Source organism: Equus quagga, chromosome 8 (genome assembly GCF_021613505.1).
Source record: "Equus quagga isolate Etosha38 chromosome 8, UCLA_HA_Equagga_1.0, whole genome shotgun sequence".
Classification (NCBI taxonomy): domain Eukaryota; kingdom Metazoa; phylum Chordata; class Mammalia; order Perissodactyla; family Equidae; genus Equus; species Equus quagga.
In genome coordinates, this window is record NC_060274.1 from 106,045,610 (window position 1) to 106,117,698 (window position 72,089).

The following is a 72,089-nucleotide window of genomic DNA, read 5'->3' on the forward strand; positions in this document are numbered from 1 at the left end:
TATGTTTAGGGTCACATATCATGAAAAAATAAAGACATGTTTGTATTTTTTATGGCTGCTTATCTGGAAATATTTAGCTCTTTATGGCACATAATAAAAGCCTAATAAATATTAATGGAGAGGGGACCCCAAAGAGAAATTTGTCAAAGTAGAAGAAAAGTACTATTTCTCTGACCATAGAAGATCTACGCAAAATAAATACATCACCAAACTAACGCGAATATTTTTTATAAGTTCACTTCATTCTCAGAGGGATTTATATCTGAGGCTATATCAATTATTCAAAGAAATCCTTAAGGAAAATCTCAATTACGCAATGACCATCCCTATGACTACCTCACTTGTGCATTATCAATCATCATGTCCCTTTTCTTGGTGACATGCATATTGTTATAAATATAAATTAAAATACTGGATCAATCATGCTGTGCCAGATAGTGTTTCTGCATAAATAAGAATTGTTTTCTTGTGTTCGGGCTGACCATGAAGCTATAGAAGTGTTCATCTATATATTAACCAAATTTTCAGTGAAAGGTGTCCAGAAATCCAAAATCCACAAACTTTAAATGTAAGATTGGTTTTCATTATTTGATTTTGTCTTCAGTGAGAAATTATCCGTAAAATAAAATGTGAAGATGGTTATTATCTGGCAGTGTTCGCCACCTGAGTTTTAGGTGCTGCAGCTAAGATCAGAAAAACAAAAAGATGTTTAAAAAAAAAAAAAAGAGGAGGAAGAGTTACTGATGTGGTAATTGTTAAATTCTCCTAGTGTTCAATCAGTTTTTTTGGCCAATAGTTGTACATTTGAGGAAAGGTTAGAAAAGTAGATCTACACCAAGGGGACCCAGCGATAGATGTAACAATAATTTCAGCAGAGGTTATCTACAATTGTTTTTCTGAATTGTAGCTGTGTCACAGTAAAATGTGAGAAAGCATTGCTATAAGAGCAATAATATATATGAGTACGACTGGCTTTTCTCAGAAAAATACCTGAAATCACGAATTATAATTGGCAAGCCATTTTAGAATAACCATAAAAATTTCCAAATCCTTTCAGAGATTTTATGCTTTGGTAGGAATTGTTATACTGAGCAGTCAGTTGCCCTTTGGTTATTTGGTTGGTTATTTGAGCTTATTCCCTATAGTGAAGGTTTTCCCTTTATTTGCCATATAATATGGGGAGTAAAAGGAAATAATAAACTCTGACTGGATAACCAAAGTTATAACAATATATATTATGAAAGAAGTTAGAGAATAAGACATCTGACACTATGTGTAATTAAATTGTTTATTAGTAAGATCGTAAGATATAAGATAGTACCCTCTTAACCAAGAGGAATACATTCCAAGACCCCCAAGGGATGCCTGAAACCTTAGATAGTACAGAATCCCACATATACTATGTCTTTCCCTCTACATATATACCTATGATAAAGTTTAATTTATAAATTAGGCACAGTTAGAGATTAACAAAAATAATATAATAAAATGGAACAATTATAACTATACTGTAATAAAAGTCACCGTAGATCTTAGCAACCTCAGCACACGACTCTTTTTTCTTTAAGTTGAGAACTTTCACCTTTTCACTTACTAGAAGCTTTTCTGGCTTTTCTGTGTCATATCTGAATGCATCGAGTAGCCTCACTACTCTAATGTTTTGCGGCCATTACAAAGTAAGATAAGGGTTACTTGAACACAAGCCCTGTGACACCAGGACAGTAAATCCGATAATTGAGATGGCTACTGAGTGAGCAACAGTGAGGTAGTGTACACAGCTTAGATGCTTTGGACAAAGGGATGATTCATGTCTCGAGCAGGACGGAGCAGGACCGCAAGAGGTTTCATCATGCCACCCAGAAAGGAGAACAACTTAAAACTTAGGAATTGTTTATTTCTGGAATTTTCTACTTAATATTTTCGGACCATGGCTGACCAAGGGTAGCTGAGACCACAGAAAGTGAAACTGCAGATGAGGGGTGGCTACTGTACTTTACTTGACTGAAAATGTCGCTATTTTTTAATATTTCTTTCAATACGTTTGTAGTCAGGATTAATGATGCATACAAACTCTAGATGTAGATGTTTGGATATCACTAATGGATTGATGATTTTAACATTTTTAAGTCTCCTGTTTACTAGTAATGTTTATTTTGAAGTCTATTTTATCTGAAAATAAATATAGTCACTCTAGTCTCCTTATGTTTTCTATTTACATGGTATATCTTTTTTAACCACTTATCTTTAGCCAATCTCTAAATCTATATTTAATGTGTATAGTTATTGACAGCATATAATTGAGCATTATTTTTTACCCATTCTGATGATCTTGGATTTTTAACCACAGTGCGTATTCCATTCACATTTAATATAATTACCAATGTGGTTATGTAAGATAGATCTATCATCTTATTGTTTGCTTTCTTTTGGCCCCTGAATTTCTCCTCAGTTCTTTCAATCCTGCCTTCTCTTGAATATTGTTTATAACTGTATTATAATTTATATATTAAATTTATAATTATTCCTTTTTGTCTTTATATTTTTAGTGATTATTCTAGTGATTACATTATATAGTCTTAACATTTCACACTAAGAGTTGATGTTGTACTTTTAAACGTAAAATTTATAAACCTTGGAACTGTATACACCTTTCCCCTCTACCCTGTTCTGTATGCTGTTTGTCATGGGCATTACATCTTTCTATATAACAAACTCTATATGACAATACAGTCTTATGTTGCTTAAAGAAGGAGATACATTCTGAAAAATGCATCATGAGGCAATTTCATCATTTTGCAAACATCATAGAGTGTACTTACAAACCTAGATGGTATAGCCTACTGCACACCTAGGCTATGTGGGACTAATCTTAAGAGACCACCATTGTATGTATGGTCTGTTATTGATTGAAATGTTGTTATGTGGCACATGACTGTATTGTAATTGTTGCTTTAAACAGTTCTATGTATTTTATAAAAATTAATAAGAATAGAATAGTCTTTTACATTTATCCAGATATGTAGCACTTCCAATGCTCTTTGTTTCTCTCTGGAGATACAAATTTCCAACAAGTGTTATTTCCCTTCAGCTTCAAGAAATTTCTTTATCATTTCTTGTATTCTTGGTCTTCTGGTAACATTTTCTTTGTTTTATTTTATTTGAAAATGTCTTTGTATTTCCTTAATTCTTGAAAAACATATATGTACACATAAGATATGTTGATGTATTCTATTTTCATGGTTTCTGATGAGAATTCAGTAAACAATCAAATTTTTGGTACCTGAGATGTAATGTGTCCTATTTCTCTGAGCACTTTCAAGATTTTCTGTTTAATTTTGGCTTTCAACAATTTTATTATAATGCTCCTCATGATTTTCATCATCTTTATTTTGCTTGGGGTTCACTGAAATTCTTGATTTGGTAAGTTTGTATTTTTCACCAATTTTGGGAAATTTTTGGACATTATATCTTCAAACACTTCCTTCCCTATTCTCTCCATCCTCTCTTTGACTCCAATCTTACATATGTTAGACTTTTTTATGTTGCCCCACAGAGCCCAGAGGCTCTGTTTATATTTCTTTTAATATTTTTCTCTTTATTTTTTAGGTAAAATGAATTCTGTTGATCTAATTTCAAATTTACTGACACTTCCTTTGTCATCTCCTTTTTATTGTTAATTGCATGAGCGTAGTTTTTGTTTGTTATTTTATTATTCAGTTCTTGATTTTATATTTGATTATTGCACGAGTGTAGTTTCATTTAAAATATTTTACTATTCAGTTCTTCATTTTACATTTGATTTTTTTAAATTTCTGTTTTCTGCTGAAATTTTCTACCTTTTCATTCCTTGAAAGCATAGTTTGATTTAGTTCATTGGCCATAGTTTTAATAACTGCTCTAAATTCTTGCCTACTAATTCCAACACTTGGGTAACCTTGAAGGTAATCTTATCTTGATTACCTTTTCTCTTCTGAATGGATCACATTTACCTAGATTTTCATTTGAATTGTATCCTGGACATTGTGAGTGCTGTTTTTGGAAATTTTGGATTTGTTATGCTCTTTTGAAGAGTCTTGATATTTTTGATGTATCAGGCAATTAATTAGGTTAGACTCAAACTCCAACCTCTATCTTTAGCTCCATAACTCAAATCACGTTACATTTACACAAACACAGATTATACAAATTGAATTTAACTGTGCTTCTTTGAGTCTCCCTATGCCTGCATGAGTCATGGGTCAACCAGTGAGTGGAGCATATTTCATTCACAGTATTTGAGTGAAAGGGTAACCGTGAGAGCCAAAGGATCTCTTTGGAAGCTTAAATAGAGTTCGTTGTATCCTGCAGTGGAAGAGCAGATACAGCTGAGCATCAGACTGAAGATCTGATCGGGTCAAGGAGCTACAGAGATGCTTAAATGGATCAATGTGTTCATCTAAGGCAAGTGAGGTATGCTGAGATCAGAGCCCTGACTGAGAAAACCCGGAACCCTCAAACATGGCTTGAGGACATCTAGATGGGTGCCCCTAATTATGTGAGTCTACAGACCCCTTTTAACCAACAGTTTGCAGAAGTGGCCCACTCTTCCCTAGTAAGAGGTAATACTTTCACCATGCTAGAAAATGCTGCAAAAGACTCTCCCCAACAAGGCAATAGATGCCCCTGCAAAGTTCCTCCTATCTTCTCTTTTGGATGCCACAATGATAAAAAGGGTTAAATCCAAGCATATACTGGCTGGGTCTGATAAGGGAAGAAAATATATACACCAAAAGAGCCACAATAATTAGCTACCGTATACTGTCAGGAACAAGGACATTATACCTGGAATTAGAGTTGAGAACTTTTGATCAAGAAGGTTGAAATATAGTATTAGATAAGCAAGGATTCACTGACTTTGGACATTCTCTCAAGGCATGGTGTTAAATATCCTGGAAAAGACCGGAAAATGCAGCAAATTTGCTGGTAGGGTATCTCTTAGAAGCCTGGTGAAAATAATGGCCATGCTCAGGGATGCGTGAATGCCTGAGTTTCCTAGAATATCGTAATGGAAAGTATATAAAGTGGCTGTGAGAAGTAGTCATATTTGAATGAAATTGAACACGAGACTAGAAAAACCACCAGGGCATTGTTTCCCCAAGGGGGTGTAGAAAACACACAATTCACCAAGGCCATCAGGGATTTTCTGGTCAAAGCATCATTAAGATTAAGAGGTTCAATGTTAGCTCTCCTCTGTAGGCTAAGGTAGATAGTAGGGGAGGCTGTAACAGAGCTGGCCTCATTAATAATCATAGGGATGATGCAGCTCCAGAAAACAATAGTGGGTAAGTGGTGTTGCTTAACTGCCAAAAGGCTACAATTACCGAAATGACCAGCAAGGTTGGAGAGGTATCCATGGGAACTTGAACCAGCAGAAGTGGTGAGGATGGCTTTTAAAGCATGACACTCTTAGCAGCAAAATAGATGGGCAGACGGCAACAAGGGAGCCACTTCATTTATACAACTAGAAAAAAAACAAGAATGGATAATAAGATGATGAAGATGGTCATCCAAGTAAAAGATCACAATTCTTTACTCAGTTCTTAGAGAAGAGCCAAGTTTTAAATCACCAAAAATGTGGCTGTGTCCCTAGGAAAAAGGATGCTGCAATGCCACATCAAGAATATAATGATATAACCAGTCCTATCCTAAATGTAACCATGACCATGTACTAGAATGACTGTACATTTGGAAAAGGGAATATCAAGATACATTAAAGACTATTGAACACAGGATCTAAGTTGATATTGATATCCAGATAACCAAGTTATTACTGTGCAAACCATGTTAGAATTAGAGTTTACTGAGGTCAGTTAAATAGAGTCCTGGCTAAAGTCCAGCTCACATGTGACCATTGGTTCAAAGTAGTAATAGCTAGTAGTTATTTCTTCAGTTTTTGTCTGTATAATTAGAACTGGATCATTAAGTTGTGCGGTAAAATCTATCATAGTGGGAAAAGCCAAGAAGAAATCTCTGAAATAGCCCCCTCCATTTACGGAGGTCAATTCCAAACAATATTGTGTGCCAGGGCATTCTAGGGGATAGCAATCATTAAAGACCTAAAAGAGGCAGAGTTGGTTTTTCCTGTCATGTGTCCCTGTAATTTGCCAGTATGGCCCTGAAGACTCCAGATTAGTGGTTCCTGAAGAACATCAACTGCTGCAAGTTCAACCAAATTGTAGCCCTCAGTGCAGCTGTTCTACCAGATATGGTACTTTTGCTAGAATAGATTAATAAAGCGTTGAGTTTGTGGAGATGGTCCTTTATTTAGTAAATTCATTTATCTTTTTTTCTATTCTGATTAGAAAAAGGATCAGAAGCAGTTTGCACTCATGTTAGATGGACCACAGTATTCATTTATATTTTGCCTGAGGATGATTTTGACTCTGGTGCCCTCTGCCAAAATATAGCCTGAAGAGATCTGGACCATCTGGGCAACTCACAAACATGACACTCATCTACTGCATCGTTGATACGATGCTAATCAGACAGGATAAATAAGATGTGAATAAGTATGCTGGAGGCCTTGATACAACACATGCACTCCCCAGGGAGTGGGAAACCTGCACTTCATTGAAGCTGATAGGGGTCTAGTGGTCAGGGACATCCCTTCCAAAGTGAGAGACAGATCGATCCCTGTAACCTCCACTACCACAAAGAAGCAAGCACAGCAAGAGGCAGATCTCTTTAGGTTCTGGAGGCAACATAGTCCACTCTTAGGAATACTGTTCCAACTCATTTTTCCAGTGATATGGAAGGCTGCAAGTTTGGAGTGAAACCGAGACCTAAGGAGTCTACAACAGATTAAGGCTGTGGTGTCCACCAGCCTGCCAACTGGGCCATGCTTTTGTTTCTCTCTTAGCTTCTATTCTCAGAGGATGTGAATTAACACAGGGTAAGAAATAATCAGATATGTGATTTGGAAATGAAATTTCAACAGCAATATGATCAAGTCTGTGAGAAAAGATAACTGTAGACAAGTAGACCATTTGTGCAGCCATATAATAACATAGGAAAATATATTAAGGGCAAAGTGATCATGTAAATGAAATAAGGTATGTTTTAAGAAGTGTTTTTGAAATGTTTTACTAATATATGGCCATGTGTATGTATAGCACTTTGTAGTTTACAAAGCTTTTACACCAACCCTGAAGTTTTTCTATCCCTTTCTCACCCATAATGTTTTAATGCAGTGTATCATAATGGAAAAGTTCCCATGACACAGTTATCAATAATGTTTATTATCCTACCCCCAAAGGAAATTTTATGAAAATGTGCTCAGATAAGCATACACATTAAGAACTGGACCAAAGATTGATAGAAAGTAGTATGGAATTTTGTATTCATATCATTATTAACCTATAAAAATATGAGCTATTCTTTTTAGATTTTAGAAGATGGTTTTACTTTCATATTCTATGAATATTGAATATTTTAATTACTTCTAGACAAAATATAACTAATAGTTCTTCCATTAGTCTCATCTGAAAGGAATTCAGTTTGCATCCATTAGAAGATTTTTTTGACCAAGTCATGATTTGTATGATGGTTTAGTGATTTAAACATAATAATAGAATAAAGTTGACAGAGGGAAGAAGTAATTCTTCATTTTAAGTGGGGGAAACTGAAAAATTTTATCTAAGCTTGATAATCTAGGAATAGATATTCTAAAATATAAATTAAGCTTATAAATGTAACTTCTAAAAATAGATAAAATAGCAATTTACATTTTAAAATCATGAGGAAGAGGAGGGGAAAGAAGTGGAAGGTAGTGAGAGTACTCAATTTTTTCAGCCTTCACATAGGCAATAAGAGACGTCAAAGATTTTGAAACAGAAAATGTCTATAAATTTATTGTTTAGACTTAGAGATTTAATGAATATTATATTTAGAACAGAAATAGATTAAAGTGATTAACTCTAGGGAGGAAAGCTGAAGTACGTGGAGAAATTTATTTTACATTTTATGTTCTGTTGTGTTTGATTTATTTTACCATGTGCATGTATTAATTTTATGTTTGGTTTTTGGGGGGGGTGATGATGAGGAAGATTCGTCCTTTACCAATCCTCCTCTTTTTTTTTCTTGAGGAAGATTAGCCCTGAGCTAACGTCTGTGCCAATCTTCCTCTATTTTTTGTATGTGGGATGCCTCCACAGCACGGTTGATGAGTGGAGTAGGTCCACACCCAGGATCCGAATCTGTGAACCTGGACCGCCAAAGTGGAGCACGCAAAACTTTAATCACTCGGCTATGGAGCCAGCCCTCTAATTTCATGTTTTAAAACAGATAATCTCAAAAGGATATGCTTTCTGTAAAGAAAAACTTACACATTTGGTATATTTAACCTCAATTAAAATAAAAGAATAAAATTTATGTATTACATAGAACAATCTATTTTGATACAAGAAAAAAAGAGTACTGCCCTGAAGTCTAAGAAAGAACATATCTGTGAAAATCCTAAGTATTTAAAAGTAGTATCCCACCTGCTTAACCTTCACGTCAATTCTATATTATAAATGTTGTTACCACATTCTTTAGAATGTGAAGTTCGGTTAGGTTAAAGAACTTGTCCAAGGTCACATAGCTCGCAGAAGCTGAGCCCACTCAAAATGACAGTAAACTTAAGATCTTAAGAAGATACAGGAGGATGCATAGAGGGAAGTTGCATGAAATAAGAAAAGAATGACAGAATTGGAATCTATATGTCTGGTAATAAAAGTCACAACTGACATGGTTGATTCTAAAACCATCGATGTGAAGAACACTGAGGCTCTCTCAAGAATACAAAATAAAACAATCAAGAAACAAATACGAAAGAAAATCCAAACCTGGAAAGCCAATTTAAGAATTATGTATGTTCCCCCCAAAAGTTATTATTTTACTGAAAGAATAATAGTAAAATAGATTAAAAGCTTTTATGGTTCTAAGCATACGAATGAGAAAAGAACTAATCTAGAAATACCATGGCAAGGGTGTGTGTGTGTGTGCACATGTGTATGTGTGAAAATTGTTTTATAAGCCATACGAGATATAATTTGCATGCAATAAAATATAGACATCTAGAGTACCATTTAATGAGGTTCAACAAAATATGTACAAATATGTAACCACCACCACAATCAAGATATTAGCCTAAAACTTTTTTTATGTACCCTATTCCAGTCATAACTACAGGCAGCTATTTATCAGCTTTCTGTCATTACGAATTAGATTTACCCTTTCTAGAGATTCACATGAATGGAATGACACAATATTTTCTCTTTGGCTGCTTTTACTCAGCATAAGTATTTTTGAGCTTCATCTATGTTGTATGCATCTGAAAAGTATTGCTTTTTATTGCTGAGTAGAAATTCCCTTCTAGGAGTAAAGCATATAAAAATGTATTTATCCATTCACCTACATTGCAGCCACAAAGGATAAAGTTAGTATGAACCTTCATATAGAAATCTTTCCGAGGATATATGTTTTCATTTCTCTTGATAAATACATAGGAGTGTGATAACCAGGTCATATGTTAAATGTATATTTAACTTCATAACAAATTACCAAAGTATTTTCCAAAATGACTATCATTTTACAGCACAGCAAGCAATGTATGAGAGTTTTAGTTGCTCCACATTGAGGCCAAAGCATAGTATTGTCATTCTTTTTAAACTTTAGCCATTCTAAGAGGTGTAAAGTACTGTGTCATTATGTATTTAATATGTATTTCTTGGAAGGCTAATGATGTCAAACATCTTATTAGCCATTTGTATATCTTCTGTTACAAAGCATGAGTTCAAATCTTTTGCACATTTTAATTATTTTATCTTCTTACTAATGAGTTATAGGGCTTCTTTGTTTTCTGAATACAATTTCTTTATAAGACATATGAATTACAATCATTTCTCCCAAATCTATGGCTTTCTTTTTCATATCAATATATTTCAAAATGCAAAAATTTTTAGTTTTGTTAAAGAGCACATTATCCATTTTTGTGTGTGTGTTCTGTGTTTTTTGTATCCTATTTGGGAAGTCTTCGCCCATCTCAAGGTCACAAACATGTTCTGCGTTTTCTTCTAGAAATTTCATACCTTGAGAATATACCTTTCAGTTGATAATGCATTTAAATCAATTTTTCTGTATCGAATGATGTAAAGATTGTCTAATTTTTCCAATCAAATGTTCAATTTCTCCAGCACCTTTTTTAGAATATATTAGTCTTTCCATCTTGTTACCTTGGAACTTTGTTGCCAATAGGTTAATTATATAACTGTGGGTCTATTTCAGGACCTCCTATTCTTTTCCACGGATCTTTACGTCCTTCGTTATGATATTACTATGTTGCAATAATTGCTGTGGCTTTATATTTAAAAATAAGTAATGTAAGTTCTATAATCATGTCTCTCATTTTTGAATTTGGTTAGACCCTTTGCATTTCCATATACGTTTTAGAATCAGCGTATCAGTTTCTAAAAGAAAAGTCTGATGTGTTTTCAAGTGGGAATGGTCTGTATCTATAGGTAAATTTAGTGGTAATATACACATAGAAATATTGTCTTCCAATTCATGAACATGATATATTTCTTATTAATGTAGGTGTTTTCTCTCAGCAATGTTTTGTTGCTTTCTTTGAGTAATCTGAAACGTATTCATTTAATTTATTCCTAAGCACTTCCCTTTTTTGATTTTATTGTAATTAAGACAATGTAAACAACATTGTCTTAATTTGAATTTCCAATTGTAGACTGATAGTATGGAGAAATAAATTGATGTTTATATATTAACCTTGTATCCTGCATCCCTGCTGTAATCACTTAGATCTAGAAGCTTTTTTAGATTCCATATGTTTTCCTATATAGATGAACAAGCTATTCCAAATAAGGAGAATATCACTTCTTTATATATTTGTTCTTTCTTTCTTTTTTGTTGCCTATCGTACAGACTAGGATCTCTACCCCACTTTTAAATGAAAGTAGTAAGACTGGCCTGTTTCCAAGTTTAGGGTGAAACCGTTTAGTCTTTTTTCATTGAGTATGATGCTAGTTATAGGTTTTCATAGACACCCTTTATTAGGTTGGTAAAGTGCCCTAATTTGATGAGTTATTATATTGAAAAGTATAGAATTATATCTTTATTCTCTTGTGTGTAATGTGTCTTTTTTTCCTATAGATGCATTTATTTATTTATTTATTTGTGAGGCAGTTTGGCCCTGAGATAACATCTGGTGCCAGTTTTCCTCTTTTCATTTGAGGAAGATTGTTGCTGAGCTGATTTCTATGCAAATCTTCCTCTATTTTGCACGTGGACACCACTGCAGCATGACTCGATTGAGTGGTGTGTAGGTCTGTGCCCAGGATCAGAACCCATGAACCACAGGCCACCAAAGTGAAGTGCACAAACTTAGCCACTACACCGCTGGGCCAGCCCCTCCTATGCATGTTTTTCATATTTCCTCGTTATCACTACTTTCCAGCAATTTAGCTTGATATGCTATCTTAATGCTTATCATTGAGCTTCTTAAGCATTTGAATGTATAGTTTTAGTTGGTATATTTCACTTTTATTTCTATCTCCACATTTAGGGACTCTAATTTAATATAACACTGTTTAATATGGTCTTATAGATCACTGAGGCTCTATTCATTTTTTAAATCTTTTTTCTTTGTGCTTAATTACATCTTCAAAGTCATTGATCTGTTCTTTGTAGTGTCCAATATGTTCTTAAAACATCTAGTGATATTTTCATTGTAAATGTCTTGCACTTTTTTACAGCTAAAGGTTAAATTTTGTTCTTTGTTATAACTTTAATTTACTCTTCATTATGTTCATGCTTTCATTTATATCCTTGAGCTTATGAACATATTTATAATAGCTATTTTAACATCATAGTCTGGTAATTCCCTCATCTATAATTTATGAGTCTGTTTCTGTTGATTGGTTTACCTCCTAATTATGTGTAAAATTTTACCGGATTTTTTTTTTAAATATCTATAAAGTTTTGATTGCATGCCAGATATTTTGAATTTTACATTGTTATTTGCTGGATTTTGTTGCATTCCTTCAGAAAGTATTGGTCTTTATTCTGGAAGCCAAATAAGATACTTTTGGATAAGTTTATTTCTTTTGAGTTTGTTTTTAAGCCTTTTTAGGGTGAGTCTAGCCATAGAGATAATTAATCCCATTTAAAACGTGGTTTTTCTGACCTATCAAATGCCTTGTATAGTCAATGTGCTCACCCTATCTTATCCAGTTAGAACATGAATAATTCCTAACTCTTCATGAGCTATGGGAATTTTTACTATGCCCAAATAATTTTTCTATCCCTGGAACTTGTTCTTCCTGGCTTTCTGATATTTTATCCCACTCATTCAAACATTGATATTAAATCAACAATTTTCTCAAGGGAAACACTATGCTGATTTCCAGAACTTTTTCTCTGTACTGGTACCACCTCTTAGATGCTCTACAATGCACATTAAGTCTGCTTCAGCATCATCAGTCTTTAATCTCTGACTACTAGAATAAGCAGGACTTCTGGGCTCTGCTTGGATATTCTTCCCTGAATTACAATCTGGAAATTATCTGGAAAGCCTGGTTGATGGAAGAGATCTCTTCATTTGTTTCCATTCTTTCAAAGATCACATAATTCTTACCTGTTGGCTAATATCTAAAAATAGATGTTCCCTATATTTTGTTCAATTTTATACTTGTTTATAGTGGAGACTAATTCAAGGTTTTTTATTCTCTCATGGCCAGGAGAAGAGTAAAAACTTATTTGCTTTTATTTTAAGAATAAAGAACAAAGCTCTACAAGCACAAGTGCAGGACATGACATTACTTTCAGAGGAACAAAACTTGGCTCAACTTGAGCTCTTTCTATGCAAGTAAATGATAGGTAATAGAAGTGGAGAAAATAAAACGCTTCCAAAATTTTTCTTCTGCAGCAAAATGTCATTCATATTTGAATATAATGGGAAAATATTTTCATATAAGCAAGAGCTCAGAATATGTAGAACCAAGGTGTTTGTTCTTATGGAACATAATGGACACCACCATAAATAAGTAATGTGTACAGCTGAAACACTTTTTATGAAAGATTTTTTTTTTAGACATTTTCAGGTTCAAGAGTAAGGAAGACATTTCATTTGTGTAAATAACTCAAGAATACATTATGAAGGAACTAACTTAGACCAGAATAGTTATAGGTAAAGGAATACATGATTTCTCAACTTGAAACCAAGATAGACACAGTAAACATCATCATGGCTAGCTCAGAAAATCAAATTAGTGAGTTAGATGACTAGTATGATAAATTTATTCTAGAACTCAAAGAAAGTGTGGTACAAGAAAATGGATAGGGAAATGATGAGTGCAATGAAGGAGAGATTAATATCATCCACTTTGTGCTTAATAGGATATCTATTCATTGTACAGGGATAGATTGGAGGAAAGTAGGATTTACATTGTGCTAGGCAAAATTAATACGTTTTAAAATGCACATAGCCTGACCCAATCTAGAATATTTTAAAATGTCATAAATATGTAAATCATTTTAGGATATTCCACTTGGGAAAAATTAATTGTTACTAATAAATGTATAAAAATCATCCTAGCTTGAGACCTCTTTACATTAACAAATGCTTGATGATAGAATAGTGTTTACAAGGTCTTAAAGAAAAAAGAATGGTGACCCAAAATTTCTTTACCCATCCATATAGCCATGCTCCTGAGGGCAATTGAGTGATATTGCCATATATTCGAGACTTCAGAAATCATAATAATACTTTATATGTTCCCAAAAATATATTTTTTCATATATTTGTTCACATACCCCAAAGATAAACCAAAATAAGGAATGAAGACTATAAAATAATAAAAAAAAAAGTGTTAGCAGTGGAGAAAGTAAGTAGCTAAATATAGTGCTAATACTGAATGAACCTAATATTGTAGATTTTATCAAGAAGAATTGTGAATTAGTGGGAAAGGCAAGAGAGGAAAGTAATAATATGGGAATTTTCTCATCATATCTATGTCATACAGGAAAGTTACCAATATACACTCTTTCTACTTAACATCAATAAAATACTAGAGAAAGATAAATATCAAAATATTTTTTAATTAAAGTCTCTAGTACAAAATATGTGAACGTTCAAATAACTGGAAGATAAAAACAGAAAGTAAACAAAAAGCTATAAAAATTCACACATAAGGTTGCCTGTAATATGTGTATATACACACACACACACATTCATATATGGAAGGAAATAAATCAAACATTCAGAATTATCTCTTTGAGTGGTGGAATTGGAAGTGATCGAATTTAAGGTGATTTAAATATTTTCATTATAATTTTCATATACAATATATATTTGTATTTTGCAAGGTGATTATTTATTGCTTTTATATTCAAAGAAAGAAAATAAGTATTATGAAAAAAACATTTTTAGAAGAATTGAGGTCTGATACAGGACCTTGTAGATGGGTATAATCTTATTACTCTTTCCCTGATCTATCCATGTTATCAGTTGGATGCTGAGTAATCATGGGCAGAGCCCCTGCCTACATCTCAATCTATAACCATGAATTTATGTAGCATCCTCAAAGCTCCCCAGAGGTTAGAGAAACTGAGACTCTCAACTTCTTTGCTTTGAGTTTCAAAGTTATTAAAGTAACTTGGTTATTGGGTTAACGCAAGCCTAGAACAGATTATGCTCTAGGTAATGGTCAACAAGCTCCCTATGGCAAAATTCACCAGGAGGTTAGAAGAACTGATCTAAAAGTCTGTTCTCTACACCAAAGAGCAAAGATTTGGGGAGAAATGTGGTTTCCGGTTTGTGAGGCTGCTTGTAGAGAGCTCACTATCATGCTGGAAGCTTTGCATTCTAAGAAGGGGATATGTGACTTAATCTAGAGCTATAAATGTAGGGACCTAGACAAGCTCCATCACTGGCTACACTTGAACGATTGTCATGAGAGAAAGTAAATGTCTCTCCTTACAACTCAACAAATCACCATAGCCGGAGGGAGCTCTGCACTGTGAATATTGGCAGAGACTGAATCAGGTGGCTCAGCTGGAATCACACGTCTACTATAACTCAGATATTATATATAAAATACTGTATACCAGGCCCTGTTCTAAGCTCTTTAAATGCAAAGTCCGTTTAATTCCTGAACAACCCTACAAGCCAGTACTATTATCTCAATTTGATAACTGAGAGAACTGAGACACAAAATGATTAAGGAGGTAGATCAAGTGGTAGAGAAAAAATCTGAATTCAGACAGCTGGGTTCAAGAGTCTGTGCGCTCAATCACCACACTATATAAATTGCAGTTTTGGATAAGCCTATGGAGATTGTATTATCCATGTGTAAATTGTAAAATTAGTTTAGACAGTTTCTAAACTATCCTTAATCTCTAATATGTTAAAATTAAGTTAATATTAAAATGGCAAGGTGTCCTATTATAACGCTATAGGTCAATAGAAACTTATGGATTCATGGGTTATAACAACAATATGCACATTCCACTTAAAAGGAAGAGCCAAAATATGTCCCCGCCACAGGACCTTTATTTTTCTTTCATTTTAGTGAGATTTAGTACTGATATGAGCCTCTCTGAAGGCCCACAGGAAATGAACTGCCAGTCTAGAGAGTGACTGCCTGGAGAAGCTGTTATTTTGCACTTAAAGCAATAGCTATTTATATTAGACAATTATTTCTACTGCTTGAACTGAAGCCTTTCTCATGAATTGGACACTCTCGTGTTTGTGTATTTGGCTTGATTCCTTGATCTATTCATTACACTGAAAGGAGAGATCTTCCAGCAGATGCTCAGGAGTAAAATAGTATAACTTCAAAATATACAGAAGGAACAGAGAGATTTCCTCCTGAGCACATACAAAAGTCATATAGAGTCCAGAGCTGTATTCAGATCAGATGTCTAATTTTGTTATATATAATCATTTTATAATAATAAACAACAGTTGTACCTTTTCTTACGGGAAAGTAACATTCAAAATCAATTAGCAATATAGTTCTGAAATACCAATTAGAATTATAGGTTTCAAACAAGCTAATAAAACAAATGGAAAAAAAATGAAAAGAGCTATTTCAGTCCGTAAATTGTCAGGTACAGGATATACGGTTAATGCAGACATGTACAGAGGCTGCCAATCACTGTGTATTCCAGTCCCTCAGCAAAATGTATGAAGCCTGGAAGAACTTTGCAAAAAGGTTTGCTGTTCTTTTAGTATGTTTTTCTCCCATGTCATCAGATAAAACTGTATGAAAGAGGGATAATGAATGAATATTAATGCAGAAATGCCTTGGAAAATAAGTCATAGGAGAGATCTCACAGAATATATTCAAATATAATCAGGCATCTACATCCATAATAATAATGAAAACATATGTGGGCTTCAGTTTTGTGGCAGATTTTTATGCATTATCTGAAATTCTATTCTTCAGCAAATTAATAAAGCTTTTTATTGGAACAAGTACGTATGTGAATTCTACTGATATTGTATTTTTATTCCAGTTGTTTCTCTAACCTCCTGTCTGTCATGATAATGATACATTTGTTTCTCATTTCAGGCATTTTTTATAAAATATAAATAAAAGTTAAACAAAAACATTTCTGAACCTGAGAAAAGTTGCCTAGTGGAATGTTTCTTTGAGGAAAAAATAATTTTATTATGTGAATATTAACTATATTTTATGTTTTACTACTTCCAGATTTTGCAAGGAAAGATTGTTTCAATACAGGATAAAATGCTTTTAAGAAACCAAATATACAAAATACTCCAAATGACAACAACAAACAATGTTAACCAGTGTTGACTTCAGAAAAAAAAGAAATTCAATCAATGATTCATTTTTACTCCCAGCAAAGAACTCTTCTTACATAGCATATGTCCAGTGATTTTAGGCTCATCTCTAGTTTAGTTTCTCTGCGTAATTAAGTAGTAAAGTCAGAAGCGCTTTGAGGAATTGAGCTCCATGTACTCCCGTTGACTTGCAATATATTTCCTGTGCACTTACCCTGCTGTTTTGGGTTCTATCAAGTACATTGGAAAATCATTTCTGTTTAGAACTCCTAGGACAAAAGGTCTTCTCTAAAATCCAAAAGTCCAACAATAAGAAGACAAAAACTCCAACATGAAATGGAGAAGCATTTTACTGATGAATCGTCGTATAATGAAAGAGGGAATGGATGAACTCTCAATTTATTCCATTGTTGAAAATTTAACATTAGAGTACTTAAAATTTGGACTACAGAAACCAGAAGGTTGCAGTGAGAGAATTAGACAACATAAAATAAAATCTTCAGAAAACAAAGATTTCTCCACTAGGGAGAATGATGATAAAGGTTAATAGAGCTTAAAACTGTAAATAAAACTGAAACTGTCAATTGCCACCATTTTCTTTTATGGGTAAAACTAGAACTGTGAGTAACATCAAGAGGAATATGAAGCACATTATATGGAGAGAGTTTTAATTCCTCTTGTAATACTTTGAATTTTAATGATAGATTACTAAACTGTAAACTTCATGAGATTTTTAACCTTGTAACTATAGTTCCTAGCAGAGTGTTTTGCACAAAGCAGCTTTTCACATATTCGATGAATATAAGAATGAATGAATCAGTTAATAGAAATACTTGCATTTACAGATTTTTGAGAGTATATATTGTTCACACAATTATAATGTTGATGTTACAAGAGAAGCAAACTACAAAATCTTCCCTTTGCCAGATTCATAGAAAATTTTGCTCACTCCATATTTCAGTACAAGCTTTAGATTATTTCTTCAATTCTTCTGTATTTACCTTGTTTTCAAAGATCTATATATGTTCAAAACATATTGTTGCCTACTCTCAATTTGTTCAAAGAATTTGCTCATCAAGTTTCCTATCTATTTTAGCCAGTCTTCAAAAATAAAATGGGAAACTTGCATTAATATCAGTGAAATATAGTTTAGTGTAGAGCACAGCGTAGGGGTAATGGCAGGGCATTCATTATTGGACTATAGCAAATGAATATATTGACCAACAAGTACCACTTGTTTAGAGACACTATACCAGTCCCCTTCTCCTCAGAGCAATCACCAGAAGTTTGCTTCATGTGGCCTCATTGCCAAATACTAGATAATCTATAAATCCTTCACAAACTGGCTACCTAATGAGATGTTCTTAGAAAAGTAAATTATTTTTGTACGTCAAAAGTCATTCTTCTATAGGTTTAAACTGAGAATTTCATAATAATGAATTTACATCAAGGCTTGCATTAATAGTATGATGACAAAGATCAGTGTGGAATTTAGCAACTGTAGGGGAAATGTGTAATTACTCTTTTGACTTTATTAGAAGAGAAAAAAGATTTTTTGTTTTCGTCAATTGTTTCTTCATTCAAGACCCTCAGCTCATCTTCAGTTTTCAGATACACACTTTAATCAATTAAAACACAATTTTATATTTTAAAATGTGTGCATAAATTATTTGACCCCTAAGAAACAAGTTTTATATTTCATATTGCCTACTGTTGTTATAAATGATAAAATTTTAATTTAGCTTATTTTCAATATCTCGTAAAGAAAACGCAAAAAGAACCCCTGTTTTCTTTGCTTGCCAATAAAGGAGCAAGAACCTTTTGAAATTTCAAGAGTGCTAGTAAGCCACAGTGATTCTAATATAACTTAGAACGTTAGCATTCATATTCTGGAGTGCAGATGGTGTTTCTTAGAAAAAGTATGTAAATAAAATAGAGATGTCGAAGTCCATGGTTGGGTGGGATTCCACCCCATCTTCTCATGATTTATGCTAAATTTTGTTTAATGTAAGTGATTCCTGAAGTTTTAACCTCAGATCTGGTTTAAGCAAGTAATACGTGCAGTGACCAATGTACAGAGAATCATTTTTTAAAAAATCAGGTGCGGTCCGTCAAATAATTACACTTTATGTGCAACTTTCCAGTGGCTACTTTAATAATATCAATTTTTGCCATGTATAAAAGTTTCTCATTCAAGCCTTTGAGAGCCCCAAACCACATAATAATATACTCACTCCTCATAAACACTCCGTTAAGATATCTGATGATATTACCGAACCTATTTCTATCATAGTTCTATTTTTCCCCCATAATATCTACACTAAGTTCTTAATCTTGCAATAACAAACACGTGAAAAGAACTGAGGTGTTTACAGCACAGTTAATAAGGCCTGTTTTGTACTATTCTATGTAAGGAGAATTTCTTGCAGTGGTCTTAAGGTTAGTTTGCTAGGGCTGTTATAACAACGCACCACAAACTGGGTGGCTTAAACAAAACTTTATTGTCACACAGTTCTGGAGACTGGAAGTCCAAAATCAAGGTGTTGGCAGGGTTGGTTCCTTTGGAGGCTGTGAGGGAAGGATCTGTTCCAGTCCTTTCTTCTTGTTGTAGATGGTCTTCTCTCTATACATGTCTCTGAGTCCAAATTACCTCATTTTTGTGTGAGGAAGATTGGCCCTGAGCTAAGATCTATTGCCAATCCTCTCCTTTTTGCTTCAAGAAGATTGTCACTGAACTAACATCTGTGCCAATCTTCCTCTATTTTGTGTGGGATGCCACCACAGCTTGATGAGTGGTGCGAGCTCCATGCCAGAGATCCAAACCTGTGAACCCTGGGCCACTGAGGCAGAGCATGCGAACCTAACCACTGTGCCACCAGGCCAGCTCCCAAATTACCACTTTTTATAAGTACATCAGTCATATCGGATTAGAGTCCACCACAATAACCTCACTTTAACTTAAGTACCTCCATAAAGTTCCTATCTCCAAATAAGGTCACATTCTGAAGTGCTGGGGGAGTGGGGATTAGGGCGTCAACAAGGAATTTTGGGTGGCCATATTTACCTCACAATAGTCCTTCATATGAAAAGACAGTAATTTATCATTAAATGATTAGCGTAGTGGTTAAAAGAAAATCCACTGGATTCAGATTTTATGAGTGTAAATTCTGGCTCTACCTGAATCTTCCACTTTCTGTGTATGTATAAGCTCTCTGTGCCTCAGATTCTTTATCTGTAAAATGCAGATAATGTTGATGCCTATTTCACTGGGTTGTTCATAGAAATATAATCGTACACATATGCACACACAACACACACAGATATTTATGCATATGTATTCCTGCCAAATAAAAAAGTGATTCAAAAGTGTTTGCTATTATTGTTATCAATTTTGTGTTAATCTTGTCTTCTCAAATAGATTAAGGATAGATGTTATGTTTTAATCTCTGTTATGCAATTTGATACCTTGTTGCGTATAAAAGAAATAGTGCCAAACTACTATTATTGCAAGGTATGCAAACTTTTTTTTGAAAATGACCTAATAAAATGAAATAGAGTGTGGTGCTGAAGATAGCTCTTGAGTAGGATAAGACATTCAAATTCAATTACTTAAAAAGTGTACTAATTAAGTAAAATTCATATGTTTTCAATTACTGGTAGAGTGCAAAAAAAGAAGACATTGATGTAGATAGAGGCTGAAGAAGGCAGTCTAACTTACTGGTTTCAGAGCATGGGCTTTGAGGAAAACATATTCTTTCTACCCTCTCTTGTTTGACCTTTGGCCAGTTACTTAACCTTTCTAAGTCTCAGTTTTCTCAGGTAAAGAGTGAAGTGGATAAAACTAAATTGATAAGTGGCAGTGAGCAATAAATAAGATAAGACATGAGGTATCTAGGAAATACCCTCTCCCATTGTAAATTCTCAATAAGTTGTCATTACATATATAATCTTGGACAAAATGCTAAATTTCTGACCTTGAAATCCCTAATGTGTAAAATAGGGGACATTGGTATCTGACATCTCAGGGCCTTATTACACTAAAATTTTATAATTTTTTTTATTGAGTTATTGATAGGTTACAATCTTGTGAAATTTCAGTTGTGCATTAATGTTTGTCAGTCATGTTGTAGGTGCACCACTTCACCCTTTGTGCCCACCCCCCACCCCACCTTTCCCCTGGTATCCACTAAACTGTTCTTAGTCCATAATTTTAAATTCCTCATGTGAGTGGAGTCATACACAGATTATCTTTCTCTCGCTGGCTTATTTCACTTAACATAATTCCCTCAAGGTCCATCCATGTTATTGCAAATGGAATGATTTTGTTCTGTTTTGCAGCTGAGTAGTATTCCATGGTATATATGTACCACATCTTCTTTATCCATTCGTCTGTTGCTGGGCACTTAGGTTGCTTCCACGTCTTGGCTATTGTAAACAGTGCTGCAATAAACATTGGGGTGCACAGGACTTTTGGGATTGCTGACTTCAAGCTCTTTGGATAAATACCCAGTAGTGGGATGGCTGGATCATATGGTAGTTCTATTTTTAATTTTTTGAGGAATCTCCATACTGTTTTCCATAGTGGCTGCACCAGTTTGCATTCCCACCAGCACTGTATGAGGGTTTCTTTTTCTCCGCAACCTCTCCAACATTTGTTGCTATTAGTTTTAGATATTTTTGTCATTCTAATGGGTGTAAGGTGATATCTTAGTGTAGTTTTGATTTGCATTTCCCTGATGATCAGCGATGATGAGCATCTTTTCATGTGCCTATTGGCCATCAGTATATCTTCTTTGGAGAAATGTCTGTTCATGTCTCCAGCCCATTTTTTGATTGGGTTGTTTGATGTTTTGTTATTGAGTTGTGAGAGTTCTTTATATATTATGGATATTAAGCCTTTGTCAGATATATGACTTGCAAATATTTTTTCCCCAGTTAGTGGGTTGTTTTTTTGTTTCAATCCTGTTTTCATTTGCCTTGAAGAAGCTCTTTAATCTGATGAAGTCCCATTTGTTTATTCTTTCTATTGTTTCCCTTCTCTGAGAAGGCATGGTGTCCGAAAAGATCCTTTTAATACTGATGTCAAAGAGTGTACTGCCTATGTTTTCTTCCAGAAGCCTTATTGTTTCAGGTCTCACCTTTAGGTCTTTGATCCATTTTGAGTTTATTTTGGTGAATGGTGAAAAAGAATGGTCAATTTTCATTCTTTTACATGTGGCTTTCCAGTTTTCCCAGCACCATTTGTTGAAAAGACTTTCTTTTCTCCATTGTATGCCCTCAGCTCCTTTGTCAAAGATAAGCTGTCCATAGATGTGTGGTTTTATTTCTGGGCTTTCAATTCTGTTCCATTGATCTGTGCACCTGTTTTTGTACCAGTACCATGCTGTTTTGATTACTGTAGCTTTGTAGTATGTTTTGAAGTCAGGGATTGTGATGCCTCCCGTTTTGTTCTTTTTTCTCAGGATTGCTTTAGAAATTCTGGGTCTTTTGTTGCCCCATATGAATTTTAGGATTCTTTGTTCTAATTCTGTAAAGAATGTCATTGGGATTCTGATTGGGATGGCGTTGAATCTGTAGATTGCTTTAGGTAGAACGGACATTTTAACTATGTTTATTCTTCCAATCCATGTACATGGAATGTCTTTCCATCTCCTTATGTCATCATCCAATTCTCTCAGAAAGGCCTTGTAATTTTCATTATATAGGTCCTTCACTTCCTTAGTTAAATTTACCCCAAGGAATTTTATTCTTTTTGTTGCGATTGTGAATGGTATTGTATTCTTGAGTTCTTTTTCTGTTGGTTCATTACTGGAGTATAGAAATGCTATTGATTTATGCAAATTGACTTTATACCCTGCAACTTTGCTGTAGTTGTCGATTACTTCTAACAGTTTTCCAATGGATTCTTTGGGGTTTTCTATATATAAGATCATGTCATCTGCAAACAGCGAGAGTTTCACTCCTTCCCTCCCTATTTGGATTCCTTTTATTCCTTTTTCTTGCCTGATTGCTCTGGCCAGGACCTCCAGTACTATGTTAAATAAGAGTGGTGATAGAGGGCATCCTTGTCTCGTTCCTCTTTTCAGGGGGATGGGGTTCAGTTCTTGCCCATTGAGTATGATGTTGGCTATGGGTTTGTCATATATGGCCTTTATTATGTTGAGGTAGTTTCCTTCTATGCCCATTTTGTTCAGAGTTTTTATCATAAATGGCTGTTGGATCTTGTCAAATGCCTTCTCTGCATCTATTGAGATGATCATGTGGTTTTTATTCCTCAGTTTGTTGATGTGGTGTATCACGTTGATTGATTTGTGGATGTTGAACCATCCCTGTGTCCCTGGTATGAATCCCACCTGATCCTGACGTATGATTCTTTTGATGAATTGCTGAATTCTGGTTGCCAAAATTTTGTTTAGAATTTTTGCATCTATGTTCATCAGTGATATTGGCCTGTAGTTCTCTTTTTTCATGGTGTCCTTGTCAGGTTTTGGTATCAGCGTGATGTTGGCCTCATAGAATGTGTTAGGAAGTGTTCCATCTTCCCTAATTTTTTGGAATAGCTTGAAAAGGATAGGTATTAAATCCTCTCTGAAAGTTTGGTAGAATTCCCCAGGAAAGCCATCTGGTCCTGGGGTTTTAGTCTTTGGGATGTTTTTGATTGCTGTTTCAATCTCTTTCCTTGTGATTGGTCTGTTCAAATTGTCTGCCTCTTCTTGAGTGAGCTTTGGGAGATTGTAGGAGTCCAAGAATTTATCCATTTCCTCTAGGTTATCCATTCTGTTGGCATATAGTTTTTTGTAGTATTCTCTTATAATCTGTTGTATTTCTGCAGAGTCTGTTGTTATTTCTCCTCGCTCATTTCTGCTTTTGTTTATTTGAGCTTTCTCCCTTTTTTCTTTGTAAGTCTGGCTAGCGGTTTGTCAATTTTATTTATCTTCTCAAAAACGCAGCTCTTTGTCTCATTGATCCTTTCTACTGCCTTTTTCGTTTCAATAGTATTTATTTCTGCTCTGATTTTTATTATTTCTCTCCTTCTGCTGACTTTGGGCTTCATTTGTTCTTTTTTCTCTAGTTCAGTTAGGTGTGCTTTAAGGTTGCTTATTTGGGATTTTTCTTGTTTGTTAAGATGTGCCTGTATTGCGATGAATTTTCCTCTTAATACAGCTTTTGCTGTATCCCATATGAGTTGGTATGGCATGCTATCATTTTCATTTGTTTCCAGGTATTTTTTTTATTTCTTCTTTAATTTCTTCAATGATCCATTGCTTGTTCAGTAGTGTGTTGTTTAGTCTCCACATCTTTGTGCCTTTCTCAGCTTTTTTCTTGTAAATAATTTCTAGCCTTATAGCACTATGATCTGAGAAGATGCTTGCTATTATTTCAATTTTTTTAAATTTGTAGAGGCTTGCCTTGTTTCCCAAAATATGGTCTATCCTAGAGAATGTTCCATGTGCACTTGAGAAGAATGTGTATTCAGCTCTTTCAGGGTGGAGTGATCTATATATGTCTATTAAGTCCAATTGTTTTAGTTTTTCATTTAGCTCCACTATTTCCTTGTTGATTTTCTGTCTGGATGATCTGTCCATTGATGTGAGTGGGGTGTTGAGGTCCCCTACTATTATTGTGTTATTTTTAACATCTTCCTTTAGGTCTGTTAATAGTTGATTTATGAATCTTGGTGCTCCTGTGTTGGGTGCATAGATATTTATAAGCGTTATTTCTTCTTGATGAAGTGTCCCTTTGATCATTATATATTATCCCTCTGTGTCTCTCTTTACCTGTCTTATTTTGAAATCCACTTGGTCTGATATGAGAATTGCAACACCTGCCTTTTTTTCCTTGCTATTTGCTTGAAGTATTGTCCTCCACCCCTTCACCCTGAGTCTGTGTTTGTCCTTGGGGCTGAGGTGTGTTTCCTGGAGGCAACAAATTGTTGGATTGTGTTCTTTAATCCATTTTGCCACTCTGTGTCTTTTTATTGGAGAGTTCAATCCGTTCACGTTGAGAGTGATTATTGATGCATGTGGACTTAGTGCTGTTAATCTGTCACTCATTATCTTGTTTTCCTGTGTTTCTTTTCCTGTATGCTTTAGACTACCCATTTAATACTGCAATTTCTTATGCTGGGTTTCTTAGATTTTTCCTTATTTATGATTTGTGACTCTCTTCTGTACTTTATTTTAGTGTCTACCTTGAAGTTTGTATTTAGAATCTCATGTATAATCTACTCTATTCTCTGGTGGTCTCTTACCTACTTGACCAATACTGATTTAGACCCTTTGCTCTTCCCCTCCTAAATAATTATTTTCATTTTTTATTCCAGCTCATCTTATTAATTTGTAGTTAGACTGCTAAGATCGTCCTTGTTTTGGTAGTTTCCTTACCTTTACCCTAATGCTATAATGAATATTTGCTATCCTGTTCTGGTTCTATCCATCGGTCTCCCTAGTCTGTGGATTGTGTCCCCTTTCTCCCTTTTTTCTTTTTTCAAGTATGAGAGCCTTCTTGAGGATTTCTTGTAATGGAGGGCTTTTAGTTACAAATTCCCTTAACTTTTGTTTGTCTGGGAAAGATTTAATTTCTCCCTCATATCTGAAGGAAATTCTTGCTCGATAGAGTATTCTTGGCTGAAGGATTTTATCCTTTAAAGCTTTGAATATATCACTCCATTCTCTCCTAGCTTGTAGGGTTTCTGTAGAGAAATCTGCTGACAGTCTGATAGGGGCTCCTTTATAGGTTATTCTCTTTTTCTTCCTTAACTTCCCTGAGTATTCTCTCCTTATCATTCCTATTTGCCAATTTTACTACTATGTGCCTTGCAGTAGGTCTTTTTACAGTGACAAATCTAGGAGATCTAAAACCCTCCTCTACACACATTTCTCCGTTGATCCCTAGATTTGGGAAGTTATCTTCAATAATTTCGTTAAGCACACTTTCTGCTCCATTTCCCTTTTCCGTATTCTCGGGAATTCCTATGATCCTTATGTTCTTACTCCTCATTGAATCCATTATCTCTCAGAGATTTTCCTCATTTTTTTTTAATTCTTAGTTCTCTTTCTGCCTCTGTCTGGCTCCATTCAGCCTGTTTGTCCTCAATTATGCTAATTTTCTCCTCTATGTTGTCTACATGGGCGTTCAGGGAATCCGTATTCTGTTTTATCTGGTCCATTGTGTTTTTCATCTCAAGTAATTCTGTTTGATTCTTCTTTATGATTTCAATCTCTTTTGTGAAGTAACTCCAGAACTCGGCTTGTTTCTCTATCTTTCTCTCTACCTCATTGAGTTTTTTTATTATAGCTGCCCTGAATTCATTATCACATAGTTTACCTAATTCCAAGTCCTCAGGACTTAATTCTGTGTTTTTATTGTTTTCCTTCTGGTCTGGGGCTTTTATAAATTGCTGGATGGTAGAGGAGTGGTTTTTTCACATGGTGGTAGAATTCGGTTGCAGTTACAGCCTGTGGCCACTAGATGGGGGTCGAGAGCGGCATGTTATGAGCTCTCCGCCTTGGGGCAAGATGGCTGCGCCCACTGGCTATGCTGGGGGGGGAGGGACTGTTACTCGCACGTGCTGGTCTGGGTTCAGATCAGTTCTGTTCTCTGGTCTCCCAAAGCCCTTGATCTATGGGGTGCCTGTGGACGGAAGCTTTCCCCCCGTCAGCAGGTCTCCACTGAACCAGCGGCAGGAGTCCTGGATGATCCCCCGGTCGCGCGGCCCCTCCCCCGCTCCTTCCCGACCCGCGCCGCAGCAATTGCAGACTCTAGGGGAGGGAGCCATGTTCTCTCCTACCGTTCCAGCGCCTCCGAAGGTGTAAGCAAGGTTTATGATCTCCGCCTTCTTGGTATTGTAGGTCTCTAACGAGCTGGCATTATGTTTATTCTCTGAAATTCAGTTCTTCCAATCTTTTGTTGTATTTTGGAGGGGAGAGAATCCCGGGTCAGCTCACCCCGCCATTTTACTCCGCCCCTATTGAGTATAAAAATTTTATAATTTTTTAAATTTATAAAACAAACTCAGTCACATAGGAATCACTCCATGAAAAATATAATTTTTCTTTCTCACTAAAGTAATGTTATTACACTATTTCTTATTTTTTTAAAAAGACATAATGTTTGTGCTTTGGTGGCTGACTTATTTCACCTAGCATAATGTCCTCAGGGCCCATCCAAGTTGTGGCATGTACAAGTTTTCCTCCCTTTTTCACTGAATAATATTCCAGTGTACGTATAAAGCACATTTTGTTTATTCATTTATCCATCAGGGGGCACTTGAGTTGCTTCCACCTCTTGGCTATTGTGAATAATGCTGCTGTGATCATGGGTGTATAAGTATCTGTTTGAGATTCTGTCACAGTTAAAAATAGTTAAGATGGTAAATTTTATGTTATGTGTTTTTTACTACAATTTAAAATAAAAGAGATATATTTCACAGTAAGTTTATGTTCTTTGTATACATTCTGTTCAAAATATTCAAAAGTCTGTTCATCAAAAAAAGAATTTATGACCATGGAAATTTGTAAACATAAAAATTCAAACCAATGAACTTTTTCTCACACTTACAAATATTTAAACATTAAAATCTCAGAAATAAGATTATTTTATGCTTGTTCTCAGTATTTAACCCCAGGAACTCAGTATTCTAGGACTATTCATAATATTTCAAATATCAGTGAAAGTCTATGGAAAATTGCATTAAAATATGAAAAACTGCATTAAAATAAAAAAATATGATAAATTGTGCTGTAGCTTTCTCCTGATAGGCCATATGGCATGCTTGACATAAGGACTTGAGAGAATTATTGCTACTTTCTTATTTTTGTTTAGATATTTTATAGGAACACCACTTTTGTGTGATAGAAGTGTCTAAGATTAAATAAATTCTGTTATCCAAAGTATTATTTATGAAAAGTGAAAACTTACAGGTGGTGTAAGCTTTTTCTTTTTTAAAATTCATTATTGAAGATTTTTTCTTGACATCATAATATGAACCTATATGTGAGGATTAAGCTCAATTGTCAATATAGGTAAAACAGCAAAACCTGTGGGATATTAAAGAAATTTTAATGGAAAGATGATCCGTTTCCCTAAGAAATCAACTCTCTATGGAATAAATGTGGTAAAATTGCGTTGGATTGAGACCCACAGAGTCTGGATATTTATTTCTGCTCAGCCAACCATTAAAGTATGTTGTGGCTGATAGAAAATTGCGTACAACCCTGAGCCTCAGTTTCCCCTTTTGTTATCTTATTTCACAGAAAGGATAGATAATCAGAATAAGAAATCAAAAATAATTTGTAAACTTAAAATGTTAGAAATTATCATTTGGGAAAATGGGACACATATGATGTTTTATTTCATGTCATTTGATCATGTTTTTCTTGATGAGCAAGATATTCCAGTAAGGAATGAGTTACTAAGTTATTTCAGAGGGTTGTAAGTTAATTTTTCAAAAAGTCTTAGGATTCTGGTACTTCTACAGTTAAATTGGTCATTAGCAAATTCTAAGTTAGTCAAAGGCAGAAAGCAGAACTTTAGTAATTAGCATAATGCCTGATCACTGTGGACACTAAGTATTTGCTGGACCAGTTTTAATTGGAAAGATGAAGCATTTATGATGGTATAGGATGCAAGTAACTCTCTCTGGGAGAGCATAATTATATAGTTTTGCTTTGGTAGACATAGCTGTGAAGCAAAATAGTCTCATGGAGAAAGCACAAGATTCAGTATCATTCCGACTTGAGTTTGAATCTGTCTTTTCCAGAACCTGTGACGTGAGCAAATGAATAACTTCTTTAGCTCTCACTTGCTTAACTACTAAAAGAAGAGATAATAACATTATATTTGGGAAAAAAGAGATGTAGTGTTATCAAAACTATAAATTGAAACCATCCATCAGTTTTTTACATCTATTAGAGAAAAAGTTTTGTGAAGATAAAGAGTCAATGGATATATTAATTTGGAGTTTATCAATAGACATGAATGTTCCCCTAAGGAATTTTTTGGTATTGCTAGTAATCTAAGATTCTATTATATAAGAAACAGAATTTAATATGAATGGCAAATATACTTAAATACTGAACAGCCACATGCAAAAGAATGAAACTGGACTACTATCCTACTCCATACACAAAAATTAACTCAAAGTGGATTAACGACTGACTTGAATGTGAGATCTGAAACTGTAAAACTCCTAAGACATTTTTTAAATTTCTTTGTTATCACCATGTTCACATTTTTCTCCAGCTAAATAGCTATATGTATATGTAGTGTATTGATAATAGGTCTTGTAAATGTCCTACTCTGCTAACTCCATCAAATCTGTCATTTTTATTGTTCTCCTGATTACGAATCATATTTTCCTGTGCATTTGCATGCACAGTGAGAGAGAGATTCTTGAAGTAGCCCTCAAGACCACGGCCTCCCAACCTTCATGTTTTTGCACAATGGGTCCTGTGACTTGCTTCTACCTGATACAGCAAACATAACAGGATATACATGACTATTTCTATGTGATTATATTACATCAGATTGTAGCTCTCTCTTGCTGGGTTCTCTCTCTCTGTGTCTCTCTGTCTTTCTCTTTCTCTCTGTAGGGAAGCATGTGGCCATGTTAGGAAATCCCACATGGTAAGAAACTACAGCAGCCTACTGGGGTTGAGCATACCCTCCAGCTGACAGCTGAACAGTATTGAAACTGTCAATACGACAGCTGCAAGAGACTGAATGTTACCAGCCACCCCACAGGTGGGGAAGTGACTTCTCCAGTTGAGCCTCCAAATGAGAAACTAGCCCTCACTGACACCCTGATTGCAACCCTGTAAGGGACCCAGATAAGCCAAGCCTGGACTCCTGACCTGCAGAAACAGTGAGTAAATGTGTTGTTTTAAGCCACCAAGTTTGTGGTAATATTGTTATGCAGCAATAGATAATAAGTTAACAGATTTTGGAGTTGGAGGGCAAAAGGGAGGCAGCAACCATTTGGTGGCGCACACACGTGTTGGTGATCTCCTGACTCACCCTGTTGGTGTCAGCAACAGCTAGGTCTTCAATTACTTTCTTTCCCTTGGACATACCTTCAGTTTCTCTGACTCCTGGCCAGGTATGTGTGCCTTCAGCTCTGGGATAAATGGTCCTGGCTTATGCAAGATATGCTTGTCCTTGTCACCAAGATCAGAGACAACAAGAATGGGCACAAGTGTCATCTCGATCTCATGGGATTCCAGCTTGTGCTCCTGAGGTTCCAGACTCCTTGGGAGCTTCGCTTTCGGACGACTGTCTGCCTGCCTATGTGGCTTTGGGGCTCCAACGTTACATGTGGAGACAAACTTGCAGAAACTGCTTAGCCAGATCTCATAACTGTATAATCTAATCCTCTGTAAAAATATGTATTTATTGCATATATAAATATATAAATAAATGTTTATATATGAAGATTTAAATCAATATATATGTGTGCGTGTGTATATATATATCTCATATATATGTCTCACACGAATTGACTTCCTCTGGTTCTCCTGCTCTGGTGGAACACTGACTCACTGTCTGATATACTTGGTGACTGAGTGTGAACATTATGAATCTTACATTTGGGTGATGGATTTTGTTGTATTACTTTAAATAGTGTTGGATTTTGCCTGGAATGCAGTTATTTGAATCAACTTAATCCTTTCAAGGCTTGCTTAAAGATTTTTTTGAGTGAGTACAGAGCAACTGTTACCGTGGACATAATTAAGCCCCATTATTAATTCAATAACCTTCTCAGGCCTTGCATGTTCTTTGGGTTAAGAGGTCTCTCTATTCTGGCTGATGAGAAGGTAAATTCTTCCTGGCCCTGTGTGAGCTCCAGGAGTTGATAGTAGGTATTTCTACTTCAAGTAATTCTCTCCCTACCCTGTATACTTTCCTTTTATATATGCCCATATCAGTATTCAGCTAAAACTTGAGGAGGCTCTTTTAAATATCTGTGTCACTCCTTTTCCCCCAATATTCTGCCCTCCAAATCCTGGCTGCATTAGCCTGTCTGAATTCTGATATTGATCCCTTCAACGGAATGAGATCTCTAGATTCCCTTTGCATTTCCCCTTCCTGCGCTAGGCTCACTTCCTTTGTTTCCCTTGACTCAGAGATCACAGACCTGTATTACCTGTGGTCACATATGTGAAAAATAATTATTTCATACATTACCCTCAGTTTTCTACTGTTTTAAGTTTGGGACAATCCAGTCCCTGTTACTCCATCATGGTTGGAAGCAAAAGTCTTACCATTAAATTTGTTATGCATTTCCTCTTTAATTTTCTCTCCTTATGTACTACCACTTACTATGAGTTTGTGTCCATGTTTTAGAGACTGGAAACCACTTGAGATGCCTAGCTCTGGTTTTTCATCCTCAGAAATGAAAGGATGTTGAGGACCTCTGAGTGGTAGCAGCTGTCTACCATGGTTTTACAGGTAGCCGTTCGTTGGGCATATTGATTCTCCTGCAGCAAATGCCAGAAGATTGAGAAGTAAGTTCAAGTGCAAAGCCACCCTGCTGGGAACAGAGTGGAACTTGGGCTTTTGTCTCCAGTTGTGGAGGCAAAACCTTCACCTCCCAAGCAAGGAAAGATGTGAAGTGGCCCACGTCCTGAGTGGCTGTGCATCACTTAATATAAGGCCCATCAATAGTTTTTGAGTCCTGAGTTGAGTTTCTAGATGCTAAGGGGATAGAAGAGAAGAATGCCAGCTTTGATAAATTCTGCACAGCAAACGTTGCATTTATAGATGAACCAAAGACACAAAGGGCACAGATGGGTTTAAACCCAAACTACCAGAGAATCTTCTTTGATACAGATTTCCATTTTCATATCACATCCGATTTCTATGGCAAAATAAAAATGAAAAATCATGAACTAATTTTCTGTATTATTTCTACCTCAGCCTAGCCTTAACAATTCAAACTTTTTCTACCTTTCTTGAGGTATGCTTGACAAATAAACACTGTAAATATTTAAAGTGTAAAAAAATTTCTCCCGCCTCTTTCTCTTTCCTCTCCTTGGTTTCTCATTTCACATATGTTGGTGCCCTTGAAGCTGTTCCACAGGTCTCCGAGTCTCTGTTCCTCTTTCTCCATCTTTTTTCTCTAAAGCTTCAAAACCGCCTCAGGCAGTGGGCTGGGGCCACTGTGAGACTCACCTCTTTTGTTCCCTTTCCCTTCAGAATTCACTACCTGTTGCCCAATGACAGGAAACTATCATTTCATCATTTCACATATATCCTTCTATTTTCTATGTGTGAATGGTGAGAGGATAATTCTTATAGCAGTTAATATATTATTTTTATAATTATATATATTTTTAATAGTTATAAGTAATATTTAAGACCATTTTTATTATGTGAATATTCTATATTTATATCCCTGTTTCTCCATTCCCAAATAAGGTAGCTATATTATTTCACTATGAATTTAAAAAAGTATGTTAGGTTCTAGCTGTTTCCAGAAATAAGAAAAAATGACTTCTGCATTTAAAACAAATACATAACTCATTGTTCACAGAAATATGGATTTCATATGTAATTTAAGTGAATTTTTAACTTTCTTCCTTATGTAAAATTAAGGGTATAAATATTATATAAAGACAAAATTGGCACCTGTGAAATAAGCCAATTCAGATTTAATTTCAGTCCTTCGAGTGAAAAACACACATAAAGAATAACTGGTGCAAATGATATGTTTTTTTCCTAATCATTTGTGATCCTGTGGCTTCATTGACTTTCCTGCGGCCAAATGTTACTCCTCTCTGACATAACCCACCTACCATAATAATGTTGGTAATAATTATATCCCACTGGCTTCTCTTACAATGCTTTCATATGGCTAGTCTTTTATTGTTATTTCTTGCTGTGCTTTTTTCTAGCATTTTAAATTCCCCACTGCCTTTATTTAAAGTTGCTGAAGCATATAAGCAAAAATACCACTTTCTCTGAAAATAGCTTTTTAAGGCTAGTAAAAATTCCAAATCTCTCACTCATTTTTTGGAAGAAAACTCAAACTAACTCAATGTTATTAGCATAAATCCTCTATTAAAAGACTTGTTCATGGAATAGATAACAGTTTGAAGGACTACCCAGAGCTTTGGAAAACTAAACTGTGGGTAGGTATTATCTGACATTGTGGATAAAATATTACTTCATAGAGCACGATATAATGGCTTAAGATATTTGCAAAGCAATAAAAAAAAATTAGTGTGGGTTTTACCATTGTCTAATTTCAAATCCAGCTTTGGAGATTTATATACTTATATTCTTCTTAAAACAAAATATCATCTATAGGGACATTCATAAAAGACCATAAGTCCTCCAAGACATCCCTTTGAAAAGGACAACATATATTATATTCAAGCTCCAGAGATTTTTTTTCTGAAGAGCTATCTGGTGACATCACTGGAAAATCAGCAGACATATATAATGATTAAACTGTCCCTAAAATGTTATATTCAAACAATAGCAATATTTAAGCATTCTATTTTTTATAACAGTTTCATTAAGACACAATTTACGTATCATAAAGTTCACCTTTTTAAAGTATACAATTCAGTGTTTTTTAGCATAGTCACAAAATTGTTTAATCATCAGTAGCATCTAAATGTAGAACATTTAATTACCCCAGAAAGAAATCCCATACCTGTTAGCAGTCACACTCCATTTCCCCCTCCATGGCAGCCACTGGAAATGACTAACCTACTTTCTTTCTCTATTCTGGACACTCATAAATGGAGTCCTACAATATATGATCTATTATGTCTGGATTCTTCTAATCTGTCCCCATGTCACAAAACTTCTACCTCCAAAGTCCTCCAATTTATTCATTTCTCTCCAATACTACTACTACTAGAGATCTATTTCAAACCGTCATAATTTCTTATACAATTTGCTATATTCTTCTAGTAGACTATTTTGTTTATTATCTGTCTTTGTTTACAATCAGTATTTGACACCCCTCAATAAGCTCAGTGAGAGAGAGGGAAGGAAGGCGAGAAAGAAGACAAATCGGGAGAGAATGGATGCCTGTTTTGTTTTTATTATACTTTCATCATGCATTATGTTGACCTTTACACAGGAGCTGATGAAAACATGCTGTGAATACATATATGAGTGAATGAATGGATGAATGAACAGTTGCATTCATGACGGGAAGGATATCTCTAGGCTTACTGTCCTTTAATCTGTTACCATAGTGATTTTTCTAAATGTAAATCTAGCCACGTCACTTTCAATGCTGTGGGATCTGAGAACATCTGTTGCGTTAGTTTTCACCAGTCTTCCACATACCCCATATTTTGCTTACACTCAATCATTTCATGTTTTTGTCCTTCTCTTAAGATGTCCTTTAATTGATCTCCATGCCTTTATGCATAATACACCTATAACACTTCTTTAGACATTTACTTCCTGAAGGAAGTTGAGCACACTGCTTACCTCTATCACAGGGCTGTTGAGTTCTCTTATGGTTTTTGGTTCAGTATTTGCCACCTCTGCTTCCCGTTAGAAGGTGAACTTTTCCAGGTGAGGATGGAGTCCTTGTATGCTGAGGGTCTTGTAGCCTCCTCTGCACTCAGTGCACACGTAATTCATTCTATTGATTTTTTTTTTAATTAATGAGCTGAGACACAACACAAAAAATATACTGGTACATTCAGGCACTTTCACAAGGTTTAATTTGGGCTAGACATCTTTGGATTAAAGGTCTTTTTTTCCTTTTTCCAGGCATCCAAGCAATTAAATTGTAGACTTAAAGAGAGTTGATAATTGAGACCTGAGGAAACTAGGAATTAATATTTCTGCCTTTCTATATGTTGATAAATAAAAATTATAGAAATTTCCAACCAAGGTTGGGAAAAACTTGGCCACAGAGTTTTCTAAGAAAATGGTACTTACTGACTTCAGCTATTTGACACATATCTTACTCAAAAAGTATTACTAAACTTTTTAGATAGATATTCAAACATTATTATCCTTATCTTGCACTCAAGGAAATTGAGGCTCTGAGGCATTAATTAACTTGTCTAATTTCATACAGATAAAAGGAGAAAATACCAGAGTTGCCAAATTCTTCTATATCCTTCTACACCCAAAATAATAGAGCAGCTATTATCTTGAACTTTGATGGCCTCTATAACACAAAGAAAAGTGAAATTTCTGGAGACTCTTAGCCCAATAACTAATGCTTTTCCTGGGAATAACTCATGTTACTTACACTTATGGTCACTGACTGCAATAAATCATGTGGCTGCATATGTATATATGTTTATAATTGTTATGTTTTTCTGAAGATTTTAGTCTTTTATCATTACAAGATCTCCTTCTTCATCTCTAGTAACAACTTTTGTCATAATGTCTGATATTAGTAAAGTCTGATATTAATATAGCTGTGCTAGTTCTCTTTTGGCTACTATTTGCACGGTATATATTTCTCTATCTTATTACTCTCAATCCACATGTCTTTGAATCTAAAGTGTGACTCTAGAAGACAGCAGACAGTTGTAGAATGTTTTTTTAATCATTCTGCTGATCCCCAGACTTTAATTGGAGTGTTTACTACATTTACATTTAATTTATTTACTGATAAGTTTGTATTTATGTCATTCATTAGCTATATGTTTTATATGTGCCTTTTATCATCTTTGTTTCTCTGTTCCTCAATTACTACCTGCTTTTGTGTCAAATAGGTGTTTTATAGTTTATCTGTGTGAAAAAGAATTAACTTTATCTGAAGAGAGATCTGGCCTTTGTCCTTTGTTTCTAGGACATAATATCTAAACCCTTGGAATGTCTTGCCTGATGTACCTTTGTTTATATGGGATCTTTGAGCCACAGCAGATAGTAACAACATGATTTATTGTAAGGATTTTGGGTCATGAAGTATCAGCTTGACCTCTGGAAGCTGTAGAGGGTAAGATCAGCCACACACACACACACACACACACACACACACGGTCAGCCATATCTACATGACAAAGCACCAATAAAAACTCTGGGCACACAGCCTCTGGGGAGCTTCCCTGGTTGGCAATGATCCATTCTATATTGTCAGACATTGTTGCCAGGAGGAGTCTATACTCCCCATGACTTTACTGGGAGAGGACAATTGGAAGCTTCACTTTTGTAACTATCTTGAACTCTGCTCAATGTGTCTCTCCTTTGGCCAGTTATAATCTATATCCTTTCATTGTAATAAATTGTAACAGTGAGTATAACAGCTTACAGTGAGTTCTGTGAGTCCTCCTAGTTTAACTGTCAACTCTGAGACTAGTTTAGTGGATCCCTGGATGTGCACTTGGTGTCAGAAGTGAGGGTGGTCTTGTGGACTATTTCCTAACTTTACAATACCATTTTAATTCTTATGTTATTTCCATCTTAACTTAAAGCAATCTAGTTTGAATTAACACCAACTTAATTTCAATAGTATAAAAAATTTTGCTCCAATATAGCTCTTCTCCCTCCTTAAATAGTTCTTAGTGTCATACAAATTACATCTGTATGCATTATGAAGCCATTAACACAGTTTTATATTTACTGCTTTGTATAATTGGCTTTTATATCACAGAGGAAAAGTGAATTAGAAATAAAATGTTCATAATCTTTTTAATAGTTACCTAAGTAGTAACCTTTACCAGCGCTCTTTTGGTGTAGATTTGAATTACAGTCTAGTGTTCTTTTTTTTTTAATTCAAGCTTAAATAATGTGATTTATTACAGAAAAATTCTGCTAGTGACATGTTCTCTCATTTCCTGTTCATTTGAGAATACTTTAATTTTCCCTTCATATTTAAGAATAGTTTTGCTGGATATAGAATTCTTAGTTGACAATCTTTTTTCCTTTGATTATGCCATCCCACGGACTCTAGTCAGCATGATTTCTGAAAAAAATTCAACTGTTAATCTTACTGAAGATCCTTTATATGTAATGAGTCACTTTCTCCTGCTGCTTTCAAGGTTCTCTTTATCTTTAATTTTTGACAGTTCAACTGTGATATAATTAATGTAAAATTCATTGAGTTTATCCAAATTGGAGTTCATTAAGATTTGTGGATGTGCAGATTGATTATATTGACTAAATTTGTGACTTTATTGTATGTAATTTCTTCAAGTAAACTTTCTCCTCTTTCTCTCTCTTCTGGGTTCTGAGACTCCCATTGAGCATATATTGGCATGCTTGATGGTATCTCTCAGTTCTCTGAGATTCCGTTCATTTGCCTTTATCTTTTTTAACTTCTGTGTTCAACTGGGTAATTTCAATCAATCTATCTTCACGTTAGCTGATTCTTTCTTCTGTCAGTTCAAATATGCTGTTGAATTCCTCTAGTGAATATTTACTTCAGTTATTGTACTTTTCAACTCCAGAAATTCTATATTATTCTTTCTTTTAATTTTATGTCTGTATTGGTATTCTCTATTTGTTGAGACATTATTCTCATAATCCTTTAATTTTCCAGATATGTTTTAGTTGCTTGAATATATTTATACTAGTTCATTTAAAATCTTTCTGTAATAAGTCCTACATTGGTGCTGCCTCAGAAACAGATTTTTTTGGCTTGTATATAGGCCATACTTTCCTGTTTCTTTTTGCATCTCATAATTTTTCATTGAAAACTTGACATTTTAAATAATAGAATGTGGCATCCCTGGACATCAGATTTTATGTAATTTGCTTGGGTTTGTGGTTGTTGCTGATTGCTGTTGTCATGATAGTGGTTGTTGATGATGATTGTTTGCTTAGCACTTTTCCTAGAGTGATTCTTTATAGCTGGTATTACTTGTCAAGTACAGCCACTAAAATCTCGACTTCATTAACTCAGTGGTCAGATAATGATTAGATAGGGATATTGTTAAATACTTTGAGCAATGTCTCTTAATCTTTGTCTGGGAGCTCTGCATGCTGTGAGGAATGCTTTTAATAATGCTCCAGGAAGAAGTTTACAACTCTAACTTAGACTTCATTTTCTGCTTGCACAGACCCTTGAGGTCAGGCACAGGTGAGAATTTAGCCCCTCTCAAGTCTTTTCTATACGTGGACACAGTCTTGCACCTCTGAATGACCTTTATATCCCCGAGAATATGTCAGATCTTTGCCAACCTATGCATATAAATCTTTTTCTCAGTTAGTCCTTTTAAGACTTTTGTTTAAGATGTTGCTAGTCCCAACTGGTAACACCACATCAGTCAGCAGTGATGTTAAACCACTGCTGCTGATTATTTTCAACAAGAGTCCTAAAGATGGAGCTGTCCACAGAGTTATTTCTGAGTCAGATCAAGCAGAAACAAATCCTGGTAATGGGATTTGTCAAGGAACTGCCAGATATGTCAAATAGTAACAGTTCTTTCCAAATCTATCGTGTCAGTTCTGGTGATAGCTAGGTTTCTTGTTTTCATGGCTGCATTATTTGCAAGGTTATTGATTTTCTTGTTACCACAGAGCTGGGAAGAGAAGTATGGGAATAGCATAAGTGAAAATGCCACAAAGTTCACTTTTCTTACCAAGATTCAGCCATTATTCCTGAAAAAACTCTCCTTCGATTGTTATAAGCTTTTGGTTAATTTCCAAGGTTCTGAAAGATGTTGATTTTGACAACTGTTGCCAGTGTTCTCATTGCATTTACGGAGGAATGTACTTTCATAAGTCATAATCCACCATTTTGAAAGTGTTTTCCCCCAGAGCAGACTATTTTTAGTTGACTAATTTTGCATATAAAATAACTTGATAGAAATATGATACATGAGATTTACATCACACACTATGATGAAGGATGTCAGCATCATGGCAGAGTGAGTGTTCTCTTTGTCTCTCCTTTCTAAGTTACAAATAAATGGATATCCATGAATGAATGAGGAGTCCCCACATAGCATGACAGGTTGTCTGAGAGATCCATGCAGCTATACATCTGAAGGTGGGTGGACTGGGCCCCCAGGGAGCAGTGGAACTAGGGGAGTGGCCTCTTCCACGTCCCCAGCAGGAGTGATCCAGATCCTGGATCGTCACACAGTGGCCAATGAGAGCATGAGTAGAGGTAGGGGCAGCCCAGCCCACATGTGAATGCATGCAGAGCAGCAGTAGCCTGGTCCACAAGAGTGCCCACTGTGACATGGTGGCCCCACCTCCACGAACACTCCCTACCAAGTGGCAGGGGCTCAGCCCTTGCTAAGGCACCCTGCCCAAGTGGCAACACCACCCATGTGAGTATGACCTGCCCACTGAGCATGGCAGCCCAGCCAGTGCAAAGGTGCCCTGCCAAGCCTCTGAGGGCAGGCCAGCACAAATCCACAGTGGCTGACTTGTACCACCATGAGCAGAAAGGGAAGGACAGAAAAAGCAGCCCCTGACCCTCCCAATGGTGTCAGGTAGAATCTGCAACCAGAAGCAACAGGAACCACAACAGAACCAGTGACCCAGCCCTGAGTAGTGGCAACACCAATAACAGCTCCACCAGCAGTGGGGGCTGAATACAAGTCCCCCAGTCCCCAGGCCCCCACCAGTGACAGTGACACCTATGAACCCAACACCCCTGCTAGTGTGCAACCAACATCCAAAGACAATCTGGGAACAACAGCACAGGTGGTACACAGGACAGCAGCATCCAAGCCCATAGAGAGCCAGGAGAGGAACATGAGACCTAGGTGACCAGAACCAAAGTAACCAAAGCTGAACCCAAATAAGAAAAGGTGATTACTACCACAAAGGTACTGGTAGAGGATCAATTTATCAAACACCATGAAGAAGTACAGTAACACTGAAGAACAGTAGGAAAATGACAACTCTCCAGAAATCAAACCTGGAGTCACAGAAGATTAGAATCTAACTGACAGAGAATTCATAATAGCTATCACAAAGAAACTCAAGAACTTACAAGAAAACTCAGAAAGACAGTTCAGTGAGTTCAGGAATCTTTGAGCAAAGAGATAAATAGATGGACAAAATCAAAAAACAGCAACTATCAGAATAGGTTAGCAAGTGCTTAATGATAAAATAAAAGGTAAAGTGAAAGACAGCATCAAAAATAACTATAAACACTTCAATTTTGTCACAAACTCATAACACAAAAAATAATAACATAAAAAACATAGAAGGGGAAAAGGAATAGGACAGAACGTGCTTAAGCTTATGGAGATAAGAGGCTATCAGAAAGCGGACTATCTCATCTATGAGATCTTCTATACAAACCTCATGGTAACCACCAAGCACAAAATCAGAGCAGTCACGAATCATAAATAAAGAGAAAACTATCACAGAAAACCACCAAATGGAACTGGCAATGAGAATACAAGGAAAAAGAAACAATGGAAATATAGGACAACCAGAAAACACAACATAAAATGGGAGTATTAAGCCCTCACATATCAATAATCACTCTAAATGTAAATGGATTGAAATCACTAATCAAAAGACACAGAGTGGCTGGCTGGATTAAAAACAAGAACCAACAATATGCTGTCCCCAGGAAACACATCTCAGCTCTAAAGACAAACATAGATTCAAAGTGAAGGGATGGAAGATGACACTCCAGGCAAATGGCAAGCAAAAGAAAGCAGGAATAGCCATACATATATCAGACAAAGCAGACTTCAAGATAAAAAAGATAATATGAGAGACAGAGATGGGCATTATATAATGATAACAGGGACATTCCACCAAGAAGTCATAACACTTATGAATATATATGCACCTAATATAGGAGAACCATATCATATAAAGCAACTATTAATAGATCTAAAGGGGGAAATGGACAGCAACACGATAATAGTAGGGGACATCAACACCCCACTTAGGTCAAAGGATAGATCATCCAGACAGAAATTCAACAAGGAAAGAGTGACCTTAAATGAAACATTAGACCAGATGGGCTTAATAGATATATATAGAACATGCCATCAAAAAACAGAAGAATACACATTCTTCTCAAGTTCACATGGAACATTCTCAAAAATAGACCATACTTTGGGAAACAAGGCAAGCCTCAATAAATTTAAGAAGATTGAAATCATACCAAATATATTTTACGACCACAATGCTATGAAACTAGAAATCAACTATAAGGAAAAGGCTGGGAAAGTCACAAATATATGGAGACTAAACAGCATGCTACTGAACAACCATTGGATCAATGAAAAAATCAAAGGAGAAATCAAAAGATACCTGGAGGCAAATGAAAATGAAAACACAACATACAAACTGTTATGGGATGCAGCAAAAGTGGTCCTAAGAGGGAAATTTATAGCAATACAGACCCACCTTAAGAAACAAAAATATTGTGGGCTGCCCGATAGATAAGTGTTGTGTTTGGCACTCTGCTTTGGTGGCCAGGGTTCATGGGTTCGGATCCCTGATGCGGACCTACATCAGTCATCGACAGTGCTATGGTGGCAATTCATATACAAAATGGAGAAAAGATTGGCATGGATGTTAGCTCAGGGCTAATCTTCTTCAAGCACAAGTGTAGTAAGATTGGCAACAGATGTTAGCTCAGGGCAGATCTTCCTCAGCAAAAACAAAGCAAAACAAACAAAAAAGAAAAATCTCAAATGAATAATCTTAAACTACACTTAACAAAACTAGAAAAAGAAGAGTAAAGCCCAAAGTCAGTAGAAGGAGGGAAATAATAAAAATCAGAGCAGAAATAACTGAAATGAGGACTAAAAAACTGATAGTATCAATGAAACTAAGAGCTGGTTCTTTGAGAAGATAAATAAAATTGACTAACCTTTGCCAGACTCACTAAGAAAAAAAGAGAGAAGACTCAAATAAAATTAGAAATGAAAGAGGAGAAATTACAACAGATACCACAGAAATACAAAGGATTATAAGATAATACTATGAAAATCTATATGCCAACAAATTGGGTAACCTAGAAGAAATGGATATATTCTTAGACTCATACAGCCTCCCAAAACTAAATCAAAAAAAAAATACAGAATCTGTATAGATCAATCACAAGTTAAGAGATTGAAACAGTAATCAAAAACCTCGAAAAAACAAAAGTCCAGGACCAGATGGCTTCTCTGGTGAATTACACCAAACATTAAAAAATTTAATACCTCTCTTCCTCAAAAAATTCTGAAATATTGAAGAAGATAAGATGCTCTCTAACTCATTCCACAAGGCCTATGTTACCCTGATACCAAAACAAGAGAAGGACAACACAAAAAGGAAAATTACAGGCCAATAGATGAACATAGATGCAAAAATCCTCAAGAAAATATTAGCAAGTTGAATACAAGAATACATTAAAAGAATCATACACCATGATCAATTGGCATTTATTCCAGGGATGCAGAGATGTTTCAACATCTGCAAATCAATCAATGTGATATACCACATTAACAAAATGAAGAATAAAAATCACATGATCATCTCAATCGATGCAGAGAAAGAATTTGACGAGATCCCACATTCATTTATGATAAAAATCTCTGAATAAAATGTGTATAGAAGGAAAGAACCTCAACATAATAAAGGCCGTATAACATAAGGTACCATAATACGTTATGTAACATAATACTACACTCGCAGCCAACAATATACTTAGTTGTGAAAAACTGAAACCCATCCCTCTGAGAAGAGGAAGAAGACAAGAAAGCCCATTCTCACACCATTATTCAACACACTATGGAAGTTTTGGCCAGAGCAGTTAAGCAAGAAAAAGAAATAAAAGGGATCCAAATTGGAAAGGAAGAAGTGCAACTCCTTGTTGGATGTGTATGATATGATTGTATATGTAGAAAACCCTAAATAATACACCAGAAAACTATTAGAAATCATCAACAATTACAGCAAAATTGCAGGGTACAAAATTAATGTACAAATATTAGTTGCATTTCTGTACACTAATAACAAACTAGCAGAAAAAGAAGCCAAGAATTTAATCTGATTTTCAATTGTAACAAAAGCAATAAAATATCTAGGAATAAATTTAACCAAGGAGGTGAAAGACCTATACGCTGAAAACTGTAAGACGTTGCTGAAAGAAGTTGAAGACATAAAGAAATGGAAAGATAACCTATGCTCATGGGTTGGAAGAATAAACATAGTTAAAATGTCCATATTACCTAAAGCAATCTATAGATTCAATGCAATCCCAATCAGAATCTCAATGACATTCTTCACAGAAATAGACCAAAGAATCCTAAAATTGGTATAGAACAACAAAAGACTAAATTTCCAAAGCAATCCTGAGGAAGAAGAGCAAAGCTGGAGGTATTACAATTTCTGACTTCAAAATATACTACAACACTATAGTAATCAAAACAGCATTGTACTGGCACAAAAACAGACACATGGATCCATGGAACAGAATTGAAAGCTCAGAAATAAAACCACACATCTATGGACAGCTAATCTTCAACAAAAGAGCCAAGAACATACAATGGAGAAAGGAAAACCTCTTCAATAAATGATGGGAAAACTGGACGGCCACATGCAAAAGAATGAAATTAGACCATTATCTTGCATCATACACAAAAATTAACTAACTCAAAATGGATTAAAGACCTGAATGTAAGACCTGAAACCATAAAACTCCTAGAAGAAAATATATGCAGTACACTCTTTGACATTGGTCATAGCAGCATTTTTCAAATACCATGTCGACTCAGGCAGGGGAAACAAAAGAAAAAATAAACAAATGGGACTACATTTGACTAAAAATCTTCTGCAAAGCAAAGGAAATGATGAACTAAACAAAAAGACAACCCACCAACTGAGAGAAAATATTTGCAAATCACATATATGACAAGGGGTTAATTTCCAAAATATACAAACAACTCATATAACTCAACAACAAAGAAACAACCCAATCAAAAATAGGCAGCTTTCTGAACAGACATTTTTCCAAAGAAGGTATACAGGTGGCCATCAGCCACATGAAAAGATGTTCAACATCACTAATTATTAGGGAAATGCAAATCAAAACTGCAATGAGATATCACCTTAAACCTGGCAGAATGGCTTTAATAGCAAGACAAAAAAAATAACAAATATTGGAGAGGATGTGGAGAAAGGGAACATTCATCCGCTGCTGGTGGGAATGCAAGCTGGTGCAGCCACTGTGGAAAAGAGTACAGAGACTTCTCAAAAAATTAAAATTAGAAATACCATATGATCCAGCTGTCCCACTACTGGATATTTATCCTAAGAAGATGAAATCAACAATTCAAACAGATTTATGCATCCCTATGTTAATCTCAGCATTATTCACAATCGCCAAGATGTGGAAGCAAACCAAGTGCCCATCAACTGATGAACAGATAAAGAAAAAATGTAGTATATAGGTACAGTGGAATACTACTCAGCCATAAAAAAGACAGAATCATCCCATTTGCATCAACATGGATGGACCTTGAGAGTATGATGTTAAGTGAAATAAGTCAGAGAGAGAAAGAAACACCACATGATTTTACTCATATATGGAAGATAAACAAAAACATGGATAAGGAGAACAGATTGGTGGTTACCAGAGGGGAAGGGGGCGGGGGGATGGTGAAAGGGGTAAAGGGACATGTATGTATGGTGACGGATAAAAACTAGACTATTGGTGGTGAACGTGATACAGTCTATACAGAAATTGTTATATAATAATGTACACCAGAAATTTACACAATGTTATAAGTGAATATGACCTCAATAAAATAATTTACAAAAAGAAAACACTATGATGCAGACTGGAAAAAAATCAAAATAACAGGAAAAATAAGAGAACAGTCAGATTCTGATGAATTATTTTTATTTTTATCCCCAATTTAGTAGTGAGTGAATGAATGTGTATGTGTGTGTTTGCTTCACTATGTTATGGACTTTGTGAAATAGGTCCTGAAGAAAAATAAAATTAATATTAATATCCTCCATGATTTCATTATCCCAAACCCTTCAGGGGTTAATGGGATATGTTTTATAAGAAACCATTTTGCCCATGTTTATACTGACCCACATAGTATTTGCTAATCTAATAGAAATACACAATGGCAGGTTCCCCTGTAGTCTACCAACAGCCAGCAACGCAGTGCAATTTCAATTAGTTAAGTGACAGTCAGCTGCAACCTCAGAGCAATGAGATCAGATAACATGAAGGATGATATCCTTAGGTTGGTCTGAAAAGCTTCATTTGAACACCATTCATTTATTTGGTTATTATATTGTTACTGTAGATGCTGCTTAATTGGTGAATTCTGAAAATAACCTTTTCTCCCCTTGGATATTTTAGTGACCTTGCATCTCATAGTGTGATTCAAACAGCCCAGGATTCTATTGGAAATGAGAGAGAAAGAGAGAGAGAGCAACGGGCAAAAAAGAGTCTCATGACAGCAATCATGAGACTCTGGGGAAAGAAGTCTCCTTTCATTTCCTCTGTAATAACTGTGACTTGCATTTTATCACATGTGGTATTTAATTCATCTGCTGGTTCCTGCTCTAATCCAGTCTGTGCGTAAACTACCAACTTGATAAGGCGAAGTGAAAGGGTCGGAAAAAACCCCTAGATTGCTAGAATTTATGAATGTTTCATTTGGGAAGCCTCAAGGAGGAATTTATTTCTCTTTTTCTCTAAGGAGAGGCATAGTTTATTATGGTGACTTTGATATTTTTAAAAATAATGTGTGCTTTGCCTACATTTGATGCTATGTACCAAATGAAGATAAATGTTACCGCTATGTGTAATTATCTTATGTTCTCTCTGCTACGCCCCAAGTAATTTTGATGAATTTGCATGTATCATTGTATTATCTTAAGATAGAAATGCATATGTGAAAATGTAACCAAATAATTTAGATTTATAGAGGTTGATTTTCAGTAGCTCTGCTTCGAGAATCCTAATATTCCTTACATGCCTAAATTAAATCAGATTTTAAAAATGCCAAGTATATCAGCAATGCATGGTGATACAATAGCAAAGTGGAAATAAAAGTCTTTCATTTCAAAATTGCTTGTTTCACCCAATTAAATGTCAAATGATGAAACAGGTAACACAAGACATCTGCTAATAACCACCTTTGGGGCTTCAACTCCACCACCATCATCACTTACCGGTTACCTGGCTCTTGTCCATGATCTCTTCAGGATTTTTACTTGAACTCATGGTGTGGCTATGATGAATTTAAAAATACTGACCTTGCATAATAGCTTTGAAGAATAATTTGCATTACTAAGTGCATTACTTAGATTAACTGAGAAAATAATTCATTTCAACAAGAAAACTGATGGAGAGAACTCAACACACTCTTCTACAATCTGTTTAATGATATAGCTTGAGATTTTTTTACAAATCAATACAAGCCACATTCTTCTATTATCAGCTAAAGAAGTTTGGTTTTGAGTCAGTACAATGTGCCCTGGCCTTCAGGTTACCCTACTATAATTCTTGATTATGAACTCTAAATAGGATAATAATTCCTTTCGTAACTGGCATTAAAATTTTCATAAATATGGAAAATGCTATACCTTCTCCATGGTTAGAACTGAATGTCAGTGACTTCATCATATTTTATGAACTATGGTCAGGTACTTAAATAAACAGGAAATTCAATAAACTTGTGTCTTTATGTTGGGAAATAAAATAATTTACTTTTGAAGTTACATAACAAAGCATGCTTTATTCACTACATTGCTTGTGTGGTGTCTGCATGTATGTTTGTATTTTTGTGTGTGTATATGTATTGTCAAATTTGGTATTAATTAAATAACTTCCCAGGCATTCTATGATGATTTGTAGAGCTATGTTTAATTCTCTAGATTAATTAGTAAATAAATTAGACAAATGTTTAAGAGATTCTAAAACCATTTACTTAAAATTACCTTACAGTTGAGGGTGATTTAATGAGAAATTATTTCATATTAATTCCAAATATCAAAATTATATTTATTTTTGCATATATAAGCACACAAATATATGTATAATCCCCAAAATACACATCTTTCTCTGTTATCCAAAACTAAACTGTAAATATTTAGAGATTATCAAATTGTTGATACATTATTAAAGTTGATCATTAAAATGAGCTGAAAAGAAAAAAAAACATTTTAAAATCTTAGGAATGCTACCTAAGTCACATCTGTCATACAGTTTTAAAATGTCCTTATTTCATTAACAATGGGTACAGTAGACATCTGTAAAATTTTGTTGTAGGGCAAAGTTTTTTGTGCTGTAAGGATACCTGATTAGGTACTAGATCATACGGAATTCTCCAGAGAAACAGAATCAATAGAATCTTAATGTGTGTGTATATCTATTCAATAGCATATAAAAATACATAATTCAAAACCTATCTATATATCAGTATACGTCAGTGTATAGACAGGTTTTGAATATATTTATATATACACACATTAATATCATATTGTGTGTGAGAATTAATAATCATATACATATCTATTCATGTTATATAGATATAGATTTATTTTAAGGAATTGGCTCATGCAAGGTGGCAGCTGGCATGTCTGAAATTCATAGGGCAGGCTAACAGGTTAGAAACTCAGGAGGAGTTAATGTTGCAGTCTTGTGGCAGAATTTCTTCTGGAAACCTCAATTTTTGCTCTTGAGGCCTTCAACTGATTGGTTGAGGACCACAACATTATCAAGGGTAATATTCTTTACTCAAAATCAAACTGATTTCGTTAACATACAACCATGTTAACCACATCAACAAACAAGCTTCACAGTAATACCTAGATTGGTGTTTGATTAAGCCACTAGATATTATAATATAGCCAAGTTAACACATAAAGCAAACTACCACATATACATGTTCATGAATGCAGCAAATCAAGTTCTAATTACTTCAGGCATATATATGTTTCCAATCTCATTAAAGTACATCCATTAGATGCTAAATATTTTCTTCAAGAACAGCACATAGAAGTACATGGCAGAAAACTTTACACTAGTGGTTAATGAGTGGGTATCTAATTTTTCAGATATCAGAACATACTTGCATATCACACATAATGTTCAAAAGCTTCCAATCAAATATGAGTTCAAAGGTCAGCTCTGCCACTTACTAGCAATGTAACTTTGAACAATTTGTGTAATCTCTCTGAACTCAATATCTTCAACTGAAAAATAAAGATAATTTGTCTGGCAAGTAATGTGTCCAGCACATTGTAAGCATTCTCTAGACAATGTTTTTTATGGGGTAGGAAAATATTTTGTGTTTTCAAATGCAGTTAAGATCAACAAAAAGATGGTTTTGTTATTTATAATTCATGATCCTTCTACCACTACTCAACCATCACCCCTCTATTCTGTCTTTTCTAAACCGGGTGGGTTTTAATAATTGGAACATCTGTTTCCTAAGCACAAAGTCATTCTCAGTATAAAGAACTTTCACATCTTATAGGATATTAATTGTTAGTTTTGAAAGAGCCAGGGCAAAACTAAGTAAATTTACATGCAAAATGAAGGACTAAGAATGAAATGTCTGAGGAGGTGGAAGGCTGGAGCCAGAAGGCTGGAGGCTGGGGAAAGTTGACTTAGAATCCAAAGGAGAGAGAATTAGGAGAAAGCACTTTTGATAGAGGAAAAATGGTTAACATGAATTATTAACCATTATTACCCAATATCGTCCCGTCCTCTAAAACACATCCTCAGTAAAATTTATACTTTTCACTTGGTCTTCTGGGATATTTTATTTTAGAGAAATAAATATGCCTGTTGAATTTCTGTTCCACAGATGTGGAGCCAATAATAACGATGGTAATAACAATGCTTCTGGAGAAGAGCCACACTAGCATTTTTATGATAATCGTTTCGTCCTGGGATGAGAAGAATCAGAGAAACCAGTAAAAGAAAAGAGATAGAGTGTCTAGAAATAAACATGAGTAAGTGTATGGAAATATTACATGTGAAAGGAGGCATTTCAAATAAGTGGGGTAAAACTGAGTTTGTTCAATAATGTCAGATGAAGTGGTGAACTCTTTGCGAAGGGGAGAAGCATTACACCAAATAATTTCAAAATTGATCATTATTTTAAATATTTCTTAAAAGCCATAATTATACTAGGAGACAATTCAAGCATTGTAAAGGCAGAGACTTTTTTCTGTCTTGTTTATTAATGTACACCTCATTCCTAGAAAAATATCAGGCACATGTTGGTATTCAGCAAATTTTTATCAAATTAATCAATAAACAATGTGGTAAACAATTGTTTTGTTTGTCAGATTATTTACGCTAAAATAGAATGTCAAGCCTAGCCAAAATTTCTCCTGCAGTAATTTTCTTCTAATATTTCCACTGTTAAAGTAAGTGGCCTTTGACTAAAACCCTTTCAACACTTACAGTCCATCTCTACCTTCATATCAGCCAGAAATAGTGCATCTCTACCTTCACGGTCGAAATCTCTAAAAAATTCTGAAAAATCATAGGCTCCTCGATGAAACCTGAAGGAACTTTTCAAAAATGGATGAAGTGCAGAGGGAAATTTTTGTTAACCCATAAACAATCAGGAAATTTAGTTAATAGCATACTCCATTACCAGACAGCGAGTCTAGCTTTTAGTGTAAACTTAATAAATATGTTTAAAATAAAAGGATGGGGCTGACCTGGTGGCGCGGCGGTTAAGTACTCACTTCGGCTTCTGTGGCCCGGGGTTCGCCTGTTTGGATCCCGGGTGTGGACATGGCACCACTTGTCAAGCCATGCTGTGGCAGGCCTCCCACATATAAAGTGGAGGAAGATGGGCATGGATGTTAGCTCAGGGCCAGTCTTCCTAGGCAAAAAGAGGAGGATTGGCAGCAGATGTTAGCTCAGGGCTAGTCTTCCTCAAGAGAAAGAAAGAAAGAAAGAAAGAAAGGTAGGAAGGGAGGGAGGGAGGGAAAAGAAAAGGATAGTTCAGAGTGGACATAATTTTCCAAAGTATATTCCATGGAGGTAGTAAACTGAAGGTCTCAGAGAAAATGAGACTGTCTTTGGTGGAGAGTAGAGACTATAGCTCTTCAACTGGTGGCAGTGAAGTGAGAAATGGATAATTAAGGAATGAGCTAAAGTCAGAATTTTGAGCCATCACTGAGGGCTTCAATGGAAGAAGCAATGGTGAGCCCTCAGGCCTGACCTCACTTCCCAAGAGCCCCAGGGAGCCCAGCCCACAAACCAGCAGGAGCAGCCGTCCGGCTGTGCCGCTGTGAGATGAAACAGTTTTCAGAGTGTGCCCAGAACCAGGTGCCGGTCAGGTTTGTGAGGGTTTCGGGGAAGTGCCAGAACAGTGCAGATTTGCAAATGGATTGGCCTAATCAAGAAGTTTAAATTAAAGAAATAGAAAATTACCATTCATGACCAAGTTAATTTAGCATAAAAATATAATCGATAGTGAAAGTATAAAGGGTAGAACCACCAGTTAAACCTCTCCTCTGTCATAATAGCTTCCTTGCTTCCAAATTGCAATGGAAGAGGGTGTTCTTACTGTACAGAAGTTCACTGAGATGCTGTAGAGCGTGGGGATGGGCAAAAGTTTGTGTAGCCCCCTTAAACCAGCTTTTGTGATGTTACTGTTTGTGAATTAACTGGAATAAAGTGATGTTTTTCCCAGAAAAAGACAAAACAAAACCCAGTGTGTTGGTTTCCTTGTCTCAGTGTATCTATATGAGACATCTTGTTATTAACCATATGAAATATCTACATCATTCATAGAAGATTTATCTTTATATTTTATAAATTATATATATTCATATTACATATAATTATGAATTAATTTATAGAGATTGTGAATCTCTATTTTTTAAATAATATACCATGGATAATACGTAAGACCAAAAGCAACAACTAAATGTCCTCAGATAATAATTTATGACAGTTTTCTAGGCTGGTGAGGAGTTTTTCTCCACCACTCCAGAGCAAGAGAAATCGCTGGCACACTGCAACAAATAAGTCAAATAATATTGTTCATATGACTTCATAAAAAATACTTATATGATTGTTTAAGACAATATCACTTTAATATTTCTAATATTTTAATATAAAATGCCATTTTAAAAATCACAAAGAATCATAAAACATACTGAATGTCAGTTTGTGTTATTTTCTAGAACCAATAGAAAGATTGTCATAGCTTCTTTTTACCTTCCTCAGTTATATATACATTTTTTTAAACTGAATAATTTCTTTGACTACTCCTTGAAGAAGGTATAATTAATCTTTCATTTTCTCTTATTTCTGGAGACTATCATCCTCCATGAATTTATTTTGTGGTCTCAGTATCAGTTGGTTTTCTTTTATATTGACTAAACTGAACATTTCCTCCCAGGAAGCATGCTTATTAGTGATTTTATTTTCACTTTATATTATCATATTAAATCCAATATTTCACAAAAACTAACTGAAGCAATTTCAAAATCAAATACTTTTATTCCCGAGAAATTGTGTAGTAGCCAAGCCCACACAGAAATTGTAATGTATAGTTAAATATTTAAAATTTTTGTTTTAATTATGAAAAAGTTCATGAATACAAAATAAAACATTACATATATGTTAATTATGAATATTAACAAAGACACAAACACCAGGTACCCAACAGCAAGCTCGAGAAATAGAACATCTCTCATATTTTGAAGGTTACAAGAGCCACTCTAGGATATTATTGACCATCCCAGAGATAAATAATTTCTCTAATTTTGAACTTATTGTCCCATTACTCATATATATCCCCAGTGTAGTATTAGCTTTGTCTACATTTGAATTTTATATACATGAATTCTACTGTGTTTGGATGTGTTTACCTTGCTATTTAACAAATTTATATTTTTTATGGAAAAGAACTTCCTACAACTTTAACATTGTTCTAAATTGATGATGCTGTTTGGAGAAATTTTTCTCATTAGTCCACAAACGTTTGCCATAATACCGCTTAACGCTTGGCGGCATGAGACAGCAACCCAAGTCTATAGTCTAAGGACATCTCGAGTCCGGCAGGATTAATTTGGAGTTATACTTCAAAAGCATAAGAAAATAGTAAGTAAATGTAGATGTAAATTGTAGCCCACACTGAGACGTGAGGGAAAATAAGAGGTAGTGAGAAATATTTCAGCCCTAGTATGAATAAATTGGATGGTGATTCTACATTTTGTGTGATATAAATGAATTAGGTAAAATAAGTTAAATTCTGTGCCTATAATCTAACTTAACCTGAAAGTTTTTATTATCACTGATTTTATTCCAGCATTGAATTTCATTTGAATGATTTATTTATTAAGTATTTTAATATTTGTGAGTGTCTCTTCCCTGCTAGATCCTGTTGTAGGCACTGGATAATCAAACAGGAGCCTGAGCCAGAAAAAAAGAGAGTTCTTCATAGATCTTGCAACCTAGTATCAGAGAAAGAAATGAGTCAAGCAACTGTAAATAACTATTGCATTTAAACTACAATTGGGCTCTGAATAAAATCTGATTTGAGGTAGTGATGTACCAATATAATGTCACTGAAGATGGACAATGAGAGGAGCAAACCATCATTTATCTTCCTTCACTGGTAACAAAGTATAGAAAAGTAAGCTTAGCCTTTGATTCTGATCAGCAGTTTTCTGATCAACAACACCTCAAACTAGCTATGTAGTCTCAGTTATTTCCTGGGCTTCAAAAACCAAATTACAACACAATTCAGTAACTATACAAATAATCCAACAAGAAAAAGAAAAGGAAAAAAAAAAAAAAAAACCAGCTCTCAGATCCTGGTCATATAATACAAGGGAATTTTTAACTATTTTTTTGGAGTTGCTACATCATTCAAGACTAGATTTTTATTCAGATCTTCACTTCTAATAAACTTCCATCTAATAAATTTCTATTTGTGTCTAACTAAGCATTATGTAGTGTGCAAAATCAAGTAGAAATCTGTAATTTGGAGATACTGATAATAAAGGACAGATTATATTCAATAAGACAGTATTTAACTGCAGACTTGCTGGATGCCATAATTTCTTAATATCCAGTAAAAGCTGGGCTATAATATTTATATAAACTGAAAACACAATTTTTGGACTTCTCATGCTGTGATAAACATTCTAGGGATTATCTTATTTCTTATTTTCCCCTTATTTTCTTTATCTCCTTATTGTTCAAGAAGATCCTATAAGAATTCAATGTAAAGGCTTCTTTTTAAATTACTACAGAATGACTTATACATGTACTATTTCTTTTTTTGTATTACAATGATTATGAAATCAATAGAAGCATGCTGTTGTCTTGCAGATTCTAGTGATAACTGATCAGATGACTTCAGTATCTGAGTGTTCCATTTCGTCTACTTTCAGAAGGATGAATATGACTCCATTTATTTTAGATTCACGTACTAGATTCACTGTCAGTTCTCAGTTTTCTCTGTTCTATAGCAGCAGTCATTTTGTAAAGATAGAAACGAAGACAACCAGGATTCAAGATTCTGAGGATTTTTAAATGTATACTTCTGAATATATTAAACACTGATAAAATGATACATTAATTCTAAGATTCAATTGAACTAACTAATTACACTGAAGATAATAACAACAAGAAAGATGTCTATGCACCTAGTCCTTGCCCTGTGAGTGAAGAAGAGTTTCTTCAAGGTATGTGAGTTGATAATACCCTAGACACTTCAAAGTAATAATAATAATGGTAAATTAGAAAGGATGAGTGCCATCAAATGGTATTTTCTAATGGCTTTCCCAGATTGCCTACAGGGTTGCTCTCTGAGTGATAAATAGGAAAACGCATAGAAAGGGCTGGCCTCACCTGCTGTAATAGGTAGTTTCTGCCCATGAAAATAAATGGAGTGGACTGCAAAACACACTAAAGGCAGTACAGATCTATAACTTGAATTACTATCCTTATGGAATACTGGAACTACATATATCAATTCACAACATAGGAAAATTTGTTTAGTGTAAATCAATTCAAGAACAAGATGGTTCTGGGGCCAGTGCATGACCAAATGGTTAAGTTAGCACACTCTGCATTGGCAGCCCAGGGTTTCATGGGTTCGGATTCTGGGCACAGACATGGCACCGCTCATCAAGCCATGCTGAGGTGGCATCCCACATAGCACAACCAGAAGGACCTACAACTAGAATATACAACTATGTACTGAGGGGCTTTGAGGAGAAGAAGAAGAAGAAAAAAAAAGAAGAAGATTGGCAACATATGTTAGCTCAGGTGCCAATCTTTAAAAACAAAAACAGAGAACAAGATGGTTCTGGGAATTCTACATTTTTCAAATCAGAATTTAGTTGACAAAAATATTTATCAACTCTCTACTATGTAAAAAATACCAAGCCAAAGGCTATAAAAAGAAAACTATAAAATTCAAGTATTTTTCCCCAAGTATCTTATAACATGGCACATTATACATGAATAAATATAATTTGTATTTTGGAGTTAAATGTGGACAGGAAAATCAAAGTACATGAATAAAAATTTGCCACCATTCAAGATTTTATTCCATGAAGTCAGATGAAGTTGTCATTATAATGCATTGTATTTATTGTCAACGTATTTCTTATTTTATAAATATTAACTATGAGTTATGAAAAATAAGAAAAATATACTTAGGGAACTAATAGAAAAATGTTAAAACGTTATTGTACCATCTAAGGATAAAAAAACAAAAACTTGGAATAAAAATACTCATTTACTTCTATTATTCATTATGAAATATGATTTTAAGTTATCCAACAGATGCTATGTTTAAGAAAGAATGAGCAGAAATAATGCAATATAGATCTGATAAACTATTCTATATATAAAAGATTGAGAACAGAGCATATAGGAGATGTGGGAAAAAGATTAATGGCAAGAAATAGAGTTAAATTGCTCATGTTGGTTGTGCTGAATTTGACAAAAATGGATGATGAAGTGAAAAGAAATCAGAGATCAAAAGAGAATGCAGAGATGAAGGGAATAAATAAATAAGTGTAACTAGACAAGTTTTTAAAATGTTTGTTTAACATTAAGAAAGTTACTTCAGCTGTGGTATGTAAAGAGAATTGGAAGTCATGAACTTCATCCTAACAACAATAAAAATCTGAATAAATCAGAAAATTAATGACTTTTCTTGGATCCTTCAGTGCACTGAGGTCACTAGGCAACCTACCATCCAAAAATCTGAAAGACAGGTGCAATCAGAGAGACACAACCAAGATGCGTTTACATGGAGCAGACGCCCCTAGAGCCATACACTGGTAAGAACACTTGAATGTTAGTTTTAGTGAATTGCTGAAGACTGAGTGTGGACTACCATGAGAGTGAGAAACTCCCAGGGGCCTGCGCTCTAAGGGGAATTCCCACAATTTCCTGGGTTTTCCTTCCAGGAATTCCACCAGGTTCCCACACTGGAGATCCTAGAAAAATTCCTTTATGGTTCTGATAGGTGTGGGGAGGGAATTGAAAACATAGTCAATAGGGCACAAGGCTTCAGGAAGATATTGGGAACGGTGCAGCCAGGGAAGGGAGTAGGGGTCAGGGCAAAGGTACACACTAAAGAAACACTTGTGAAAGTTACATCCTGGAGACACAGGCCCACTAAAAAACCAGATTCAATCGTAAAATTATTGAATGCTTCTCTCCACACCTGAGCACCACATCAGCAAGGATCTAATAACAACGGATTGAAGCTAAAAGAGCTTGCAAGACACAGACTCTCTCTGATGAGTACTATTTAGGGAAACAAACTCAAAAGGGAAGACAAATCCAAGGATGCTAGGCACCTGTACTACAGCTAACATTAAGCTCAGGTGCCAGCCAGGTTAAAGTAAATCCTCATACCAAGGGCTGTTTACCTTAGCTCCTATTGCTCCAATAAAACATGGCTGGCTTTCAACAAAAAGTGTACAAGGCAGGCCAAAGACAAGGCAAGACACAGTATAAAGAGACAAGCAAGCATCAGAATCAGACTCAGACATGACGCAGGTGTTAGAATTATCAGACAAAAAATTAAAATAACTGTGAGTAATATGTTAAGGGCTTTAATGAAAAAAAAGTATGCAGCATGCAAGAACAGATAAACAATGTAAACTGAGAGATGGAAACACTAAGAAAGAATCAAAAGGAAATGCTAGAAATCAAACACACTGTAGCAGAAAGGAAGAATGTCTTTGATAGAGTCATCAACAGACTAGACATGGCCAAAGAAAGAATCCAAGATGTTGTGATAGGTCAATAGAAATTCCCAAGTTGAAATGCAAAGAGAAAAAGGAATCAAACAAATTCCAAGAACTGTAGGTCAATATCAGAGGGATAATGTACACATAATTGGAGTGACAGAAGGAGAAGAAAGGAAAACGGAGCAGAAGAAATAATTGAAGTAAAAATAGCTGGAAACTTTCCAAAATTAAAAACAGACAACAATGCACACATCCTGGGAGCTCAGAGAACACAAAATAGGATAAATACTAAAAATTAATAAGTAAATAAATAAAATAATACCTAGGCATATTATATTCAAACTGCAGAAAACCAAAACTGAAGAGAAAATCTTAGAAAACCAGAAAAAATTAGCTATCCTAATTTAGTGAAAAATAGACATCAGAACAGAGATGTTTACAGGGAATAAAGAGAAAATAGGAGAATGATAAAAGGGTCAACTCTCCAAAAAATCTTAACAATCTTTCTTTTAAAAGTATGGCTTTTTTTTTGGTGAGGAAGATTGGCCTTAAGCTAATATTTGTTGCTAATCTTCCTCTTTCTTCTTCCTCCCTAAAGTCCCAGTACATAGTTGTATATCCTAGTTGTAAATCCTTCTAGTTCTTCTATGTGGGATGCCACCACAGCATGGTTTGATGAATGGCGTGTGGGTCCACACCCAGGTACCAGACCAGCGAACCCAGGGCCGCCAAAAGTCGAGTGGAGCACACAAACTTAAACACTATGCCACCAGACCAGCCCCAAAACTTAATCTTAAATGTGCATATACCTAGCAAAATATTGTTAAGATATATAAGGCAGAAATTTATAGAAAAACAAGGCAAAATAGAGAAATCTGCTATTATAGTTGGAGATTTCAATACCTTTCTATCAGTACTTGATAGATTGAACAGGCAGGAAATTCGCAAGGATATAGATGACTTGAACAGCACTATCACTCAACTTCATCTCATTGACACCAATCCAATACTCCATCTAACAACAGGAGAATACATATTCTTCTCAAGCTCACAAGAAACATTCTCGAAGATAGATCACATTCCAGGCTATAAAGTAAACCTTAACCAATTTAAAATAACAGAAATCAAACAAAATATGTTCTTAGGCGACACTGGAATTAAACTTAAAATTAATTTTAAAAACTATCTGGAAAATCCCAAAATGTTTGAAAATTGAACATCAATTGGTGCAGAAACCCATTAGATAATCCAACACCCACTCATGATAAAAACTCTCAGCAAACTAGGAATAGATGGGAACTTCCTCAACTCAGATAAAGAACATCTACAACACCCTATAGCTAACATCATAATTAGTGGTGAGAAACTCGATACTCTCCCTCTCAGATTTAGATTTTAATATATTTTGAAAGTAGAAGTAACAAGATTTCCTGATGGATACATTATTGAATATGAGGGTAGTCAAAAAGAATTCAGGACTTTTAATTTGGGCCACTGAAAAGAGAGAGTTGCCCTATACTAAGGGGTACCTCTTCCTACACTGAAACCATCAGATGGCATAACCGTAGCTTCTCTGCTTGCTTCATCTCTCAACAGGCCCCTCTCATCTGTGTGTGGCCATCCCTTCCTATTATTTTCCCTTTTTTTTGATTTATCTTTTACTATTGTTTTAATTTACTGGGGATTCTGAAGAGATGCCAAGTAAATGTTCTGATTTTTTGCTATTTTGAACGGGAAGCCCAATTGTTTTTCTTTAAAATGTAATCAATTGTGTTGGTAGTTACACAAATAAATAAACTTTCAAAGCTCATAAAATTATACCCTTGAGGTGGCTGCATTTTATAGCAAGTTATATTTCAGGAAAGTTTGTTAAAATAATCAGATAAAGTAAACTATAGGCTTAGTAGGACGATTTTTTTAGCCTCTTATGGTAATCGATTCACCAATATGAATAAATTGTTTTGAAAATGAGTTTGATAAAATAATTACCTTTTTCTAACTTCTTGAAAAGACCAGAGTGATGAGTAAAACAGAGCTCTGCTTTCTCAGAATTAATAAAGAATTTTCCCTTTGAGGTCTGCACAAGAGCGGTAACTGATAGTTTAGATGATGCATGGCCACTCATCTGTCACAGAACTCAACTTTCAAGGCTCTGCCAACATAACTCAGTAGGGAAACAGTAAAAGAAGTAAACCCATTTGCTTTATTAAAGAAACATAATCCAAGATGCAATGCTCTAACTCCACATAGATAAATTGAATTGCTTGTGAAGAAGCATCCTTTACTAAATTGAAAATTTCCACATCAGTAGAAAAAAATGTGCATCTTTCAAAATGTCTTCTTTTCACAAAAATTGTAGAAATCTTCTTTATTCTTAACAGAAATCCCTTCCCCTTTTGTCTTATAAGAGAACCTTTTTTTCTAATACGTAGCACGTTCAATATGGTTTGGTTGGAGTTGATGCTTTCACCCGAAGGGGAGGTACGTATACAGACCCAGCCAGTTATAATACATCATCTTAATAGCCACTATTGCCACCAATTTGATAATATCAGACTGAAAAGTAAGGAAAAGATGGAAAAATAGAAAAATTTCTTACACTATCATTTGAACTCCTCAGTCATTGGTACCTGAAAGGCTCTGGAACTTTCCAGTTAAATGAGTTAATACATCCTTACCTCTTCAATCTACTTTGAGTTAGGTTTAATCCAATTACCAACAAAAAAGAGAATGATAGATACAAATGGTTCCTTTGTCAAATAACATTGTGAAGGCTATATATAATATAGCCATTTGGAACGTTCACAGTAAATATGTTGGAAACTATCGGAGCAAGCCAGCTTCATTTTGTTTTATCCAAATATATTTGATGAAAAATTACCCCATTGCTTTTTTTTCCCCCAAAACACCTATTTATATCTTACAGTGCTAGTTTTCTACTTGATGTTCTTTCATAAATGATAGCTTTTAAGTGGTATTTTTTAATTTAGCAAGTGATAAGAAAAATTTAAGAAATTTAAATCTTGAAAAGTGAAGGTAAAAGAAAATATTATTGTATTCTAATAGTTCTTAATTGATAACATGGGATGAAAAGTGAGGTGCTCTGTCCCGTATATAAAACCATGGAAATATTTATACTTAGAAACATTAACTGCTAAAGGCCGCATATCAGAGAGAAAATTAATCATCTTTAGCAGTAACCTGGAAGGCCATCAATAAATGAGAGGCTAAGGAATTTGTGGACTATCGAAAACCTGAGCAACATTATGAGAGTAAGACTGAAATAGGATTGGATTCAATACGCTAATTTTTGTCTAGGATTTCTGTGTTCATGTTCACGAGGAATATTAGTCCATAATTTCCTTTTCTTGTAATGTCTTTTTCTGGTTTTAATGATGGCTTCATAAATTGTTTGGAAATATTTCATCTATTTTCTGAAGGAGACCATATAGAGATTGTATTATTTCTCTAAATCTTTGATAAAATTCCCTTGTTAAACCATATAAAGACTAGAGATTTCATTTTCAGGAAGTTTTTAACTGTGAATTCTGTTTCTCTAACAGGTATAAGATTATCCAGGCTATTTATTTCTTCCTGAGTAGGTTTTGATAGTTTTTCTCAAGAAATTGGTCCATTTCACCCAACTTGTCAGTTGACAATAGAGTTGTTTATAGTATTATCTTATTTTTCTTTTTATGTCTGTGGGGTCTGAAGCAATGTCCTCTCTTTTAATACTGCTAATAGCCATTTTTGTTTGATCTTTTTTTCTGGCTCATCTCTCTACAAGTTTATCAATTTCAGTGATCTTTTTAAGAAGTCAGCTTTTTATCTATAAACACTACTTAATTGTATCATTGTTGTTTTACTTTCATTCAAAATGTATTTTAATTTCTCTTGAGAATTCGTCTTTGACCCATTTACTATTTAGAAGTATATGGTTAATTCCCATATATGCTGATTTTCTAGATATTTTTTCTTGGTATTGATATTTAGTTTAATTCTATTCTGACATGAGAACATATTTTGTATGATTTCTGCTCTTAAACTTTTTAAGATTTCTTTGATGGCCCCAAATATGATCTATCTTGGTGAATCTTCTATGTGCATTTAGGAAGAATATGTATTCTCTTGTGTGAAGGAGTTTTCTATAAATATCAGTAAGGTCAAATTGAATAATAATGCTTCTCAGATCATTTATAAACTTACTGATCTCATGCTTACTTGTTCTATCAATTACTGAGAGACAGGTGTCAAAGTCTTAACAGGTAATTGAAGATTTGTGTATTTGTGCAAAAATGTTTTTGTCTCACGTTCGAATGTTCTGTTGTAAGATACATGCATGTTTGTGATTGTTATACTTTGCTGGATAACTGATCCCTTAAACATTATGTAATGTCCCTCATTATCTTAGATAACTTTCCTTGTTCTGAAGGCTGCTTTGTCTGAAATTAATATAGCTCCTCCAGCTGTCTTTCGATTAGTATTTGCATCGTGTATCTTTCTCGACCTCTTTTAATCTATCTGTGCCTTTGAATGTAATATGTTTCTTGTAGGCAGCATATATATACAGTTTATATATGTATATACATAAGCTGCCACTGTCTGTCGTTTAATTGGTATATGGAGACTTTATATCAAGTGATTATTGTAACAATTGGATTAAAATATAGCACTTTGCTAGCTACTTTCTATATTCCATTTATTTTTGTTTCTATTATCCTCTTTTCTACCTTCTCTTAGGTTAATTTACTATTTTTATAATTACACTTTATCTCCATTTTTTGATTTATTATTGCTACCTTTTCAAATTTTAAAATGTTTCTGTTAGGGTCACTGATAGACATCTCTAATTAATCAGGGTATACCTTCAAATCCCATTATACTGATTCATATGTAGTGTAAGTTTCTTACAGAAGTGTATTCTCAATTCTTTCCTTCCTCCCATCCTTTGTGCTATTGTTGCTGTACATTTTAATTTATCTGTAGTATAGCACCTAGCACATTGCTGCTATTTTTGTTTTAGATAGTTATTTTTATAAACAAATAAAATAAATTTTATTTTACCTTCATTTATTCAATTTTCAGTTTTTATCTATGTGCGTGTGTGTGTAGATTCAAGTTTCAGCATACTATCATATTTCTTCTGCCTAAAAAAAAATTGTCTCAATTTTTGTTGGATTAAGAAAGTCTATCTTTCAACTTCATTATTAAAATCATAGTTTCATCAAGTAAAGCATTCTGTGTTGGCAGAATTTTAATCCCTGTCAGCACTTTAAGGAGTTACTACAATGTCCTTCGGCTTGCATGGTTTCTGAAAAGAAGTCAGAGCTCTCACCAAATTGGGTTTTGAGAGCTCTTGGGAGAGTCTGTACGAAAAGCCTGGTAGAGCGTGCAAATTCCACTATGTCTTTGGCTTCTAGGCCTTCATTTATCTTTTACCAGTTCACAAGTGGTCTCCATTAATTTGTTAACTATTGTAGCTGAATTCTTCTTATCAGTGCACAGCTATGTGTCCTCAGCTAAGAGGCCACATTCCGCCTTTCCCTGCAGGTGACTGTCTCTTCTTATATTTGGGGCTAGTTGGTTGCTGTACATCCTCTACTCTCAGAAAATATCTACTGATTTGTATTTTACAATGTGGATAATTCTATATGAACACTAGTGGGTTATCAATTCATAAAATGGGTTACTAATAGAACTTATTAGCACTTGTTATGACTACTAAATCATTGCTATATGTCACTTAGCAGTCAAATTTTTAGCAAACAAGTCATTAGTTTGATACACCCCCTTGGATGGCTGGGGGAAGGTGTTCTTTATTAGCCTAATATAAAAGTATGGTTTTTATTTTTCTAGGTTTTTTTGTTGTTATCATGTGATCAAAAAAATTTTTTTGCATTCTTGTATATTCTAAAGTTAAAGTCCAAATTCCTTTAAAAGAAAGAAACAGAGGATTCAATTAGCTAGATGGTTGCTAGCTAGATACTGAATTTACTTTTCCTGATTCCACGAAAAGTGTTTTTTTTTTCATCAATACAACTGGTGAATTTAAAATAACACAAAGTTAAACAACTTTAAGAACCCCAGCCACATTCACAACCAAAACAGCAATTTGATCAAGTAGAACTAAACAAAAATATCTGAGTGCTATGTTTTTTCAGAATTTTATTTCTTACCTGTGTATAGAGAACCTAACTTATTAAGTGAGGACTTGCTCTCAATTATCTAAGAACTCTTTGAAATGTTTAGCGGGTTGTCACCTCAGTCTCACAATAAATAATGTTGTCAATCAAAACAGATAGTTTTTAAAAAATTCTCCCCTTAGGCATTGCTCATAAAAAGAGGAATTGTAGAAAAGAGAGTGTTAGATAACAGACATCTTTATTTTTTCTGAAAGAAAGAAATCTTTCCAAGTACCTTTCAAAAAGAACATGTAGGTATATGTCTGATATACAGCTCATCATAGTTTACATGACAAGTCAAGAAAGAGGAACACAACTCTTGATGGAAATGAATTCTTCCGGGACTGCTCAGTTGGAACACGGTTTAGAATAGGATATTACTGCTGCAATTAATTGATCTACTTTGAGAGACAAAGTAAATGCACCACTGATTAATGTGGCATTAGCATTCTTGGTACCATTTAGATAATGGCTCTCGTCCACTTAGAGAATTCACAGAGATCAAATGGAAATATGTTCTATGCTGAATGTTGCATAAAGAGAATTAGATTTGATTACAGAATAAAAGGTAGGGTGTTTTAGAAATGGATCTCTTTGTTTCTTACATTCCCAAATGAAAAAATAATTCTTGCCTTAAAAACTTAAATTGTCTGGGTTAGATATGCTGGGTATGGAGAACTGGAAAAAATAAGTGAGGCAGTATTATTATTAATTTGTTTTCACTTATTCTAACATTTTTAAAGAAATAATATTTGATTACTCTGGACACTATGCTAGAATGTAGTGTTTTGGAAAGGAAATTAAGCAATTTATGGGTAGAATTTAATAAGTTTTATTATCTATTAGGTTTTACTACGTACCAGGCACTCTTTGAAGGGTTTTGCGTGCGTGATCTCATTCATATAAAAGGCGTGCTATCAGTTAATTACTTTTCAAAGTGGCTAGGGTCCTGGTAAAGGACAAATTTGTTATGGCACTATGGAGATAACACAAGTGATAAGCAGGTTTGAAGATACATGTTGACAAAGTCAGTATTCTTTTAAGATCCTTAAAGAATTAGCTTTTTTTACATAAAAATGTGGATTGTTAGGCAAAATTGACACCATACAAAAGGAAAAAAAAATTTCTTAAAAAACAATTGCATAAATAACCTAAGGTTAAAGGCTATACTTGTTTTCACATAAATGGTATTTTAAACAACTGAAAGTTGATTTCAAATCTAACATCTTTTTCTTTTTTTTGGTGGAAGATTAGCCCTGAGCTAATGTCCACCTCGAGTCCTCCTCTTTTTGCTGAGGAAGATTGGCCTTGAGCTAACACTTGTGCCCATCTTCCTCTACTTTATATGTGGGATGCCTGCCACAGCACGGCTTGATAAGCAGTGCATAGGTCCGCACTGAGGGTCCGAACTGGCCAACCCCAGGCACCAAAGTGGAGGGTGCACACTTAACTGCTACGTCACCAGGCCGGCCCCCATCTTTTTTATTTATTTATTTAATGAAACAAATCAGGAAGAGAAAATGTTATTTTGTGATACAGGAAAATATCATGAAACTACTCTTATCTCTTTTGAAACAAACCCATCACCTCTTTGAGGGGAATTTAATGGGTTCTGAGGGGTTACAAAGTAGTGGTCCCAACAAGTTGGTGTTTCAGTTGGGAGGACAGAGCTCAATATGATGAAATTATGGATCATCCTATAACTTCTCAAGATAATGTCACAAGTGAGAACATCAGAGACTGCTGAATGCAAATGTCTGAGCAGAGAATACTGTGAGTTCTGGACCAGCCAGCACTTCATGGCATAAGGAGTCAAAGTAAATTTCAAGAATAGATAAGAGGACAAGGAAAAAGAGATCGTTCTGGTCCAAGAGACCCAAGAAAGATATAAGGTTATAGCATTGTATTTTGTTTTTCTAGGGTTCTTGGTTGTGGTAAACATATCTGAAAATTTGTGAGCTATTAAATATATTTGAAAATTAAATTGAGCTATACAAATTTACTGTGGATATCGTTTGATTTTAAATAAAGAACGTTTTTGATATATCATTATGTATCTGATGGATTATTTTGTTTTGTAAAAAATAATTGGAGGAGAGCTCAATTTAAATCCTGCTAGTTTTCTTGTAAAATAAATGTGATTTTTACATACAAGATATAGACTTTGGCAGTTACCTTCAGTCTTTAATATTTATAATTATAATAGTGGACAAAATTTCACCCACCATTCTTATCCCACAATTAAATTTGTAAGATTTCAGGCTCTTATTATGAACTGTTTTTGTTACTTCTATAATATTCCAGAACTGCTTAAAGACAAAAGTTTGAAATAATGTCTAAACTAAAGTATAGAAATTCCTTTAGCTATAAAGTATACATACTGGGTGAGTAGGAGAACAAAAAGACCTTATTAAGAACATATTCAGATTGATTTATCAGCACACTAGGCTTAAGAGCTCCATCTGGATGAACAGATAAAGAAGATGTGGCATATATATGTATACAATGGAATACTATTTAGCCATAAAAAGATGAAATCTTTCATTTGCAGCAACATGAATGGACCTTGAGAGTATTATGCTAAAAAAATAAGTCAGATGGAGAAAGCCAAATACTGTATGATTTTACTCAGATGTGGGAGATAAACAAACAACGACAACAACCAGACACATAGATTCAGAGAATAGATTGTTGGTTACCAGAAGGGGAGAGTGAAAGGAGTTAAAGGGCACATTTGTACAGTGACAGATGGCAACTAGACTTTTGGTGGTGAACAGGATGATTACATGTTAAAACTACATAAAAGTCGAAATTTATATAATGTTATACACTTGAAATTTATATAATGTTATAAACCAATGTTACGCCAATTAAAAATAATTAAATTAAGAAATCGCTTCCTCCAATTAGGATAGGAAACTGTATATATGTATTTTTTTTTCTTTGACAACCCCTTGGACATCAGAACTATTCTATATAATAGAGAATTATTTTTATGACTCCCTTTCCCTTTTGTAATTGAGAATTGATTGAAATTGAGAAAAATGACTGCATAGTCCATATCAGCAAGGAGAGAAAACAAATGAATAAAATTGTGATTTCCTAACAGAATGAATCAAGTCATATTGGAATGTCAACCAAAATTCCATATTTCTAGATTAGCCAGTAAAATTATAAAAGTGAAAAAGGAGATAATACGCAATCTGATTTCTATTTCCCAGAGCCAGGAGCCAATGCTAATGCAAAGAAAGAGTATTGGTCTTGAAGTCCTAACACTTAGGTTTGACGATTGGTTTTACCATTTCCTGGTTTTCCTTAGTCATTGAATCACTCCGAGTTTGTTTTCTCATTTGCATAATTACATATCTCATCATTTGATACCTTCGTAATAATTTTACTGCAGATATTAAATAAGTACGTAAAGTTAATGCATTAGGTAATCAGACAGAAAGAAGCTTCTTTAAGGCATTTGTGTAGGTAAGTGAACATCATCCTTTTTGTCCTTCTCCTATTATTAAAATTCAGCTTTGATTTCCAAAGTTGTTCTAATCTCAAGCCTTCAGAATTGGAATTACAGTATTCTGTTGTGTTTATCGTTTTCTTGGTTTTGTATAACTTATTTATTCATTACTTTATTTTCCTCTCAGAATATTTACAAACTCAGTGAAAAGTTCAATACAATTAATACATCTATAAGAGAAGAAGTGACTTACCACCTCCTCTATGAAAGATGATGATTTTGTATTCTCATAATACTCCCATATTAATTATGGATGTACCCAGCAAGTGAAATAAAAGTAGAAATGGTTAAAAAAAGGTTTTATGTGGGAACAGGCCTGAGGATGGGAAGATATGAGATGAGCATGCATTGCTTTAAATTATGTTTTTCTATGTTTTTAAAAACATTTTTCCATCTGTGCATGTTATTTTGGCAAAAATAAAATTTAAAAATAATATGAAAAAGAAAAAATATTTTCCTATTAGAGAACATGACGTCAATGATCAGGCGTCTTGGACCCAGCACTTGAAATATTATGGTATGAAAGGATCAGTATTCCAAGACACTTGGTGTGTATGGGGAGAGAGGAAGGCAATTTTGTGGGGCAGGGGTTGGGGAGGCATTCACTTACAAAAGGACAAAAAGTATTGCGGAGCTTCACTGTGTGGTCTTGTCTATTTTTATCCTTAATTTATTCAGAAAGAGGTGAAGGTGGAAGGATATATAGAGAAATTTAACTCAACAAATCATTTATTTGTCACCTACGATATGTTGTGTGTTGTATTGGGTTGGATCTTAGGGATACAAAGATGAAAAGTCATGGTCCATGCCCCCTAGGAACTCAATAGAGGAAAATGTGGGGAACTATACAAGTTGCCATTTTATCATCTATATTTCATGTTACCTTGAGAATCCCACGGAGAATTTTAAATGCTGAATGACAGAAAAGGCAGGGCAGAGGGAAACTGCAATAGATGAGGTGGTCACAGAAAGGAGAGAACAGATGTTGGGGAGTTGAGTTATACCTGAAGAATGAGAGACTGACAGCCATGTGAAGAACCAAGAAAAGTATTGAGAACAGGAAGGCCAGAGGTCTCATTCAGTAACAACTTTAAGAAATCCAGTGAAAAAAGACCAGCATAGCAAGCAGACAATCAACTGAGAGTGTTATGAGAGGAAGTCTGAGAGGATTCGGGGGCCAGGATTTGCAGGACCGTGGAGGTCTTGTATAGGAGTTCAGATATTATTTTCAGTGCAAAGGAAAGTCAATGAGGGAGAAGAGATTAAAGTTTAGTGTTCTTTAAAAAGATGATACTAACCGTAGTGAGGGGAATGGATAGCAGGAGACGTATGAAAGCAAGGATAACAGTTGAAGTCATGTTACCTTAGTCTGCTATATTGGTCAGGACAGCACAGCTGATCCTGTGATAACAAACGTCACTAACAGCAACAAAGGTTTATTTTTCATTGGCACATCATTTCTATTGTGGTTTGCTGAGGTCTCTGCTACATGCCGTCACCATCCTCAGACTGGGATGCAAGCTGATGAAGCATGCATTCTCTGGAACATTGTCACTGACTATTTCAGAGGGAAAAAAGACAGTTATCTCTTAAAACTTCTGTTAGGAAGTGGCAAGTCTCACCTCTGCTCAAGTTTCATTTGCTAAATCAACGATGTGGCCAAACCTGACTTCAGTGGACTGGAGATGTGTAATTCTCCCTCGGGTTGGACAAGTGGATATTGGTGAATGGTAGTACTGTGTACTGCACCAAACAAGAGATGGTGGTGGCTTTGATTAAGGTAATGAGAGAGTGATAGGAACAAGTGGAAATATTTAAGATATATATTTGGAGCTAGAGTTAACAGGATTTGTCAATGAATTGAATATGAGGGTGCAAGGAATGGGAAGACTCAAGGATGAGTTTTTTGGCTTGACTTCCTATGTAGATACTCAAAGTTCTGTTAACTGAGATGGGGAAAATTAGGGGGCCAAGATGAGAGGAAGGCAGAAAGTATGAGTTAGATTCCAGCATGTCCATAAGACATGTAACTGGAAAGATCATCTTATGCCTGTCTATATATCTATATACATCTCTCTTCAGTTCTGATCTCTTCCTTAGCTCCATAATACTTGATATCTTTCTCTCTATATATATCATTAGAAAATAAGATTAGAATGTAAGATTTAAGGCCATGAGACTAGATGAGATCATTGAAGAAGACAGTTCATATAGACCAGAGAAGGGGGCTCAGAGGAAACTCCCTAAGCATGCACAATTTACCAGTAAGGCACAGGAAGAGCAACTAGAAAAGAAGGCTAAGTCGTAGCCATCAGTTAAAAAGGATGAAAGCCAGTGTACAGCATGGTGACTAGAGTTAATAATACTGTATTGCATATTTAAAAGTTGCTAAGAGAGTAGATCTTAAAAATTATCATCACAAGAAAAAAATTTGTATCTATGTGTGGTGAAAGACGTTAACTAGACTTGCTGTGGTGATCATTTTGCTATATGTACAAATATCAAATCATTATGTTTTATGCCAGAAACTAATATAATGTTATAGACCAATTATATCCCAATTTTTTAAAAAGGATGAAAGCCAAAAGAAAACCAAGAGGCAAATGTGTTAAAAATAGAGGATAAGGCCACTGAGTGAAAATGCTGCTGTGAGATCTAGAAAGATGAGAGCAGAAAATAAGCTGCTGCATTTGGCAACATAGTTATTAGCAACCACAATGAAAGCATTTGGAGGGAGAGATTTGAAACAGACAATGTGGCTACACTGGGTATTAGAAAACGTAAACCCACAGCTGATATTTGAATTCATGAGATAGGATTAACTCATCCATAAAAAATATTTAGGAGTGAGGGCAAGTGGAGCAGAGTTTAGGAGCTAAGAAACACCAATATATTTCCTCTTAAAGAGGAAAGAAGAGGAAGATGAGGAGATAACCAACATAGAAACAGAAGATAGGGAAGAATTAAGAAAATTAAAATATATACTATCACAGAAACCAAGAGAGTAGAAAGTTTCAACAAAAAGAGAATAAATTAAAGTGTCAGAAGAGAAACTCAATCAGATAATCACTGGAACTGATCATCAATGGAATCTCACCTTAGTAATAGTAGTTTCAACAAGAAGGCGTAGGTCTACTTTGGCCATGTCAGAGAGGAGGGTTAGAGCAAGCTCTCAGTACAGACAAATTGGAAGGAAGAAGCCAGCAGTGACTAGCTTAATATTACCGGGTGCTGGAATATAGGGTAGAGTTGAGGGTGGGACTAGCATCAGATGCCAAAAGAAGTTTTTTAAAAAACCCAAGACCTTGGTAGGAACATTAAAGCTGCCAAACCATGAGTCAATTTGTGGGGGACAGATGAGTTTGCAGATGAAGATGTAAAGTAGAGTAAGGTAACTTCTGGATGCGAGGACTTCTTATATACTGAATTTTCCTAATACTCTGGTCCTGCTACTGCTCAAAACTGACCTCACCCATAGTGCTGCATTCCCTGCCTCTGCTCATCCTCTAATGCATCTTTGTCCTTCCCAAGATGAATCTTATACATCTGCTAGCTCACTGAATTCTGCCTGGACTAGAGCATAGGACTGCGGAGGATTGGGTGGTAACTGCAAGTAGTAAATTGAGGCCATGTTGTAAAAAGCATTGAAGAAACAAGCAAAAAGGTATTAATCTGTGTTGTTAAGTCTGGTAGGTGAGTAGAATTAGGACATCTTTGGTACCCAGGAAAGATTTAAAAATCGAGGTAACAGAAGGAATTAAATGAAAACTAACTATAATGAGAGATAAAGGTAAAAAGCATGGGTAGAAGTTAAACATTAAAATTAAATCAAATTTTCAGTCCATTGAAATTGAGTATAAAAGTTAAGGGACAGACCTTGAAACAAGTATGTGTGTGAGTAGATATAGAAAATGTGTGTAGAAAGAATAGGAGAGTGTAAGTACAGAAATCCAACAATTATGATGAAAAAATTAATATACACCCTGGTATGGTTTATAACAAATATAAAACATTCTAAGAATTTAACTTAAGTAGGATAAAAAAAGTAGCAGAAAACTTTTTTCCTGATTGGTTAAAAAGCAGTACAATGTGTTTGCTTTATTCAAATTCACCAAATTGTTATCTAATGGAAAATGATTATGTGTAAATTTCCATATAATAAATAATCTAATATTTTAAATTTGCAATCAAAATTCATTCTTAAATTTCAGAGAAAGTACTCTTTGCTGGAAAGAAATATTTTTCTGATCATAAAATATACTGTGTCCCTTGGTATCTATTGGGCATTGGTTTTAGAACACCCCACAGATGCCAAATTCCACAGATGCTTAAGTCCGTATATAAAATGGCATAATATTTGCAAATAACTTACACACATCCTCCCGTATACTTTAAATCATTTCTAGATTACTTATAATACATAATACAACATAAATGCTATGTAAACAGTTATTATACTGCATTGTTTAGGGAAGAGTGTTCAAAAAAAGTCTCTACAGGCATACCCTGGAGATAGTGCAGATTTGGTTCCAGACCACTGCAATAAAACGAATATTGCAATAAAGCAAGTCACACGAATTTTCTGGTTTCCTAGTGCATATAAAAGTTATGTTTACCCTATATTGTAGTCTATTAAGTGGCAATAACATTATGTATTTAAAAAACAACATATACACCTTAATTAAAAAGTGCTTTATTGCTGGGCCAGCCCCAGTGGCCTAGTGGTTAAGTTTGGGTTGCTCCGCTTCAGCAGCCCGGGTTTGGCTCCCAGGCCCAGACCTACACCATTCATCTGTCAGTAGCCATGCTGTGGCAGTGGCTCACATACAAAAAGAGGAAGATTGACAACAGATGTTAGCTCAGGGTGAATCTTCCTCAGCAAAAAGAACAAAACAACTTTATTGCTAAAAATGCCAACCATCATCTGAGCCTTCAGGGAGTTGTCATTCCTTTGCTGGTGGAGGGTCTTGTGAAAAATGCAATATCTGCAAAGTGAAACAAGGCAAAGCTCAATAAATGAGGTATGCCTATACATGTTCAGTACAGATGCAACCTTTGTAGGCCTTTTGATCCCTGGTTGACTGAATCCACAGTTGTGGAACCTGTGGATAGAGGGTCGACTGTGCTTTAAAGACTAAATCTGATGATGTATTTTGTTATTTCTCTCCCCTCTGGGTTCTTTCTTGATGCTACATCCCATGTGCAAAAATTCCTTGATGTCAGAATAAAATTAAACTGATACCAAAACAATATTAAAGAATTCAACTCACTTTTCTTGAGATCTGTGTTGCCTTTTTTTGCTGGTATTGATATTGGCAGTTGACTATGTTCCAAGTTCCTTTTCCAGTAAAGGAGGTGGAATTGCACTCTATTACCAACTCTTTCACTTTAGTTGTTTATTATAGAAAATAATTACTTTAAATGGTTCACTTGTGAAAAGTCAAAGTCCAGGGAATAGAACCAAACAAATTATTTTTCATGCTGTTGAAATGTATGCTTTTATTTTTCTCTTGGTATATTGTAACTAACTGAGCCATATAATGTAAGAACATTCCTAAATTATTTAATTGAGGTAGTGTCCTACAGCTAGTCTAGGTTCAAAAAGATGGAGAATAACTATGGAAGGACGATTGAGTTGGAATAATTTTTTGATCCTTTTACATAAAATGACATAGATATAGTAACAATCTCATGAGTCATTGAAGTATATTATTTGAGCACACTAGGAAGTCATTAAGTAAGTTATTGTATTCTGAAATTTGGTGTACTGAATTCTATTAGAACAAAGGGGCCATATAGTTTCTTGGAATAAATGACAAATAAATCAAACTAAAATCATTATTTAACTACTTCAGTATTTTGCTTATATAAAAACTAAGAATTACACCAATTAAAATTCCTTTCATTTGAGAGTAATGTATGAGAAAAAGGAAATGTGGAAGAACAACCACATTTGGTAAACAATAATAGAAGTAAACTTTCAATTTGAGATTTTTTATTGCCATTTAGTACTCGGTCAATAAATATTAGTATTTTGGGTTCTGCACCCAATTCCAGTATGTGGAGAAGGGGTTTCCCCCCATACCACCAAGCAATGCTCAGGACACCAGCTGGCTGTCCTATAATTCAACTCAATTCTGCCGCTATCTACCCAGAGACAGCATCAGATTTCACAGGTAAAGTACTCAGTCTCACAAGTCTGCTCTCCACTTCAGATGCCAGTACAAGCCCAGGTTGTTAGCTGGCTTCTGACTGCTCAGCTACAGATTAAAGGGTCCCATGAGCCCCTTCTTGGACTTCAGATGTTAATTGCAAGTCCAGATTGTTACCTGTACTTCTAACCAACTGGCTATAAATCAGAAGTTCCCACGACCTCTTCTTTGGGTTTGATTAATTTGCTAGAGCAGCTCACAGAACTCAGGAATCCTTTTACTCACTAGTTTGCTGGTTTATTGCAAAGGATATG